We start from the raw sequence: 72,089 nt of genomic DNA on the forward strand, positions 1-72,089 counted from the left end.
TGCACCGCTGGATGAATACTTTCAGTGTATTGTTTCGAAAAATCTCCACCTTTTATTATGTTGTCCTGCTTTTGGACATCTTTGTATTTCGTTTTTCAATAATTAATGAAATATAATCTATTATCTTTGGAAAAAAATCAACCTTTTTTTCTCCCTACCTATCTCAACAAATTAAAATTATTAGTCTCGTGACTAATAATATATCACTGGCAATACTGACAAATTATTATTATTACCTTCAAACATAATTATATAAACATTGTTCACTTAGATGTTGGATCATTCTATTATTTCTTTGTTCATATGATTTACCATTATAAGAAAAACATTGAATACCATTAGATTTAGCGTTGGACGTTAGCAACGAATTTACCGGCAAATTTATTGACAAATTTGATAATAAATTCGTCAGATAAAAAGATTACTGTCAGATTCAGTTTTCTAACAGTAAATTTGACGATAATAATTAGAGAAAAAAAATAGCGCGATCATTATCGTCGGACCGCAAACTCTCCCCCTCCCCCTCATTTTTGAACTTCTCTCTTAGCTTCTTCTCTCTCTCTCCCACAAACCACCACAACTCCTCCACCAGTGTCCTTTTTTCTGTGAGGCATCTAGGTTTGAATCCTACTGAGAAGTCTCTTAGAGATCAGAAATTACTGAAAAAAGAACAAGATGTTTCTTTTATTTTTTTTGGACGATCAGAAAGTAAGAAATGGTTAATATATTCAAGATAACTATGTATTTACAAAATACTGTCTCAATTTGTAACTACCCAACTTCTAGTACGTCATAATCGTACCAAAAGTAAGGCGTTACTAACCCGTTTTTCTTATTAACTATTTAGTATTGAGCCTTTAGTTCAATGTCGCGTTCAATTTTTAAGAAAGTGCCTGCAAATTTTGTTTTTATTAATTAAAATCATATATCAAAGATCACCAAGTAACAGTAATCATATAATTACTACTAATAATAAATGCTATACAAAGAAATTCAATATAAAACTCAAATACAATACCTATCCCTCTAGATAAAATAAAATCCTAATCAATAAAGGTGAGGGAATTCTATGAAAACAACTTAACTTATAAACAATTCCAACTATTCATCCGTGACTTCATACTGAGTCTTCGAACCTGTGTCACTGAAAGGATGAAAGATTTTGGGGTGAGAACAAACCACACGTTCTTAGTAGGGAATACGAATACCGTAAAAGCAATAAAATAAAATACAAATAATTAACTTTACTCAATAAAACTATCTTTTATTAAGTACCTGAAAATATTTTTAGTTTTATTTTAGATATTTAATTACTTTTCTTTAAATTTCTAAACTCAAAATAGATTTTAATTACAAAATTAGTCATATTAACCATCTTTCAACCACAATCATTTCTCAACCACAACATTTCACCTCAATACATTCGTGAACCGATAGCACAAGTAAGAGATCCAAACCAACACACAAAGAAGTCAAACAGCACAATCACAGAGAAGTAATACAAGCAAACACAACCAAATACAAATGTGCAAACAACATGATGCATGTCTATCGCTAACGCAGGTAATGAGCTCATTTGTCGTTTTCGACCCGCACCTGACGCAATCAAACTCGCAAGTCGGATAAGGCATTCCAGTGACATAACCTCTACAAGTTTCCACTTCTTGCAGTCACTGATTTTCTAGCTGAAGTATGTCGAACATGATATCTGCAAGTACTTGCAGGCGCTGATTCTCCAGCTAAAGCATGTGACCCATGTTCCTAGAAGCCATTCCACATTTACGGGCATCCCTGCACAGTCATTCATATATAAAGCACATGGCTTAACATTTTCTCATCAGCACCATAACTATTTATTTTTCATCACCATCTCATGACCTTTTAATCATTTCATAATCACACGTATTGTGTTCTCTTTTCTCTTTCTTTCTTTTCCTTAACAAACTGAACTCACATCATAACTTAAAACAAAATATCTTTTCAAAAGATTGAATTTAAAACATTATACATTTCTTAATAAATCAAATTGAAAACAAGACTCTTTATGTAATAAATCAAAATTCAATGACATTCTTAAATCAAATTTTCTTTTGAATAACACTTTAAACAAGGCCTTGGAGTTTTATAAAAATTTCGATAGCATTTCCTCTAAAATTCGAACTATGCCACCCTTCCAGGGTCCCCACCAAACCATTCTCAATTCTCAAAAATCACTGATAAATCCAACAAACCATATCCATTATCAAAACATTTATAAATATGAAAGCTAACCAGGTTCCATATCAATTATTTTCAACTCTCTATTCATTACCAATAAAGTAAACCAATATTTTCTCAAACTCTTTCCAACGGTTTTAAACCCAAGTCATTCCTTGCTTTAGAAGTATAAATCAAACTTTTCAATATTAAACCCTTTTCTCGATATGTGTAAATATGTAAACTAAAGCTTTTTCCAACATAGAATCACTTCTCAAAATAAGCTTATAAATCAAATTTTCAAAACAAATCACTTTTTCATATGTTTTTATAAGAACTCGGACAGAACCTCCTCTTAAAATTCGTCTTCACCACCCTTACGGGCTCCCTCACTTTTATAATTTCTCAAATCAAAAACCCAACCAAGACATTGACATAACCAGAGTTTCTAGCATCAATCACAGCCTCAATTCAAACTCAATTCATATTTCCAATTCAACAAGCAATACTAAATCTATCACCATTCACAACCACAACTCAACAAATATTCGTTATAACCAGCTAATAATAAGAACTTTCAGCATTCCTAAACAATCAAGAAATCAAACACATATTCATCAAATTCAGTCACTAGTGCACGAAATTATGATACACAATGGCGCCAACAACTTGGTACGCACAATTGTAATCTCAAATCTTTTTCACAATTTCGCACAACTAACCAGCAAGTGCACTGGGTCGTCTAAGTAATAAACCTTACGTGAGTAAGGGTCGATCCCATTGGTTCCTGAGGTCTTCCTCATTGGGATTCACGTCCTCCTCCTCCTCTAAGGTTTCGGCCATGTTGATTATATCAATGGCCTTGCACTCTCTTTTGGGATTCTCTTCTGTATTGCTTGGGAGAGTGCTAGGAGGAGTTTCAGTAACCCTTTTACTCAACTGGCCCACTTGTGCCTCCAAATTTCTAATGGAGGATCTTGTTTCAGTCATGAAACTAAAAGTGGCCTTAGATAGATCAGAGACTATGTTTGCTAAGCTAGAAGGATTCTGCTCAGAATACTCTGTCTGTTGCTGAGATGATGATGGGAAAGTTTGCTATTGCTAAACCTGTTTCTTTCACCATTGTTATTATTGAATCTTTGCTTCTGTTGATCCTTCCATGAAAAATTTGGATAATTTTTCTATGAAAGATTATAGGTGTTGCCAAAGACTTCATCCATGTAATTCACCTCTGTCATTACATGGTTCTTAGGATCATAAGCTTCTTCTTCAGAAGATGTTTCTTTAGTACTGTTTGATGCATTTTATAATCCATTCAGACTCTGAGAGATCATATTGACTTGTTGGGTCAATATTTTATTCTGAGCCAGTATGGCATTCAGAGCATCAATTTCAAGAACTCCTCTCTTTTGAGGCATCCCATTACTCACAAGATTCCTCTCAGAGGTATAAATGAACTGGTTATTTGCAACCATTTCAATAAGTTCCTGAGCTTCTGTAGACATTTTCTTTAGGTGAATGGATCCACCTGCAGAGTGGTACAGTGACATCTTGGAAAATTCAGACAGACCATCATAGAATATATCTAATGTGGTCCATTCTGAAAGCATGTTAGAAGGACACTTTTTGGTCAACTGCTTGTATCTTTCCCAAGCTTTATAGAGGGACTCACCATCTTTTTGTCTGAAGGTCTGAACATCCACTCTAAGCTTGCTCAGCTTTTGAGGAGGAAAGAACTTGGCTAAGAAAGCCGTGACCAGCTTATCCCAAGAGTCCAGGCTATCTCTAGGTTGTGAGTCCAACCATGTTCTAGCTCTGTCTCTTACAGCAAAAGGGAAAAGCATAAGCTTGTAGACTTCAAGATCAACTTCATTGATCTTAACATTATCACAGATCTGCAAGAACTCAGTTAAGAACTGATAAGGTCTTTTGATGGAAGTCCATGAAACTTGCAGTTCTGTTGCAGTAGAGAAACTAATTGAGACTTTAGCTCAAAATTGTTTGCTCCTATGGCAGGGATTGAGATGCTTCTCCCATAGAAGTTGGAAGTTAGTGTAGTAAAATCACCAAGCATCTTCCTTGCATTGTTGTTTGGTTCGGCCATAATTGTTTCTTTTGCTGTTTCCTTTTCGAAAATTTCAGTGAGGTCATCTTCAGAGTTTTGTGCTTTAGCTGCTCTTAGCTTCCTCTTCAGAGTCCTTTCAGGTTCAGGATCAGCTTCAACAAGTATGCCGTTATCTTTGTTCCTGCTCATATGAAAGAGAAGAAAACAAAGAAAATATGGAATCTTCTATGTCACAGTATAGAGATTCCTTGAGGTGTCAGAGAAAAACAAGAATGGAAGGATGAGGGAGGTAAGGAAGAATTCGAACACACAGAGAGAGATGGAGTTTGAATTGACAATGGAGGAGGAATGTTAGTGTTTAAATAGAAAAAGATAAGATAGGGGGAGAATTTTCGAAAATAAAAAGAATAAAATTTAAAATAAATTTTTGAAAAATTGATTGTGGTTTTGAAAAAGATAAGTTGAAAAAGATAAGAAGTTATAAAAAGATTTTGAAATTAGAATTAAAAAAAAAGTGATTTGAAAAAGATATGATTTAAAAAGATATAGATGAAAAGATAAAATTAACAAGATTTGACTTTTAAAAAGTTAATGACTTGAATAACAAGAAACTAAAAGATATGATTCTAAATTTCAAATGTTGAATCTCTCTTAACAAGAAAGTAACAAACTTGAAATTTTTGAATCAAGATTTTTGAAAATATGAGGAAAAGATTTTATTTTTAAAAAATATATGTTTGAAAAGATATGACTTTGAGAAAGATATGATTGAAAATATTTGATTTGAAAAAGATTTGATTTTGAAAAAAAAATATGAAGATTTAAAAAAGATTTGATTTGAAAACAAAATTCCTCTCCTTGTGTCATCCTGGCATTAAACGCCCAGGAGCTGCATGTTTTGGGCGTTTAACGCCCAATTGCTGCATGGTTTGAGCGTTTACCCTGGCTGGCGTTTAAACGCCAGTTTTCCTTCTTCACTGGGCGTTTTGAACGCCCAGCTTTTTCTCTGTAATTCCTCTACTTTCTGTTCTTGGATCTTCATTTTGCTAAACCCTTTATTCAAGAAGATATGTTTTCAATTTTGAAAAACAACAAAATGAGTCGAAACATATAATTCTTGGATCAAAACACAAGATATATGCAAGAACATTATGAACGTCAACATGAACACCAAGAACAATCTTGAAGATCAAGATGAACATCAAGAACTCAGTATTCTTAATGAAAAAAAATATGGAGGACACCAAACTCAGAACTTTCTCATGTTTGGGTCATATGAATGCAAGAATGCATATACAGAACATCATGCAGTGCAAATCAATAAATCATGAAGATCAAACAAGGCAATTCATCAAGAACGACTTGAAGATCATCAAGAACAAAATGCATGTGTTTCGAAAATTGTAAGACAATTAAAATCATGCAATTGACACCAAACTTAAAATTTGGCCCTAGATTCAAACAAGAACCATGAAATATTTTTTAGTTTTTATGATTTTATGAATTTTTTTGGATTTTTTGAAAATTATTTCTAGAAAAATGAAAAAGAAGAAAATTTTTGAAAGATTTTTGAAAACTTTTTGAAAATAAAATAATGGTTAAAACAAGAAAAAAATTACCTAATCTGAGCAACAAGATGAACCGTCAGTTGTCCAAACTCGAACAATCCCCGGCAACGGCGCCAAAAACTTGGTGCACGAAATTGTGATACACAATGGCGCCAACAACTTGATACACACAATTGTAATCTCAACTCTTTTTCACAACTTCGCACAACTAACCAGCAAGTGCACTGGGTCGTCCAAGTAATAAACCTTACGTGAGTAAGGGTCGATCCCATAGAGATTGTCGGCTTGAAGCAAGTTATGGTCACCTTGTAAATCTCAGTCAGGCGGATTAAAATGGTTATGGAGTTTTGATAAGTGAAAAGATAATAAAACATAAAGTAAAGATAGAGATACTTATGTAATTCATTAGTGAGAATTTCAGATAAGTGCATGGAGATGCATTGTTCCTTCTGAATCTCTGCTTTCCTACTGCCTTCATCCAATTCTTCATACTCCTTTCTATGGTAAGATGTATGTTGGGCATCACAGTTGTCAATGGCTACTTCCCATCCTCTCAGTGAAAATGGTCCAAATGTGCTGTCACCGCACGGCTAATCATCTGTCGATTCTCGATCATGTTGGAATAGAATCCAGTGATCCTTTTGCATCTATCACTACACCCAACACTTGTGAGTTTGAAGCTCGTCACAGTCATCCCATCCCAGATCCTACTCAAAATACCACAGACAAGGTTTAGACTTTTCGGATCTCAAGAATGCTGCCAATGGATTCTAGCTTATACCACGAAGACTCTGATCTCACGGAATGGAAGGCTCGGTTGTCAGGCGAGGAAACCATGCATCGTGGACTAGGAATCCAAGAGATACACACTCTAGCTTTCACAGGTAGAACGGAAGTGTTTGTCAGGCACGCGTTCATAAGTGAGAATGGTGATGAGTGTCACGGATCATCACATTCATCAGGTTGAAGTGCAAATGAATATCTTAGAATAAGAATAAGCATGAATTGAATAGAAGAACAATAGTACTTTGCATTAATACTCGAGGAACAGCAGAACTCCACACCTTAATCTATGGTGTGTAGAAACTCCACCGTTGAAAATACATAAGAACAAGGTCTAGGCATGGCCGAATGGCCAGCCTCCCTAAATAGCATGTGAATTTGAAAATAGGGAAAAAGACCCCTAGTACAATAGTAAAAAGTCCTATTTATAATGAAACTAGTTACTAGGGTTTACAAAAATAAGTAAGTGATGCAGAAATCCACTTCCGGGCCCACTTGGTGTGTGCTTGGGCTGAGCATGAAGCTTTCACGTGTAGAGGTCTTCCTTGGAGTTAAACACCAGCTTTGGTGCCAGTTTGGGCGTTTAACTCTAACTTTTATGCCAGTTCTGGCGTTTTGATGCCAGAAAAGGGCAGAGGGCTGGCGTTTTGACGCCATTTTACGTCGTCAAAACTCGCGCAAAGTGTGGACTGTTATATATTGCTGGAAAGCTCTGGATGTCTACTTTTCAACGAAATTGAGAGCGCGCCATTTGGAATTCTGTAGCTCCAAAAAATCCACTTCGAGTGCAGGGAGGTCAAAATCCAACAGCATCTGCAGTCCTTTGTCAGCCTCTAAATCAGATTTTTGCTCAAGTCCCTCAATTTCAGCCAAAAAATACCTGAAATCACAAAAAAACACAAAAACTCATAGTAAAGTCTAGAAATGTAAATTTTTCTTAAAAACTAATAAAAATATACTAAAAACTAACTAAATCATACTAAAAGCTATGAAAAACAATGCCAAAAAGCGTATAAATTATCCGCTCATCAGTCACAAATACAACTCAAACTCATCATTCAGTCATTTCAAACAATCATAAATTATTTTCAAATACCCACTAGACTTCCATGCATTCATAAATTAAAATAGTTAATTTCAAAATAAAATCCCCTACCTTGATTAACCGAGTTCACATAGATTAGACGTGACAACTCCCTTCCCTTTTATTTTCATGTCAGCAGTGGCAACTCCCACGCAACCAGAACGACATCAATGTTTGCTCTCACGGCAATAATCATGGTTGCAGCAAAACAGAGGATTCAAATTGGATGGAAATTAAAAGAAGTTACAGCCCTGGGGATTTCAAGACAATGTATATACTAGAATCAATTCAGAACAAACATAGCAATGACAATAAAATGTGTAAATGAACCCGAATCAAAGAAAATGTCAGACCATAACTATTAGAAACAGCTCCAGTGTTGGCTCTAGTGGCAGATGTATGGCGATGAAAGCAGTTATGGAAGGTGATGGCGGCTCTGCGATGAACTCCAGCGAAGCTCCCTCTTCTCGGTTTTGTTTGGCGAGGGTAGTAGTCCCAACAAAATGGTGACGGTCAAATCTCCGATAGCAAGCCCTATCTGTTACAGTAGGGTTCAGTGGCAGTGGCTCCTTCGACAGTGGCAACGACTCTAGCATGGCGATGAGATCCCCTTCCAGCGCCAAACAGCAGCGACGCTAACGGCTTCCAGCGACAGGCGTGACTATGATGGCTAGGATTTGATAGCGACGACTACCCATGACGGCGACGCTGAAATGATAGCGACGGAACCCTCGGCAGCGGTCGTGGATCCAGCAACGGTGACAGCTTGGTGGCTTTGACGACAGCTTCCTCTCTGTCGCGCCTAGCTTTCTCTCTCACTCCACTGTGAGCCTCCTTCTTCCCTCGTGCAACAATGACAACGGCGAGGCTTTAGCCTGCGCCGTTCCTTCCTCCTCCCTTTCTTCCCTTCCCTCTAAACGCCCCTTCTGTCTTTCCCTTTTGTTTTTTCTACTTATGTTTCATTTCAAAAACTTGTGGTGAACATGTATTGTGAACAAGTGGTGAAAAATGAGTAACATGGAGTGATGAGAAAAGGGTGAGTGGCAAGATACGTGATGCACGAAAACTTGTCTCTCAACAAATTTCCACCAGCAAGTGCACCGGATTGTCGTCAAGTAAAAACTCACAGTAGAGTGAGGTCGAATCCCACAGGGATTGGTTGATTGATCAACTTTAATTGGAGGGTTGTTCTAGTTGAACTAAGCATATTTGAATTTGGAAATGCAGAAAATTAAATGGCAGGAAAAGTAAATTGCATGGAATCGGAAATGACGAAAAGTAAATAGCAAGAAATTAAAGTGCAGAATCTTAAATTGCAGGAAAATAAATGGTAATGGGCTGATTAAGCATGAAAATAAACAGCAGAAAATAAAGAGAATGGGTAGATCAGAAATGGATAGTTCATTAGGCTTAGGAGATGTTGCATTCTCCGGATCAAGTTCATTCTCATCTCTTCCTCAATCAATGCATTCATTAATCTCCTTGGCAATCTTAGGTGATTGGATCCCAATTCCTTGGCAACCCAATCTCTCTAAGCTTGAACAATTACCCAATTCATTGATTTAATTGCTCATGGGAAGAGATGAAGTATGGTCACTGATTATACCACATGCATTTCCAAATCAAAGTGTTAGTAGGATTATATGTCACTATATCCATCTAAACTCCAATTCGGTCCAACATGAGAAAGCATTTCTAGCATGATCTCCTTATTCCTCTCCCAAGGTTTAAAGGAGATCCAATTATGAATAGCTTCTTTTCCAGACAACTACCCAATTGGATGAAGACCGAAAGCTTTCTAGTGAAATTAAGAGAAAAGAAAGAAGAAGAAGAAGAAGAATGAAAACTATTATTGATCTATTGAATTACAACAGGGCTCCCTAACCCAATGAAACGGGTTTAGTTATTCATAGCTCTGGAAATGGAGAGTGAAAATGAAAAGTACATTGCAATAAAACTAAAATTGAAGAGAAAGTGAATTTGGGCAGAGTTACAGTACTCCGTGTGTCAAGCCCCTCCCCCCTTTTCTAACTTAAACTCTAATCTATTTATACATTTTCTTCCTCTAATCTTCAAGTACTTGGACTGGCCCCTTTTGGCCTTTGTTGAAGCTAGTTGGAAGTGGCCTTTAGTGACTTTGATGGAGAAGTTTGGAAATTAACATTCATACTCTGCATGGGTGCTTTTTGTATTGGATTTGATTGGCGTTGGAGTCCACGTTGGAGCTCAAACGTTGGGTCAAACTTTGCCCAAGGGGGCTGGAACGTTGGCCCAAAAGTTTAACTCAACGTTGGGCTCAACGTTGGACCCAACATTCAAGCGCAAACGTTAGCTTAACCACGCGTACGTGTGACTCACGCGTACACACCATATGCCCAAAAATCTTCATCCACGCGTAGGCATGACCCACGCATACGCGTCAATGCGCATTTTTCCAATCTCAAAACTCCAAATCCATCGCGTACGTTGGAGGTGACGTTAGACCCCCTAACGTTGCCTCCAACGTTGGCACCCTCTCACCCTTAACGTTGCTAGCAACGTTGGAGCACCAACTTTGGCTCCAATGTTGCACACCATAGTTGTAGTTGGAGGTCCAACTACAACTTCAACTACAGCCCCTTTTTTCATGCAATATTTGGGGTGAAGTTTGAGGTCCAACTTTGGAGCTCAAACGTTGCCTTCTTTAGTAGTTGGAGTTGTAGTTGGAGGTCCAACTACAACTTCAACTACACACCTTTCTTGGTCAACGTTTGAGGCATAGTTGGAGCTCCAACTTTGGCTCCAACTATGCACCTCTTGAGTATAACGTTTGAGGCAACGTTGGAGCACCAACTTTGGCTCTAGCATTGCTTTCCTTTGTTTCCTTCCATGGCCTTCTTGTTGCTTCTTTGCCTTCCCTTTCTTAGCCTCCTTCTCACCTATCATTAACCAAACATTTGCATCAAAGTTTGCTATAATTCACAAGATCTTTGCATCATCAAATTATCAACAAAAGTTGCATAAAATCTTATGAAAAGCACATAAATAACCAAGTTTGCATGAATCAAGGTGTGCATGAAATCCTTATCCAAATACTTACTTATAACTCAAGAAAGTGCATAAAACTAGTAAAAATAAAAGAAAAAAGGCTAGTGAAACTAGTCTAAGATGCCTTGGCATCAATACATATAATTGAGTGACTGGTTAACATATATATTTTTGTCATATGAACAGATACTTGATAATTAAGAAGAATACAGTGCAATATCAATACCAATATCATACCTACTACAGGTAATATGCATGAATTACGTTTGTATTTTATCATTGAACATTTTACCCTCAAGTTTCAAAGTCTACTGTTTAATATAAATGAATTACGTTTTTTTTCTATTTATAATTATTTTCTGAGTTAATTAGTTGATTGTTGTTAATTGTCTGAGTTAATCTTGACTTGTTTATTTTCTGAGTTAATTATTGACTTATTGTTTATTGTAATTAATTTTTTAAGTTTATTATTATCTAAGTTAATTATCTTTTTAGTTAATTAGTGTTGTATTTTCTGATTTATTAGTTTAGAAATTATTGAATTTAAATATTTAAAATTATATATTAATTTTAAAACAATTTTTAAAAAATTTAAAATTTAAGTTTACCGTCGGATTAAATTCGCCGGTAAAAATTACCAGTGAAAATATTCCGACGGTAATTAGCGGCAAACAAAAAAATTTGCCGATAAACAATTACCGACAAAGTTTATACCATCAGATTTATTCTGACAGTAAATATGTTATTAGCAGATTTTCTTGATAAATCCGTCGGTACTCAATATTTTTCTTGTAGAGCACAATTTTGGGCTAAACAAAAAACTATTTTAATCAAATCTATGAAATGATTCGTTACGAAAGCAATTAAGCACCACACTTAAATTTTAAACCAACCTATTAATTTTTGGGTAAACCACCAAAAATGTACCAAAATTATCTTGACATTGACAAAAATACTTCTAAATTTTGTTATTAATAAAAATGTACTGAAATAATTTAAAAACATGGTAAAATGTCTAATTGTTATAAACACATGTTCTGTTAACGAAAAAATATGACGTGACTCACTTGTCAATATTAAAGTCTCACTTACTATATAAAAAACTATTTACCACATCGTTTTTTTCGATTAACATAAAATGTTTTTATTCATAGTTGTATACTTTTAACACATTTTTAAATAATTTAAAAGTATTTTTATCAATAATAAAATTTAAAAATATTTTGTCAACGATAAAATAATTTAGATTCATTTTTGATAATCTAATCTCTCTATTATATTATTATTACAATAAATTTATGCTATATATTACAACAGCTGCTGTCATTTCTATGAATGTACACAAATTTATGTATTTCTCTTTTATTCACGATATCTTAGCAATGTCTTACTTCGTATAACTGTCTTACCTCATAATGTGATTCGTTTATAATTTTAATGGTCTCCAAAGTTTTAGACTATTAAATTGTCTTAGTAATAAAATATATTTTTATATTTTTAATAATTGTTAAATAATTATTCTTTAATTTTATTTATTAATTGGCTATTTGTATATTATTTAATTTTAAAATTTATTTTATATTTTATAAATTATTATTTTATTATTCATTATCTATCTTATTTTTATAACTCTATCATTAATAATTTAATGTTCTATCGATATCTATTTTTAATTACTTTCTCAATTTTATTTTGAGTTTAAAAACTTTCTTATCTTTTTCAATATTAAAATTAATAATTTCATAATCTATTTTCAATTTCTTCTTCAATTATCTAATTTTATAATTGTAATTATATATGATTCGCTGTAATTATTAATTTGTTGCAGTAATCCTGATCATTGTTTATCAATTGCTAGGAATGTATGTAAAATTACAATTTGTAGAAAAACAATCAATTTTTCCATTCAAGTAATTAATTGGTTAGTAAATAAAAATTCTTCCCCTTTCACAACTTGCAGAAAAATAATCAATTTTTTCATTCAAGTAATTTGATTGGTTAGTGAATGAAAATCTTTTTTCTTTTATAACAATCGATTATTTCACTAGAAAAAATTCAGTTTTTCTCCTAGTCAATCGATTTTATTACATATCCAAGTGATTGGTTGAGAGATCCAATTGATTGATTGAATTATCCGATTGATTGGTTGAAAAAAATAATTGATTAGATATCTTAAGAATTTGGGTAAAGTACTTGGATAAACCAAATGAAGCCTAATATTACCTATATCACCCAAATCAAAAATTGAAACGTAAATCTCCTAAAGAGATTTTTTATGTAAATCAAATCAGAGTAATTCGAATTACAAATACTAGTAGTAATTCGAATTAGGCTGCATAGATTTATTAGGGGAGGTTTTGATTTCAAATAAATCGAATTAGGTAATTTAGATTTACACTCCTGCATGTAAATCGAATCAGGTTGAGCAGATTTAGCAAACACACGGTTTTAAAATTGTCCACAGTAATTTGAATGAGGCTAGTTCGAATTAGTCAATAGTTTTGTGCCCATAGTAATTCGAATTAGGTGATGTTAAATCTAACCAGCCTAATTCGAATTAGGTGATGTTAAATCTAACCAGCCTAATTCGATTTATATAGGACGGAGGGCTTATATAAATCTATCTGCCCTGTTTCAATTTACATGAAGAGTTTCTGTATATAATTCAAATTCACTTCATTTGAATTACATTTCACCACCCCATACCACACCAAATCTAGAGAGAGGGACCCAGTCTAGCAAAATGAAGGACGACCCGAATTGAATATATTGCTTAGATGGTGTCGCACATGTTGCTGGTAACGTGCATAATGAAGTTAGTAAAATTAAATTTAAATTTTATTTTATTTTATGTAATAAAAAAATGTGTTAGTTTTGTTTATTCAGCTAGATCTTGTTTATTTACATGATCAGAATGTGTAAATTTCAAATAGTAATTAGAGGGTTGATTTAGAGATAGAAATGTGTTAGAAGCTACTTTTAAACTGAATAGAAATTGATTATTATAAGTGATAGAATCTATAAATCTCAAAAAGGGATTAGAGTATTAACACAAGAAAGATAGTATATTAGAGTATACAAATTAAAAATACATGTTGGATAAGGAATACCGAGAGTTTAATGGATATTTGATTAAAGTAAATGTACAATAAAAATTATCTATTTTAGATAATTTATTTTTTTTCTAAAGTTTTATAATTGTAAAAGTATTTTTCAATGTCATGCAACTCTATTACTACATATCGAACATGAGGAAACAGTATAGTATGTCGTTAAATGACAGGATCATGCTGTAGATGGTTGGCCTGTCCCTCAGAATGTATTCTTTTTTTATATATATATAAACAACAATCAATTGATTGAAAGATTTTTTAATTAATTATATTCACAACGAAATGCTTTTCTAATTTTGAAGCAATCGAACAAATCAAACATACAATTTCTTATATAAATTCTTCTGAAATGATTCACCTTGTTTCTTCTTCTTCTTACGATAATACTTTAATTAAAAAAATAATAAAAGCTGAATCTTAATTTTACAATAAATTATGCTAAAAAGACAATAAAAAATCTTTACAATATATACAATAGACTAATTATAACAAAGATAAATAATAAAAACTGAATTCTGCTAGGGGGTTAATGAAGTATTTATACAATGTGTACAATGAACTATTTATTTGGCCCAATATAAGTTAAAAAATGAACATCCAGGGTAAAATGCTAATAATTTCTCAAACACAATACACTCATACTATCCAGAATAACCATTCGGATACCAGGGATAATAAACATCTGATATCCTACTGAATCAAACTTCATTAAACCCCCATTGTACACATTGTACAGATATTCCTTTGGCTCCCTATACTTCATCATAAAACCTAGCCCTAAGATTATCCTGAACTCAAGAATCCTAATTCACTTATTTCACAAAACCAACCATTCAACCCTAATTACAATCCCTTTTTCACCCCAAATCCTCTTTCTTCCAAAACGGCACCCACCCACCGCCTTTTCCACCGAATATCCAACCTCATGGGAGTGCAGCTTCCGCCTCTCTTGCATGCGTGTGTCTCCGTGGCGCGTCTCTGTGTCGGTCGCCGACAACCACCGTGGAGGCAGGCCCTCGTCGCGCGTTCTTGGTAGTTGGGTCGCCTCTCTCTCACGCGCCAGTATCCACCCTGTTGGTCGCATTCTGCCATCGCCTTCTGTTGCGTCCCACCCCATGGTACTCGTCGCCACTGAAGTCGTCTCCACCGTTGCCGTCGTCGACCTGCTATCGGAGGGACACCAACTCGTGGCCAGGCTTCTTCTTCTGTTGCTGTTCGACCAGAACCCATTAACCCCAAAATCCCCTAATCGGGCGAGCTCTCCACCGTCGTCACTGCATCCAAAGGTTAGTTGATTACTATGGTTTCATGCAATAGATTTTATTGAGTTACTTGATTGTTCTGCTTCTGAACACCATGGTTGGAATCTTTAAATGCATTGGAATGAATTGAACAAGGTGTTGTTGTTGCTGGTTTTATTGGTTTTTATTTTAACGCAAAAAATTTTGCTGAATTTCGGTTTCAACTAATACATAAGATGGATGGTTACTGTACAAGGTATCTGGATGTAGGGCTGGAAGTGAGTCAAACCAACTCATGAGCCAGCTTGAGCTCGACTTATGAATAGCTCGATAAGTTGAACTCGTGAGCTGGTGAGCCGAGCTTGAGCTTGGATTTAAACACATAAATTAAATGAGTTGAGTTTGAGCTTGGATAAGCTCAGCTTGTTAACTCGTGAGCTGGCTCGATTATATATATAATATTAAAAGTATAGATTAAATGTATATGGATATACGTATTAATAATTATATATATATATATATATATATATATAATTTTACATATATATTAATGTTTTTAATTGTTTAAAATTTTATATTCATTTTTTATATATAATTTTGATGTAGAACATAAATAAAAAATTTATAGTTGATAGATAGACAATATATTAAATTTTTTTAATATTTTTAATATATATAAATTATAATTTATTGATATAGAATTGTAGATTATATTCCTATTATTTGAGCCAGCTCGTGAGCTTTCATTGAGCTGAACTTAAACTTACGAAATAGGCTCGATTGTTAATGAGCCGAGTCATGAGCCAAGCTTAATTTTCGTGAGCCAAGCTTGAGTTTGGTCTAGTTCGGCTCAGCTCGGCTCACTTCCAACCCTATCTGGATGGTTGGTTTTCGCTCTAGTGAGTGCTGTCTTCCTTGACATATATAGTGAGAAACTTGTTTCATCAAATTAGTTCATTACCTCTTCATTTTTCTTCTCTGCCCGTTGTAGTTGTCTTCCTTAACATACATTGTTTTTTCATTTTGCTCCACCATTACTGTTGTCCTTGTAGCTACTTCACTAACCTATGTTGTTCATACATTTTGTTTTTTGCTCTACAACTTCTAAAATTTGATCCTCTGTTGTCTTTAGTACAATGTTATTGTCCTTGTATTCTTATTGTTTCTTATTCTCCATAATGTTACCCACTGTCTCTTTTGTTATTGCTTCCTTAGTCAAACCATGTAATACTAAACTATCTTTTTGGGTATAGTGATTCTGATTTTTGTACTCTCCATCACTATTGGACTGAAGCTTTAATTTGAGCATTGTGAAGTATTTGCTGAACCTTCATGATGTGGGCTGAGATGAATATATTAAGCCTCATAAACCCATTAGCATAGTTTTAGATTTTTAATCCGATAACAATGTTTGTCATTATATTATCAACCTAAAATTAATTGTAATTCAGCAATACTTCTTTCCAGGTATTAGGTACAAAATTTAAACTATTTTTCTAGAGAAATTATAGAACAATCGTTATTATTTTAGTTTTTAAACAATCATATCATCCATGTATATCTAGTCTGATTTGCATAGCATAATTTACATGACATGAGGTTTTCAATTTTCATCTCCACTAGTCCCCAAAAAAATAATAGAGTAGAAGTTTTTCAACAAAAAGTCAAAAATTTTAAAAAATCAGTGATAGTTATTATAAAATTGAATACCACAAATTTTAATTTAACCTGCAAAGTGCAAACCAATGTTTTTTTTAAACCAAATCCCTTCATGACTTAACACTAGAATTAAAGTGTTTTAAAAAAGATTTGATTTCTTTATTTTAGTCTTGGTTACAACAAATTCAGTTTGGATAATTGAATCTATTACAAGAAATCCGGTTATAATGATTTTATTATTCTACCATTGTATGTGAACTATATTTTTTTGATATAGTTGTATTTTTTTGAGTTTCTTCCAAAGAAGCCGCCCTTTTGTCTATGCTAAGAAGTTATTTTTTTTGGGCTATAGGTCGGATAGATGGGTTGATGTTAGCTTATGGCAGATGACATTTGGATATATTCCTGGCATGTTTGCTAGTGTCCAGGCAAAGAGGTCGACGTTATGTCTCAGTAGTTCGGCGAGTCATTCCTTTTCTTTGTTTTCTAGTGAATTTCCTAGGTATGTATACTTGTTCTCTTCAATTGTTAATTGGATCTTTGTAAGATCTTCTGTTGGCATCGGACGTTCTTGATTGTTGATCCAAGAATCTAGATCTGCTAATGGCGGTAAGTGTTTTGAGTTGTATACTGCTTGAACATATTGTTGTTCAGGTTGCCTTAGATACTCGTTCTTTAGGCTGGCATTGTAACATTGTTTGGCTTCTCTTTGATTAGCATGGATTGTGACTACTTTGTTATCCTGCGAAAGAAACTTAACACACAAATGCACAGTAGAGATAATAGGATTGAAAGGATTCAAAGAGGGTCTCCTCAGGATTATATTGTAGGGGACTTTTGCAGTCGACGACTAAATATTGTATGTCCATAGTTTTATAGTCAGGGTAATTTCCAAGTGTAGTTTGTAACCAAATGTAACCTCGGATTGGAACTCGCTCACCTGAGAAACCTACCAGTTCACCTGTGGATGGTTGGAAGGCTTTATCACTTAGCTTCATTTTCCAAAATATTGAGTAAAATAGGACATCTGCGCTGCTCCCAGGATCCATCAGGACCTTCTTCACCAGTGGTTCTCCGACTTGTGCAGATATTACCATTGGGTCGTCGAGGTTTCGGTCATTTGCTTTATAATCTTTGGGCAGGAATGAGATCTCTAGTTTATCTGGGTTGATAGGTTGGGATGAGTTTGCTCCTGTCACTGACATCATGGTTCGGTAGAATCTCTTCCTAGCCGAGTTGGTGTATCCTCCTCCTGCAAAACCGTCAGAAATACAGTTTATTATTTGACGAGGTGGTTAATATCTTCACCTACCTTTTCCCTTTATCTCGGAAATTGTCAGTTGTTTTAGAGTGTTGGCCGAAGTCTTTTGTATTCCGTTTTTGGGTATCGATGTATTTGTCTAGCAGGCCTTGGCGAGCTAGCTTTTCAAGGAGGTCTTTTGCTATACACAGTCATCTATTGTATGTTCGTATTTCTGATAGAAGGTGCAGTATTTGATTTTGTCCATGTATCGTTGGTCTTGGTCTGTGCTTGCCTTATTTGGGAGTTTGATGAGTTTGGAATGCCGGATGTCTTTGATGATATCTTCCCTCTTTGTGTTGAGAGGAGTGTAACTGTCGAATTTTGGCATGAGCTTGAATGGCTTTTGGTCTATTCTGCTATTTGCATGCTTATTTCATTTTTCGTCTTCTCTGTTGGGAGTAGGCCTTTCTGCCTTCCATAGTTGTCGGAGTTCTTCAATTTTGATCTGGCTTGTTGCTTTTTCTCTAAATTTGGCTAAGGTTTTTAGCTTGGTTATGACTATGGTTTCCTGGAACTTCCAGGGCGGAGTCCGCTTTTTAAGGCATGGAGGTGGACTTTTGGATTCATATTAGGTATTTCTGTAGTTGCTTCAGCAAATCTGGTCATGTAGTCTTTCAAGCTTTCATGTGGTCCTTGCTTTATGGTGCTTAGGTAGTCGGAGTTGTGCACATATATTTTGGATGCAGCGAAATTGTTAACAAAAAGGTCGGCCAATTCATCAAAGCTAGAGATGGATCCTTCAGGAAAATTGAAAAATCAAATCAGGGCGGCTCCATCTAAAAAGGTGGGGAAAGTTCAGCATAGAATCGGATCAGACACCTTATTCATGAACATCATCGCATAGAACTTGGTGACATAGATGTTTGGGTCTCTCATTCCCTCATAAGGTTTTAGAGTCATTGGTAAAGTGAAGTTCTTGGGCATTTGAAAGCTCATGATCTCCTTTGAAAAGGGGTTGGTTCTTTTTGTTATCGTTTTCAGGGGAGTTGGTATGACATGCTTGGCCTCCGACGTATGCTCGTCGTGGTCGTCTTTATTTCCAGTATTCTTCTGTTCTCCTTCTTTACTTTGACTGTGTTGTCTCTGGTGTAGCAGCTCGGCCATCTTTTGGTTCTACACTCGAAGGGATTCAATGGTAGCCATTAACTTGGCAGGGGTGGGGTTCGAGGGCGTGTGGCTGTGTTCATCTACCATAGCTTACAACCTGCAAGAAGAAGGAAAAACTACAGTAAGTAATAATAGAAGGTGGGGTTAGATTAATTTCAGCCTCATAGTGGGCGTCAAATGTTCCTGTGTGAGTGACAGTTTTCGAGGTATAGCTCGTCTCACTAGTGCTCGACCTCGCTTTCCTTGGATCAAGAGGAAAGAACGCCGTCTTCTTGCGAGAAAGGCGGCGGTGGACACCTGCAAATGGACTCTAACACTCAAGTAAGTAAGAGTGTGAGTTTATTCAAAGAGAATGTACCTGTGACTTGGTGAGTCACCCTTTTTTATTAAGTTTGTTTGGTGGCGGTTATTTGTATCTGTTGCTTTTTTCTCGAAACTATTTGGCTAATATCCCGGAGTTTGGGTTTTAGTGGTTTAGTGGGAGATTTTGTGGGGAGGCGATTTTCGATTCTAAGGTTGTTTTTTAGACAGAGTTTTGAGGGACGGATCACATGATATATTCATAAAACATATCAAACTAGAATTACGGTTATTATTGATAGATGTTCTATTTCTTTACCGTTTTAAATTGTTAACGATAAAGTTATGAAGATAAAATAGATGATAAATAATAGAAGAATAATTTATAAAATAAATAGAGGTTAGATTTTGAAATCAAATAAAATATAAAAGACTAATTAAATAAAATAAAAAACAACTATTTGGTCATTATTTAAAATTTTAAAAAATATATTTTATTATTAAGACTATTTAATAGGATTTTTTATTTTAATAAATAAATTAATTATAATAATTATCTAAATAAATAATTTAAAAAATATTTACCAAAATAAATATTTTTTTCTTATCTCGTTTACACTGTAAACGAGATAATTTTGCATTTATCTCATTTACCGTGTAAACGAGATAAGACATGTAGACGCAAAACGTGTATATCTCGTTTACAATCACTATAAACGAGATACATGTACTTTTTTAAAAAAAATTAAAAATAATAAAAAAATATTAATATTATCAAGAGAAAAGTCCAAGGGGCTAGCAACTTTTGTATTTTTTGATCAACACTTAACCATCAAAATAAAAGTGAGTGATCTCCCACCATTAGATGTAATCTCACACCATTAAAAATACTATTGATGGCCAATTGATGGTTATAAAACACCAAAATTACTTGCCCCTAGCATTTCTCATTATCAATAATCCAAACTTTTAACATGTAATTAGTACATAAAAAAGTTGATAAAAGAGATTAAAATGGATATGTTTGATCAATTAGTACTCAAAAGGGCTGATGGAATAGTGAGAAGATAATTGAAACGTTTATCTCTCACGTTATGTCCCACTATCCACATGAAAAATAAACATTTCAATTCTCTTCCCATCATTCTAATTTACATCAATCTCTCACAAACAGTTATTTTTATTTTTCAAATTTAAATCAATCCAATTGAATCATAATTTAATTTAAAATTTTTTAAAATAAATATATTTAATTAATTAATATTCAAAAAAGAGTATATAAAGAATTTTATCAAGTGATTACCTGTAATATAAATATATTTTACAAAAATATAATAACATGTGGCATGGCACAGATTAAAAAATTGATATATAAGCAAAGGATTATATATTTTAAGTGTGATATAAAATAAATTTAAATAAATTTTAAGCAAATTTTTTAATGCACTGATAATTATCGATATACAATTCATTTTAGGGTCACTCTTCGATACAGATTAAAATTGATACAAATATACAGAGATTCATTATTTGGTTGATGCATATACTGTCATTACAGAATGGAGCAGACTTTTGCCCGCAATTATCCTCCTAAGCCACGGCTTGATGGTGAAGCCAAATGCGACTCATCCCTCTGTGTGTTGGCCTCCGTAACGGACAAAATGGTGATTTGGTGAGTTTGGGCTATAGGTCTCTTTGTTCATTCGTTTTTGGACCATGGGGATAGTTTGAAAAAAGGTGTTGGGTTGGGAAAGAGGATAATTGAGGAAGTCACCGTCGTGTTCCAAGGATTTTTTTTAACTGGGTTGTACGACTAAAAAATATTAATATAAATAATGCATATAAAATAATAAAAAATTAAATTAAATATAAAATAATATTTAATTAAATATTTTAGATTATATATATTAACTAAAAATATAATATATGATTATATAATATAATTTTTAAAACAGTTTAATTAGGTATCTTTTAAAAATAATTTTTTATTTAATTTTTTATTATAATATTTAAAAAATAAAACAAATACATCTAAATAGGTTTAGTATCTTTTTGAAATTAAATACACATTTAAAATATAAACTAAATAAAACTCAAATTTAAATTTTAAAATTTCTATTTCAATTTTAACATTTTTAGTTACTAACAAATTACAATTTAAATACACATCTAAAAATTAAATTAAATAAAATTCAAAATTTTTATTTTAAAATTAATAAATATTTTAAAATAAAAAAATACTAATGCTAGAGTAAATAATAAAAATTTTAACTAATACTATAATAAAATATGTTAGATATATTTTTATTGAATAAGATCTAAAAAATTTAACTTAATTATTTATTTTAATAATTTAGAAAACGTTAATGTTCAAATAAGTAACAAAAAATTCAAATAATAATAAAAAGTTAAGAAATATTTGAGATGTTTTTATCGAATAAGATATAAAAAATAAATTTTATTTTTTACGTTTAAATTTAAATTTTATATTTATAATTTTGGATGTGTTTTAAAAATATTTTATATATAATTTAATAATTTTAGATGTGTTATAATTGAAAAAAATAATTTTTATGAACATATATTTTAATAATTTAAAAAACGCTAATATTCTAATGTGTAGCGAAAAAATGCAACTAATAATAAAAAATAATAAATATTAAATGAGTTTTTATCGAATAAGATATTAAAAAATTAATTTTTATTTCTGCAACAATTTTTTTTCTTTTGCATAGTCATTAATTTTAATCATCAACGTGTTTATCTATAAAATAGGAACTAGTATTTTTATCCGAAATAATATTACGGGAATATAAATGGTTTAAAATTATGATCTACTTTATTCTGACAGTATAGATTATACATAGCATAAAAAATTTATAAAATTAAACTACTTTTACAAAAAAAGTCGTAAGTTGACAAAAGTTTCTAACTAAAAAGACCAAGGTATCTGTAGATAAAAATTTAAATAATAAGATTTTTTGTTATTATTTTTATATGAAAAAATCTAGTTTTTTATTAATAATTAATTTTAACATTTGTTATCTAAAATTTAAAACAATTTAACGTAATAACGTGTATACTTTTACATTTAATTAGGTGTGTGTTAACTGTTAAGTCTGTTGCATAAATAAAAATAATTAATTTTTATACTTGTTATTTAAAAATAATATTTTTTTTCTATGTATATAAAATATAATTAGATATTAGTATAAAAAAATTATACAGATAGCTATAAAATTAACTCAAAATTAATTTAAGAAGAGAGTTTATTAATTTTGAAAAAAAATATTTTCTCTCAATTTTAATAAGAGAGTGTCATGTGACACATTTAATCATTAAATTATTTTAATAAGAAAGTGTCATGTGAGTATGTGACACCAAGGTAGACAAAATCACGATTCAATTCGCTGAATCGCACGATTTTGCGGCTTTATCTCTTGCTCTCGTCTCGATTTTAGTCTTCGTTCTGGAAGGTAGCCGTTCATGCAGAATCGCCGAGCAAAGATGCAAGCTTGCTAGAATCGTAGTTTTCTCGTCATGTAGCGTCTAAGGAAGCAGACCGAGGAGAAACATGATTTTTTAGCTCAATTAATGGTGAAGAAGGATGAAACCTAGGTGCCATTTCTGCCCGTTTTGGACTTCTGAAATTTTAATCGTGGGAGTGTTTTTTTTTTTTTTTTGCCCATTTCTTATATTCATGTCCATATTGATTGATGATTTAATAATGCATTTGATATTATACACGATATACATGACATATATACTCAAACTTTGTTTCGATAATTAACCATGTTTCTGCATACTTTGTGATAAATTGGCCATATTCATATGCTGATAACCATAATATGATATGTTCATATATATACTATATTGAAATAACCTCAAATTAATTTTATGGTATAATTTTTTATATATATATTTGTATAATTTACAAGTTATATTTACGTTTCATCTTACGATTTTATGAATTATGATTTTAGGCTAGTCTATCGAGTCGAACTAAAAATTACGAATTTATTACCTTGTGTGATACATTTGATTATTAAATTAGATAGTAATATATGATACATAATATAGGTATATTTTAATTTCGATTTTAATATTTTTATTTTTATTTTAATTTTAATGCAATTAAAGAATATCATGTTGCACATTTTGATTGTCAAATTAGTAATTAATTATTGATATTGATAATGATATATAAAATAGATGGAGTGGTTGAAGGAATGAGAGAGATGGAGAAAGGAAGAGAGAGAAAGGGAGAACTCTTTAATTTTGAAGGAAAAGATTTGATTTCAATTGTAATGAAGAAGTGACATGTGGCACATTTTGGTTGTAAAATTAATAAAGAGGAGAGGAGAATTCTTTAATTTTGAAGGAAAAGATTTGATTCTAATTGCCATGAAAAAGTGACATGTGAGATATTTTTACTTTAAAATTAGAGATATATAATAGATATATTTTAATTAAAATTTAATTTAATAATATTGTTTGAATTAAAAGATTGATTAAAGACAAAAAATTAAAAGATAACTAACATTTTTCTTTTTAAAAAATATAATTTATAGCAAGAAACACTCTAACCTAGTAACAGTTAAGTTGTTCTCAATCCCTTAAATCCCTTGTTTAAAACTCACATTCAAATATAATTAAAAATTAATGAAATGATCTTATTTTTTTATTCTTTTGCATTTCTAATAGGATTTAGATAATATTTACTGTGGTATATATAATATATAATATATGTAATATACATAAAATAATTAATAAAATAATTAATAATATTATATTATATTTAAATTTTTATTTTAATTTATATTATGTATGTAATAATAGTTATATAAATTTTAAAATTTAATTTTATTTGTTGAATGTTAATAATTATAGGAGCAAGGGCGAATATCCGTTTGAATGAGTTAGAATTTAATTTTTTATTATTTATGCGGGTTATTGCAATAATCCGCCTCTACTCACCCATTATCATTCCTAATTCTTAATCATTGAGGGAGAAAGAACAAAAGATGTAAATGTTAGTTAATTAATTTGACTATTAAAAGTAAGTAATTCGTTCCACCTGTTTCATGAAACTTCCACTTATATTTTTCTTTCTTTTCAGTTTACTCATCTAATTTATCTTTTTAGTCATTTTTCTATTCTTTTAATTCATTCCCAATTTTTTACGTAAAAATTAGTTCTATCTCTTTTTTTAATCAATTTGATATAAAAAAATGTTTTTTTATCTTATTAATTTAACTTAGAAAGAAAATATTTTTTTATCTGATATGAGTTCTTATTTTTATTTATATGTCTTTACTTATCAATGATAGAAAAATGAAATTTTTTTTAAATATTTTGTTAACTTATTGTTTTTATATTGCTTTGTAATAATATTTTTTTATTTTTTAAATTATTAATTACATAAAATATTATAGTTAAAATTTGAGTACATAAATATTTTTTTCTAAAATAAAATGAAATTGTTAATTTTGTCTACACAGTATCATTTATCTTACATAATGGTTAAGTTATTTAATTGACATGTATAAAGTACGCAAAAAAAAAATTTGCACTTATCAAAGGTTTATTAAAAATATTAATATGTTAATTTCTAAATTATCTAAACTATTAATTACATAAAGTATTGAATTTGACATTTAATTATAAAGAGTACTAGAATTAACATTTATTAATTTTTTAAATTATTACAAAAAAATTAATTAATTTAATATTATTCATCTGTCATATAATTGGCATATAAGAGACGTAAAAAAAATTTATACCTATCAATGGTAGAATAAAAAATCTTTACGTATATTTTGTTAGTTTTTTTCTTTATTTTTAATATGTTTTATATTAGAAATATTATTTTTTATTAATTATTAGATTGACATATAATACAATAAATATAGCAAGATAAGAACTTTATTAATTTATTTTTTAAATAATCTGGCAACTTAAGATAAGAATTTTGTTAATCTCTTTTTTATTTTTAATCTATTTTATATTGGATAATATTATTTTTTATTAATTATTAGATTGACATAAATGCGTCAAGATAAGAACTTTATTATATATTGTTCGTTCTTTCAACTTTTATTATTATTTTTTTCTTTTTATTTTTTTTATGTCATAGGCCATGTAAGTGTTAATTTATTATTTCTCTTATATATATATATATATATATATATATATATATATATATATTCTATTTTAAAAATTATTTTATTTTTTTAGGTTTTTTAATTTGTTTTATTGTATTTTTTTTATTTTGAAAATTTTATGGTCTAAAGATCTTCCGTTAAACAATTCTAACCATATGATCAAGGAAGAAGTTCAAGATAATAGTTAGTAGGTTTAAATTTTGGTAATTTATTGAGTCTAATCAAAATAAACACATTGAAATACCATAAACAGAATTGTTAATTCAATATTTATTAATGGATAACTACTAAAAAAAATATATTACATAAATAATAGAAATAAGTTGATAATATACAAACTAATTTAGAGAGAAAAAAAAATAACAAAAAAAAATATAGATTTTCACCTTTTGTTATATGGTAAAATGATTATATATAATATAATAAAATGTATATGTTCTCAATATAAGAACATGAGATTTAACATGATAATCCTTTAATAGAGTTTCTCTGCCTTAATAAAAAGAATTAATATCATTTAGACTTAAAATGTTTATTTTTGTACTTAATAAAAAATCTAATATCATTTAATTTTAATTTTTAACTTTCAAGATACACAAAAGATAATTTTAAAAGATACTTAATATATAGGAAATTAAAAATATTCTAAATTTAAAAAATTATTTAATAACAAAATTAAGTTTGTTCAAAATCGTAGGGAGAATTGGCACCGGATTCGATGGTCCAGAACGTTTGGACCATTAAATGGTCCTATAACAAAGCATGTTTTTTAAGTTTTTTAATAACTGTTAAATAGTCATTTTCTAATTTTAATTACAAATTAACTCCATATATTTTATTTAATTATAAAAATTATTTTTTATTTTATAAATTATTATTTTATCATTTATCTATTATGTTTTTTAACAATAAAAAAAATAATAACGAATTAGATCTTCCATTTATCGTAATAAACATTTTGACAATTTCAATCGATTAAAATTTATCTTTGATCTGTGATATTTGTCTAGGGCTGTAAAATCGTGTTTCTTAAAAAATCAATCAATTGGATTAACAAAACAATCGATTGAATTTTAGATTTCTCATAACTCAATCGATTAGACTATATATTATCAAAAAACAATCGATTAAAAATTACAAAACAATATAATTTTTACAAAAATTAATACAAAAATTAATCAATTGATCATATCACTGCATCAGGCCCCAACACCATGACTCTAGGACTGGATTTGGGTCTAGTGACTACCCTCAGATAGCGTAATGACCATCCTCAGCGTAATTCGGTTAGAAACCGGAATGGTGGTCCGTAATTCGGTTAGAAACCGGAATGGTGGTCCACATCCTCGTGGAGATGGGGTTCACCATCATAATTATGGTGGCAGACGGGAAATAGATCCTCTCCATTTTTTTTGTCACTGGAGAGTATAAAGTGTAATCTCCCACCTTTAATTTTACAAGTGGGACCAACAATAAATGAGAGAGAGAGTGTATTGAATGGTGAGATCTTCCACTGGATACCATCCAGTTTTTTTTTCACTGGAGAGGATCCACTCCCGTGGCAGACGTGATCAGGGACATGGACACGAGGATTGGAATGGGCATTCCTTCAATTGATCTGATAATATAAACAATCGATTGAATTATAAAAAAATTATATTTTAGTTATCGTTCAATCGATTGGTAATATGACCAATCGATTGATTTTTGCGAAAATTATACTGTCTTATAACTTTTAATCGATTGTTTTTTTAATCCAATCGATTGATTTTCTAAAAAATACGATTTCACAGCCCTGAACGAATGTCACAGATCAAAGATTAACTTTAATCAATTAGAATTGCCAAAAAATTTATTACGATCAATGAAAGATCTAATTCGTTATTGTTTTTGTTTTTTATTATTAATAAACATAATAGATAAATGATAAAATAATATTTTATAAAATAAAAAATAATTTTTATAATTAAATAAAATATATAGGATTAATTTGTAATTAAAATTCGAAAATAACTATTTAGCAGTTATTAAAAAACATAAAAAACATGTTTTGTTATAGGACCATTTGATGGTTCAAACGTTCTAGGACCATCGAATCCGGTGTCGAAAGAGAAAGTTAAAACTTTCTAACTAATTACAAAGAATCACCACCATCAAAAACTATTAAATTTGAGTATATTAAGTGAGGTTGAAGAAGTAAACCATGATGATAAATCTAAAATTTTTTGTCTCTTTTTATATAGTGTTTCACTTTAAATAACTTTTCTTTATGGACAGTATTCAAATGACGACCAAAATAATAAGAAGATTCTTATTAGATTATAAAAATTAATCTAATCCTTATAATATGATGGTATTATTTCAAAACATATAAAATAAAATCATAAAATATAATTTAATTTATGTGTATAATAAAATAAATATGAAACTTATAAAATAACAGTCAAATGTGATAGCAATCCCTGCCTTCCGTCCTAAGCTAAGGTACTATATTAAAGGGTTAAGTATGATTTTGGTCCCTAATGTAGGGGCTGAAAATTTCTTTCGTCCCTCGACTTTTTTTTGCTCGAAAATGGTCCCCAAAGTTTCAGTTTGTTTTAAAATCGTCTTTTTTACCAATTATATTTTTTTATTACCAAATTACCCTTTATTAAAAAAATTATAAAATAAAATAAATATAAAATAAATAAATAAAAAAAGAAAAAAAAGAAAGAAAGGGGGGATAACAGAAGCGGGGGTGGGTGGGGAGAAAAGGGGGAGGGAGAAAAGGGAGGGAGGGGGTGGGGAGGGAGAAAAGGGGGGAGGAGGGTGGAGGGGGGAGACCCATGCCGCTGCACCGTCGCTGCCCGCCGCCTCCGCCCGCTGCTGCACCGCCGCCCATGCCCGTCGTCACACCGCTTTCTTCTTCTTCTTCTCCCGCCGCCACACTCACCGCCGCCCCACCCACCGCCGCCCCCTTTTTCTTCTTCTTCTTCATCTTCTTCTTCTTCTCCCGCCGCCATACCCACCGCCGCCCCCCTTCTTCTTCTTCTTCTTCTTCTTCTTCCTCCCACCGCCACACCCACCGCCGCCCCCCACTTCTTCCCGCCGCCGCACCCACCGCCGTCCCCCGCTTCTTCTTCTTCTTCTGTGAATTCTGTGAATTGAATTTTTTTGTGAAATTTCTGGATCTGAATTTTTGTTTATCTGAGTTGAGTTCTGGATCTTTTATGATGATTTTATAAGTTGAGTTTTTGTTTGTCTGAATTTGAATTATGGATCTGAGTTTTGGATCTGAGTTCTGATGAGGATGACGATGATGATGTTGATTTTCTGAGTTTGGCAGTGGATGGGGGTGGTGGTGGTGGTGGCATGATTTTGGGGAAGAAGGGGTAGGGGCATTTTGGTCCGAAGGACCATTTTAAAACAAACTGAAACTTTGGGGACCATTTTAAAGCGAAAAAAGCCGAGGGACGAAAGAAATTTTCAGCCCCTACATTAGGGACCAAAATCATACTTAACCCCTATATTAAACTAAGACTTAAATTTATAATGATTAGTTAAAAAACTTACAATTATAGTACTATTTTTTATTATTTTAGTTGAAAATAATTAGGATTACTAACATCAAATTTTGATAATTTGTGAAAATTTTAAATGTTTTATGTCTTAATTCTTTTATCAAAATTTTAACAACTCGTAAAAGTTAATACAATAGATAGTTATAAATCAAAGTAATAGATAAGAGTAAACGTTGTGATAATGATACTTGGTGATAATTAATAACGATCAGATAAAAAGAATGTGGAAGGAGAAGAAAAAAGTGAGAAAGGAGAACAAGATAATATAATAGTGGCGATGAGACAATTTCAGGTATGTGTATCGAGAATAATATATAGTAAGAGAAAAAATAGTGTTTGATATAATGTATGAATATAATAAAAATATGAATTAATAATTTAAAAAAATAATAAAATTAAACATAATTTAAAAAAATAAATATAAAATTAAAAAATACTTTTTATCAATTGAAATTATGCATGAAGATCAAGAATATTTTAAATATAAATTTTTATCTTTATTTTAAATTAAATATTATTAAAAATAAATAAATAAACTTAATAATATTTTTAAATAGTTAATTGTAAATAATGTTTTTAAATCTTTATTTTCATACAAAATAATAACTTAATAAATTTGTTTAATATCTTATTTAATTTAAATTTATAAATTTTATACCTTCTTAAAGTTAAATAATTTATAAAATTTTTATTTTTGTTTTTAAATTTTTTTATTCTTAATGTTTAGATTATTTTATTAAATTTATAATTTTAAAAATAAAATTATATAAAATAATTTCTTTAAAACAATAGAAAAGCGGTTGAACAGTGCCTGTTGAGCTGCTAGTATATTTTAAGTGTGATATAAAATAATTAGTGAGGTAATTAAACATTGAATAGTGGGAGATAACCTGAGAGATAATATTTTAATTTTTTTTTACTATTCTATTAATTTCTCTTAATAATTGGCAAACGGTTATTTTTATTTTTTAAATTTAAATCAAGCTAATTGGATCATAATTTAAATTAAATTTTTTTTATATACTCTTTTTGACTACTATTTTTTTTACTACTAATTGATCAAACATATTCATTTTAAAAAATTTTAAATTAAATTATGATCCAATTAAATTGATTTAAATTTAAAAAATAAAAATGACCGTTTGCCAATTGTTAGAAAAGATTGATGGCACAGTGGGAAAAAAATTGAAACGGTTATTTCTCACGTGGATAGTAAGAGATAATGTGAGAGATAACCGTTTCAATTCTCTTTCCACTATCTCATCAATATTTTTAAGTATTAATTTTTTTGTGACTGAAATAAATTAAACAAAAAATAAAACAAACAAAACAAGGAATTGCTTAAATAGAGGGTAGTCCCGTTTAAGTACTAATTGATCAAATATATCTATTTTAATCTCTTCTACCAACTATTTTATGTACTAATTACATGCTAAAAGTTTAGATTATTGATAATATTAATATTTTTTATTATTTCAATTTTTTTTAAAAAATACATATATCTCGTTTACAGTGTAAACGAGATAAATGAGATATGTGGATATCTCGTTTACACTATACACGTTTCGCCTTCATCTGTCTTATCTTGTTTACACAACAGAAGGATGTTTATTTCAATAAATATTTTTTAAATTATTTATTTCGATAATTATTATAAATAATTTATTTATTAAAATAAAAAATCCCTATTTAATAGTCTAAATATTCATAAATAATTTAATCCTTTGCCTAATTAATTATGATTTAGATTATATTAGTCTAACTTTTATTTTTCAATCTAATCCAATCTTACTTAAAAGTTTGTAATTTATATTGTACTAGTTTAAATTTACTTTTTAATTCAATCTAATTCAAATGATTTGGACTTTATATTTTATTAAACAACTTATAGTTTAAAAATTTCAAATTATAACTTAAATTATATCTAAAAAAAAGGTCAAATTAATATAATACAAATAATAATCTCTTTAAAAAATTTATTTTTTTTGGTGTTCTAAAAATATTTAATTAAATAATAAGATAGGAAAATATAAATATAGAGTAAATAATCCAGCATGGCATCACCTCATTGGCCCATTCAACGTGTATTAATATCTGTCTCTAACAGAATTATTTATAAATTCTAATTATTTTATTTTATTTTAAAATTTAAAATTATTTTAGTAATTAATATAAATAAGTAATATTATTCTTCCGTAAAAAATGACAACAACATACAATAAAAATTCAATCTCAGTTTCCAAAGCATGGACGCCATTGATTCAGTGTTCGAACCTCTCAGAGGGTTCTCCAAGGACAGCGTAAGGCTTGTCAAGCGTTGCCATAAACCGGATCGCAAAGGTACCTTTTTTTTTCTATTAATTTAATAATGATTATTTTGATTTGAATCTCTATGCTGTGAATCTGAATTTTTCCTTTTCGTTCGTAGAATATTTCAAGGTTGCTGTTAGTACTGCAATCGGAATTACGGTTATGGGATTCGTTGGCTTCTTCGTCAAGCTCATCTTCATTCCCGTTAACAACATCATCGTCGGATCTGGTTAGGTATATGATTTCTAATTGTTTATTTTTCAAAAATTTGTGATTTATTTACAAAATTGTTTTGTGTTTATAGCTTAGTTTGATGTGTTATTTGAGTGTGATGCAGCAATTTGGTATGAAACTATGAATAAGGAGTTTAAAAGGGGGAAATTGTAATGTTGTTTTATTGTATGCAGAATATGGTTGGTTTTGTGCTTTCTTACTGTTACTTGAGATTAGGGTTTGAAATTATGCAAATTTACTTTTAGATAAAATTCTTTCATACAGTTACTGTTTTGTGCATAGTTTATTATTGAGAGGGGTGATAGATTTACAAATCAATTTTCTTCTTTCTGTTTTTTTATTATACCAGTGAACTTTACTGTAACTTGTATGTTTTTTTTTGTGTTGCTTTTGCTTTTGCTGAAATTAATAGAATAGGTCTATAATCACTACATATAGTGTCAACTTATTTTCTAAACAATTTTGATGATATCTGCAGGATGATGATAGCCACAATCACACACAGAGAGTTTTAAAGCAAATGGTAGCAGGAGTTCTTCCCACATCAACTTTTTGTTAATTATAGTTCTGCTGTATATCACTTTTTGTTTTTCCATCCTTGGTGTCTTTTGGGAACATTACAGTTTTAATTTAAATTTAACCTTTCTTTAACATGTGTTAGAATTGGCACCGTTTAATTTAGCCCTGATCAGGGGGAAATATTTGATTGATTTACATGTAACATTGGTGTTCTGCGTTTTTGTTTTCACGTTCTGAAGCTAAAAGTTCAATTTGATAGACAAAATGGTCCGCTACATATTTGATAAAATCCGTTTGTGGTACTTAGAAGATTGGTTTCGCATGAGCATGACTAAACTACTTGAAGTGAGACAGGACTGAATTGTTAGTGAACTTATGACTTGAGTGCCAAAATTATAGTTCAACGAAGAATAAAATCAAACGTTATAATAGTTCTCATTTACACGAACTAAAGTTTGATTCATTTATATGTATTAAAACAAATCAACTAAAGTTTTGGTAGCATTATTACTCATTGTAACTTTGCAAGTTGCAACCTTTTTGGTAGCATTATTACTCATTAGTTGCCTCATAGTACTCGATGTTTTATGAGGCCACTTGCTTCTAGCAACTTCTAAATTTAAAGGGTAATTGAAGTCCATTAACTAGACAACATAACAAGTTGCAAGATTTTAATTTTATTTCAGGCTAGAATTGTGTTTGGCACTCACTATACTTGATGATAATGTTAGCACTTGAGAAAGGTAGGTTGAATCAAGTTAGTTTTAAACAATGAAGTTTTTTGTTCTATTTTGCAGAAGCTAATTATACAGGAGATTTTTTTTATTTTATCTTTAAAACCAGAACAAAACAGATTAGAGTAGAGAAGTAGAGTAGAGAAGGAGAGAACAGAGTAGAATAGAAAAGGAGAGAATCAAGTAAGTATGTATCTTGGTTCGGTTTTCTACATCCAATCTCTACCTGAACCACAAGGTAGAATTTTTACTATAATCAAACTGATTACATACACCAATACCAATGAATTACAATCTATTTCATCTAGTATTTACCACAAAACTTCTAGCTATTCCAACTTGGCAAAGGAAAACTAACTGGTTCAATGACCAAGTGCTATCCCAACTTGGCAAGGAGAACTAATCCTAGTTCATCAATATCCAAATACACATTTTTTTTTTTACTTTTTCAATGTATCTCTCTTGTCTCTTTTTTCTCATGACTTTTTAATTTTTCACCTCACCATGATTTGTCTTTTTCTCAATTACAGAAAGATAGACATTAGATAGCCATAAGCCCATAACAATGAAATCTAAAATGAAGCACAACATTGAAGAAAAATAATTCTGCATGTATGAGATGATATTCTGAATTTTTTACTCTATTTTCTTTGTCTTCAAATGTTGGTAAGAGCCAAATATATAGTGAGAAACTTGCTTCATCAAATTGATTCATTGCCTCTTCATGTTCCTAGCTGATTCTGTCCGTTGTAGCTGTCTTCCTTGGCATGCATTGCTTTTTCATTTTGTTCCACTACTTCTGTCGTCCTTGTAGCTGCTTCACTAACCTCTGTTGTTCATATATATTTTTTTTTTGCTCTACCAACCTCTGAAATTTGATCCTCTGCTGTTCTTAGTGTAATATTGTTATCCTTGTGTTTGTTGTCTCTTGTTCTCCATAATGTTGCCAACTGTCCCTTTTGTTGCTTTCTTAGTCAAACCATGCAATGCTGAACCATCTTTCTTGGTATAGTGATTCTGAATTTTGTATTCTCCATCACCATTGGATTGAAGCTTTGATTTGAACATTGTGGAGTATTCACTGAACCTTCATGATGTGGGCTGAGATGAATATATTAGGCTTGTAATACTCATAAACCAATAGCACACTTTTAGATTTTAACCCAATAATAATGTTTGTCATCATATTATCAAACTAAAACTAATTGTAACTCAACAATACTTCTTTCTACTTATTAGTACAAAATTTAAACTATTTTTCTAGATTAATTACAGAACAATCGTTATTATTTTAGTTTTTTAACAATTATATCAACCATATATATCTCATCTGACTTGCATAGCATAGTTTACATGACATGAGGTTTTCAATTTTCATCTCTAGAAAAATAACAGAGTAGAAGTTTTTAACAGAAAGTCAGGAATTTTAAAAAATCAGTGATAGTTATTATAAAATTGAATACCACAAATTTTAATTTAACCTGCAAAGTGCAAATCAATGTTTTTTTTTTTTAACCAAACCCCTTGATGGCTTAACACTAGCATTAAAGTGTTAGTACAAAAGATTTGATTTCTTTATTTTAGTCTTGATTACAAGTTACAACAAATCAGGTTTAGAAAATTGAATCTATTACAAGAAATCTGGTTATAATGATCTTATTATTCTACCATTGTATGTGAACAATATGTTAGTAATAGGCCCAACAAATAATGCATCCAGATTTTATTATTTTTCTGATATAGTTATACACTATTAGGAAACTGTAACTTTCTCTCATTGGCAAAAGTTTCTTTCTACAATGTAACAGAACATTCCTCTCAAGATGATTGTGCCTTTAGATTTGTGGTGTCCCCTTTTGGTGGAGTAATTGTTGCCAATGATATAGTTCTACAATGTCTTTTTTTTTTTTTTGTCTTGTTCTATAATGTCTAGTTTTTTGTATGTTAATGCTATTAGCTTTTTTTATATCTATAAAATGGAATTTTTTTAACAACTCCTCTCATGAATAATGTGATTCGAAAACTAATCTTTGATGAAGAAGAAGACAATCAAGATGAACATAATGATTTTGGAAAAAGCCTAATCGAACCTTTGACTTGAAAGGTTATTTAGAATAATTTAGATAATTTAATTTTATGGTTTTCTTTTTTTAGTGTTATTTATTTAATTTATGCAGTCTCTCCCAGTTAAAAATTATTGTAAATCTTTTAGACGATATTTTAAAAAAATCTCATTTTCTTGCTACTTATATCTTTTATAATCCTTCTTGTATTTTCTTTCGTAATATACAAATTAGCTTATCTTTAATTAAAAAATGATAATTATTCTAAGTAAAAGAAATAGTAATTACCTTATGAGTTTGATTTTAATATCTTAAAATATTTATTATAGTCATTCAATTACATCGTTTTTAATAATTATTTATGTAATTAATATAAAAAATAATTATTTTTATTAATATAATATTATGTAATTGAATGCACATATAAAATTATTTTATATTAAATTTAAATTCTTATCTTATATTTTATTAACAGTTTTGTTTATTACTATATTTTTAGAAAATAATAAGATATTAACATTTTTAATGTAAAAAGAAAGGAATTTACTAGTGCTGATTGAAAAGTAAAAAAAAAAATCAGCTAGAATTTCTCTTAATTTTTTACTATAATTAGTTAAACAATTTTTAATTAAAAGATCTACAAACTTTAATGTATACCCTTTTTTTTATATCACTATGTTGACAACTGGTAACACACAACGGCACAGATAGTCAGATACATATGAATATCTAATAAATAAAATAAAATAATATTAATAAATTGATTTATTACAATTTATGAGTTTTCTTTTTCTGGCACCATTTTCCCCTCATGTTCAAAATCCAGAATCCCCAACTAAATCATGTATCAGCCAGAAAACACAAATCAACAACAGATTCTGTCATCGGAAAAGAAGCCTGAGCCGCACGTGTTACATGCCACATATATAAAAACCACACATCCCAAAATCAAAAAACTTGTTCTTCCCTCTTACGTTTGTAGTCCAAGGTTTGTTTTTGTAACACACCCTCTTCAAAGCTTTAATCTTTTGTTGCTGCTTCAAGATGGAAGGTTTGACCTCCCTCAAGGTACCCTTTCAGGCCTTTTCATCATCTTCCAGACCTAGAAGTTGGATTACCTCGACCCAAGTGAATGTTTCTAGAAGAAACCCGTTTTTCACTTTCTCTGTCCGTGCTCAGGTGATTTTTTTTATTATTACCATAAATTTTATATCTTTTGTTGGGGTTTTGTTGTGCATTGATATGGGTATCTCTTAAATTTGTGGGTATGTTGGTTTTTCATTTTGGATTTGGGTTCAATTGGTGGATGAATTGCAGAATCTTGTACTTATGAGGAATCCCAGTTGATTTTATCATGTGTTATTGTCTCTTAAGTTGGATTTCTTGTGGTTCACTGATTAGGATAAGTTTAGATTAGAACCATTGGAATAAATCAATTGCAACCACATGAATTTGACTAGTCCAAATGATGAAACTGATTGTAATAATTAGCCTTAATATGCTGTGAATGTTAATATGTGTTATAGAAGTAGAACTTGGGTTCAATTGGAATGCAGAGTGCAGAACACTTTTTTCAATTTTGGAGGAACCCTGATCAGTTTTTTTAATCATTTGGTTCTGTGGATGGTTTGATTAGGTGGAGTCTACTGAGGGTTCGGCTACAATTGCTGCAAGCTCTGCTGAATCTGTGGTAGAGGCACTGAAAGTGAAGGAGTGGGAAGTGGGAATGTTCCAAGATGAAGTTGCTGCTAGCCAGGGTATCAGGATAAGGAGGAGACCACCAACAGGACCCCCTTTGCATTACGTAGGACCCTTCGAGTTCCGATTGCAGAATGAGGGCAATACGCCCCGTAACATTTTGGAAGAGATTGTGTGGAACAAGGATGTAGAAGTTTCACAGGTACTGATGGTTGATTTGCTTTATTCTCGGTTTTTCTGTATATATGTATATTCTGGAAAAAACTGCTTTAATGCTGAGTAATATTTGATTTTCAGCTTAAAGAAAGAAAACCCCTCATTTCTCTGAAGAAGGACCTTGAAAATGCTCCTCCTGTGCGGGATTTTATTGGTGCTTTGAGGGCGGCACATGAGCGAACTAGACTTCCGGGATTGATAGCTGAAGTGAAGAAGGCTTCACCAAGTAGAGGTCTCTTGAGAGAGAACTTTGATCCAGTAAGTTCATTTTGTTTTTCTGCTATTGTTTTTATTGCTAGAATTGTTATATTTCTTGTTTCTTTGTAACAGCTTTGGACTTGTTACATCATAGGTGCTTGATTTGAGTCATGTTTGCAGTGATAGGTCTTAAATGATTTCATGCTGTACCAATCTCTTCATTCAAACATCTTAAGCTTTTTGCTTCCCTCATACACTATGAATTGATTTTATCCCTGTGTCATGACCACTAAAATGAGTTGTTTCATCCCTCATGATATATGCTCTTGATTGCTGATCTTATAGGTTGAAATTGCTGAAGCTTACGAGAGAGGTGGAGCGGCATGTCTAAGTGTTCTGACAGATCAAAAGTATTTTAAGGTAAACAACTAACTTGAAATTTGTTAGAAACTCTATAATATTTGGTCAAGTGAGAAATTGGTCTTATTCCAATGCTAAATAAAAACTATTGATCCTGGTTTATTGATTCAGGGAAGCTTTGAAAACCTTGAGCTAATAAGAAAGGCTGGAGTAAAGGTTTGCTTTCTGAATTGCGTTACTGTGGTTTCGTGCTTTATGTAGGCCATGTTATTGACTCTTAAAAAAAATTTGCAGTGTCCTTTGTTGTGCAAAGAGTTCATCATAGATGCATGGCAACTCTATTATGCTCGAATCAAAGGTGCAGATGCAGTGCTTCTAATTGCTGCTGTTTTGCCTGATCTTGACATAAAATACATGATTAAGATATGCAAAATACTTGGACTGGCAGCACTTGTTGAGGTACCGGTTGTGTTTCTTTGTTTTGTTCCCTTAATTTCATATAACATCAAACGCTAGTGGACCCTTTTGTGATTTACCTGATATATGATGTTAATTTTGAATTCAATCATATTATATAGTGTAAACTTGTCTTTTATGTGGACCTGATATGAGTTGAGGTGTGAATAGTGCATATATACAAATTTAATTCATTAACGTAATGATTTCTTTCTTTAAGACAAGAATTTGATTGTTGTGTGGGGTATTTAGGCTGAAACCATGAATTGCTATAAAAGGTTTCATGAATGTGATACTCAATCTGTTTGGCATATTCTTGTTTGTTATTACCTCATAGTCATAGGTCAACTGTGTACCGAACGTTTTATTTCGTGATGGCTTGGAGGAAAGAAACCTTCTCTTATTTTGAAAATCTTATGATTGTTTTCTTCTAGGTGCATGACGAGAAGGAATTTGATCGTGTTCTTGGCATAGAGGGGATTGAGCTTATTGGCATCAACAATCGGAATCTTGGTAGGCGTTACTATTTGTCTTTCATCCTTTTTGGTCAATTTGTGAATATATCTAAACTTTGAGGCTAGGATCATCAATGATTGATTTACCTTTATTGGCTTGCAGAAACATTCGAGGTGGATATTGCCAATACGAAGAAACTTCTCGAAGGAGAGCGAGGCAAGATAGTCCGTGAGAGAAACATAATTGTAAGTAGCCTTTTCTGTTTTAATTGCAGTTACATTAAAGTGATGTTATCTGAATCTTCTTAACCCTGCTAATGGTTTTATGGCTTCTTCAGATGGTAGGAGAATCTGGTCTTTTCACACCAAATGATATTGCATATGTGCAAGAAGCAGGTGTTAAAGCTGTAAGTATTGCAAGTTTAATATGTACATAAAAGTGATTTTGACTTAAATTTTTGTAACCAATTGTATCATATAATGTTAATGTGCCAATTTTACTTTTATGCAGGTATTGGTTGGAGAGTCTATTGTGAAACAAAACGATCCTAGGAAGGGAATCACCAACCTCTTTGGCAAAGATATATCTCTCAGTTGAATTGACCAAACATTTCTTGAGATATTTGAGTCAACAGATTTTGATAGAGTCCTTGATCTGCTCATCTCTACCTTTTATTGTATTAAATTATCAAACTCTTATTAGTAGTAAACTTATGCCAAAATAAATTAATGTATATCTAAAGATGCTTCTCAACCAAACATATGGTTTTGTCCCATTGGATTTATTCAATCTACATAAAGTCTTAGCATGCTCCATTGTTCCTTAATCTTATTCTTGTGGCTGTGTTGTAAATGTGAAGAATTATTGGTTCTTTCATTATAAGAATTCTGTTTGCATGTGATTAATTGATCATAGCAAATCAATGTGAATAACTAGTAGAATAACATAAGTTACAAGTTTAGGTACATTCTAGTTTGATTCTACTTCCCTTTGCTCACTTGAAGTATCACATTTTCTAAATTCATTCCGAGATTCAGAGATTTAAAGCTCAACCATGAGACATGGCACTTTATAAATACATGATATATAAATTTGTCACAAATACTAATAAGGACTCAAATAAATAAACTAAGTGAGAAGAATGAATCTACAAAAGCTACTAGCCCTAGTATCTGATTCCCTTGGCAACCTCAAAAAAATGTGCTACATTCTCCTCAGGAGTTCCTACAACAATTCCATGACCAAGATTCAAGATATGCTTCCCTCTACCTGCTTTTCTCACAGTATCATTTATTCTCTCAGTGATGAACTCTTTTGAACCAAAAAGAACACCAGGATCCACATTCCCCTGCACTGCCATGTTTGGACCCAACCTTTTTCGTCCCTCGGCCATGTCCACTGTCCAATCCAAACTAACTACGTCGACACCTGTCAATGCTAGCCTCTCAAGCAAACCCCCTGAACCGCTCGCATAGAGGATTATAGGTAGTTCTGGATGAGTTTTCTTCACAGTATCTACGATCTGCTTCAAGTACGGTAAGCTGAATTCTTCGAAATCGACTGGACTCAATTCTGTGGCCCATGAGTCGAAGATTTGAACCGCTTGAGCACCGTTGTCAGCTTGGTATTGAACATATCTTGCCATTGATGATGTGAATTTCTGTAGTAATGAATGGAGGACCTGCGGAAGGATCATGGTTCGATTAAAGGCATGGAACTTACAAGCAAACTACATATTTGGTTTTGTTTTTGTTTCCTATTTTCACTTTCAATGTTATGTTTTCAAAATTTTTTAAAGGAAAAAAAAAAGTAAAAATAATAAAATCTTATTTTCTGTTTATGTTTCACTTTATATGAATAGGATCAAGCTTAAGTCTTAGATTCGCAATAGAGCTGAAGACTTCTAGCATCATGTCCAAGTAACTACTGATAGGCCAACAAGAATGTGTTTACCTTGGGTTCGGAGAAAGCTAATCTCTTTATTTTTGAGAAGTGTTTCGATGAGCCTCCTTCAACCACATATGATGCGAGGGTGAACGGAGCCCCAACAAAACCAAGAACCGCTGCTTTATTATCCACCTGCAATCATCATACAGCTTTCGATATTCAATAAGGGCAGAGAAAAAATAGTTTTGTACCATGAGACATAAATATCAACCAAATTATCTTAAAAGCAACATTCTAGAGCTAAATAGGTTGATGAGTTCTCAAAATTATACACTTATTTGGGTATCTAATGACATATGACATTAATCGCGATTTTCACGTCATTACAACCTTCCACCAATGCTACACAGTCAGTATCCATCCATAATACAGTAATACACAGCTAGACTTCACAACAACAACTAAGCCTTGCCCACAAAATAAGGTTGCCTATTTGGATTAAAGAACGCCATGTGTCATATAATAAATTTTAATAGACAAATAATTTCCTCTCCTTTGTGTTTGACTGTACTGAAATGATGACAGTGATAAAGAAAATCAGCCTGAATGAACAAAAGCAAATACGTGGAAACTCTTAAACGGGAATGGGACCAGTGAGATACCTCTTTCCTCAAAATTGTAAGTGCTTCACCAACATAAGGAACTGAATCTTCAGGAACAAATTCTCTCACTTGATCAACCTGTGCGGCTGAGCGAATCGGATCAAATATGATAGGACCCTTACCCTTCACAATATCAAAGGGTATGTTCATTCCGGAAAGTGGGGTAAGAATATCCGAGAATAAAATCACCTGTCACACAATCAGACGAAGCAAACTATTATTGCTATTGAATGATGATGAAATGAAAATCATAACAGAATGGTATAAATAAATATAGAAATGAGCATTAAGAGAGTTATCTTACCCCATCAGGCTTGAAAACATTCCATGGTTGCAATGAAATTTCCACTACAAGATCAACATTTTCAGATCTTTCGCGAAATGAGGGATATTTCTCACAGATGATTTGGTAACTCTGTTTAATAAAGTTCAGTAAATTAGAAGTATTTTCAGTGAAGAAGAAAACTCAAATTGCAGTGAATTGTGCATAATACAGTCAACTACGTTGCAAGCCACAAGAATCTAAAAGCAAAATATCAGTACCTAAACTCACAAACAACAGTTCATGCAGGATGAAAACCAACATGAACCGATAACTCTATTGATGCAACTGCAAATTTTGTACTTGAAGGACATATTGACATTTAAATTTGCACGTGACAAAGAAAGTAGGAAAATTTGAAACATCAAATTCTAAAGACAAATCTTTGCAAATTACAATTGAGTTGTTCTCATTGTATGAATTCCCAAATGCCGAAAACTATAATGCAAACAGAACCATTAACTGCATAAACCTGCCTTCATGTACCTCCCTGCTTGCCTCATGAGCCAAACCGGGGGCCTCTCAACATCTTCTCCACGAACTGCATTAAGCAAAAGTGGTTCAGCAGCAGCTGTGGCCTTCGCTTCAGCAACTGCTCTGACATGTAATTTTCAAGAATTCAGATTCCAGACAAACTCAAAAATCACTTAAATTCTCTATGGAAGACATCAATACAAAATCAAGACTTCTGCTATGGACTGTTGGAAACTAAGAAACATGGTGTCAGCATTGTGAAATGTTGGATGAATGCATTTTATAGGATTAACAAAATCTGTCAACTAGAGTTCCGAGCTGTTTAAACTACAAATCTTCTATCTTTCGGCAGGATAATTCTACAGAAAAATTACCCTAAAAAGCTGCAAAAATGACATGCTTAAAAACCAAAATCATTAACTTTCCAGTATTCTACAAATAAGCTGGCATTAGGTCGAACAGGTGAAAAGCACAAAAAGGAGAAAAAAAAAAAACAATTCTGCGAGAACACAAGCATAATTCACAAACCTACACTTCTAAAGCTAACACAATTTCAATGTTGGATTAAAAAAAAAAAAAGAACAATTGAGGGACGAGTGATATAGAGAAAGGGAAGATTACCTCCAATGGAGCAAGTAATTGGGTGTCTAGATTTGAAGGAAAAATTGGAACTTGAAGAAGTAGTTCTTCTGGGGGTGGAGGAAGGAATATTGGGAGTGAGTATGGTGGAGGTGAAAGTGGTGTTGATGCTGGACATGGCTGAAGCTGAAGATTGAAGTGTTGGGTGTCCCTTTTGGTTGGCCAAAACCAAAGGGAAAGAGAGATAACAAAAAGGGGAAATCAATCAAGAACCTGATCTGATCCTTGCAAGAATCCACTAGACATTGACTTTCGCCATGTCAGCACTCCCTACCCTACTCCTCCACAAACATAAATATTACTATCAATTGATACTGAATTATATTCTTACGTTTAAAAAAATTTCTAACTCTTGCTTTTCCGATAGGTGATAGTATATACTGTATAGGAAGGTTTTTTTTTTTCTCTCTCTGTTTTTTTAATTCTAGGATAAATTATTAAATTACACATAATAATTTTCTATTTGTTAATATATACTCATTTTCTGTCTATTACATAATTGAGTTGTAATAGCATTCAAAATAAGTTGTAAGAAAGTCATTTTTAATCTCCACAATCTCTCTATGGAAAGAGAAATCATAAAGAGGGAAAAACAATCATAAAAACTCATTTTCTTTTAAAGTTAATGAATGGCATTTTTGTCATTGCAAATTTTGCAATTATAGAAAACAATAAAATAAAAAATAGTAATACACAAGGGAAAACTACAAGTATAAAAATCTGTTAGTTATATTAATATACTAGTCAAATAAAATAATGGTGTGTAATTTTAGTAAACTTTGTGAGTGTAATTTATCCTATATACTATATAGGAAGCTAAGTACTATATTATTTAGTAGTTACATTATTTTCCTGCTATGACTTGCAAACATTCAAACACCTATCATTGAATACTCTTCATGATGCCCTAAACAAGCCAGTCAACATTGGATAAGCTTACTATAAATAACTCTTGCTGGTGGTGAAGTTCTTAATCTAAGGTCAGGTTTCCCTTTAACCAAGTTTACTTGATTTTTTTTTTTTATTTATAAAAGTTTAATTTTTTTTTAAGGGATAAGAATCTCTATAGTTTTATTTTTATTCATCACTTTTTGTGAAAAAGCAGGAACAGACATCTACATTTTCTAGAAAGTCCTCTTTCAAGCTTCAGTCATAAAAGATGTTGTGCACAATATAAACATGCAACCTCAACTTTTTTCATCTAGCAACATCAAAAGCATTATATTCATTTCATATTAAGTGATTTGATCTCATTACAATAGAAGACATTTACATTGGCTAGTGGCTAATTGCTATGGACCAACATTTGACCAAAATATATATGGATTGATGAAAACCATCACTCTTTATCTTAAATTACATATCAGCAAAAAACCAAGAGAGATTGTATTCTTCAAGCTCCATGATGCAAATAAGATCTTCATTGGTACAAAATTCCATACCAATATGGTTTCTGTACAACAGACAAATAAATAAAAATAGCTTAGAAATTGGAAGTAACTAAAATTTTCCATCATTGCTAATACTATGATCCTTATATATTCACAATGATCTCAATACACAAAGTTTAAGTAGTTCATGTAATTCGCCTAGGAAATTATTGTTCAATGGACATGTAAACATGCAGACATTAGAAAGGGGAATAAAAGGTTTTAATAGACACAATAGCATTGAAATTCAGGGTTAAATGCAAGTCGAATTGTACCAAAAAGAAATTGACAAGTTGAATAAGAATTAAGCAGAAAAAAAAAAAAGAAAACAGATACAAGGAGAATGGAAGAAAGTTAAGTACCATATTCACAAAACAGTCATTCATCATCTTAATTCTCCTAATCAGAGTCTATAAATGTGACTTTTCCTTTGGCCTGCAAACCATGCGAACAAATCATGACTGAAAATGATGTTCATATAAAACTAACTGCACAACTTGACAGTGGAAAATGGAATCCATCATGACTTATAAGAAGGCAAACCTTATCGCCATCGTTGTTCTCAAGATTCTCAACCAATGCTGATTCAGCCTCATCATCCACCTGCACCGTTTCATCTTGTCATGGATAGAGTGTGAATCTTGAACTCAAACAAACGAACACCATCAATTAAACTTGAGTATAACAAAACCGTTTGAGGATCATGATCGACAATGGAAAATTTTGTTCAATGTGATAGTTTAAGCATAACAAATTCAGAAATTCCTAAGTGAAACTGCAAAAGTGGTCTTAACTTCAATGAATTCTCAGGATCCCAAAACCATTAAGCAAGAACAGAGGAAATAAGTTTCAATACTAACAAATATGAAAAGACTATTTTGGTGTATCAGATTTTTCTGTTACCTTTATGATCTCTTCAGCCTCCTTCCTCAAAGTATCTTTGTAGTAACCGTCCACTACTCTAGCATGAAATACATATGGAAATTTCTCCTGAAAAGAAAAAAAAAAAGGAAATCATGCTTCAAAGGAAACACAAACTTCATGTCAAAGATATTAGAAGGCCGAAAGGTTTTACCGAGTCATTCATGCTTTTCCACTTCTCAAACCCCATCCTTTCAACCATAAGCAAATTGTTTAGTTGATGATTCTCCGCAAATTGTTCCCTGGCAAAGAAAGCTAATCAATATGAACATGAATTTTACCACAAACCAAACATGAAAACCCCATTTCAATCGCAAACAAAGATTGTAGTTATTCAACATAAAAAAAGAAACAGAATTATTTTAAATCTACATCATATTTTTAAATGGAAAGAACACGGCTACATAAAGCAAAACCTTAATTGACAACATGTTTGAACATGAATCACATCTATAACAACAAAACCTCATAAAACTACATCGCTTAGCTATATGAATCAAATGGTGATTTACTATCCTATCATAAATCATGTTTACATTCAAAAAACTAAACTTAACATATAAAACCATTCATGTGGATCAGTCAAATACCTTACCCCATGTTTACACTCAAAAAATTAAACTTTAAAGATGTTAAAGCACAAACATGGCACCAGAACGTAATTGAAAGTTCATTGATACTCCACTAAACAAACATGGGGTCAAACAAAATATAAGATCATGAACACTTGAGGGTAAGAGAGGGAGAAAGTTACATAAACAAACGGAAAGCAGAACGAGGCTGATCAAAAAAACGTGGCTTGGATTCGGGAAGTGATTTAGTTTCAACCATTCCTCTAAACCTCTTAGGCTCCATCTTGTGCTCACAATCATGAATATCAGCCAATGCAATCGCCACAGAAACCCCACACGTACCACTACACAAAAATAAATAAAATTAGGGAAGGAAAAAAAAAAAGAAAATAGGGACATAGAAAGATTTGTTTGCATGCAATGATCGAATACCATTTCTGAAAGGCGCTTCCATCTGGAGCTCGTAGAAGGGGAAATACCCTTTTCCTTGCTCTTGGTCTTGCTGCCATGGATGAAGAAGCTTTGTTTGTAGCACTACATGCAATAGTTCGTTGTTGGTGTGGGAAGTGAAAGGTTCGAACTTGAGGCTGTCATCGTTATCAGGATTTGATGCTGAAAAATGGGGTGTGCTTTGAAATTGAAAATGAAGTTGCTTTATTTTTTGGGGCACTGCGAACTCAGTAGCGAAGAGCACTCAACAGTTTCGAGCTTTGGTGGGAAAGTAGCGCGCATTCTCCTCCGTACTTTGTAAATTTCTTTCTTTCTTTTTTTAACTAAAATTTACATTTTTAACCAAACATTTTACCCTTTTTTTTAATCTTTAATAGAGTCTTTACAACTTTAAATTAGTTAATATGATGATAAATAATTTAGATTCTAAGATTATAAAATATTCTGTTTGATAATAAGCTCATAATATAGGTGGTCGATTGGAAAAAGAATAAGATTATCTATCACAATTTGATGTCTCTTTTACTATTCTTCTAATTAAATTATCACACGTGTATCGATTTTATTAATCAAATGAAGAAAAGTTAAAATTAATTTTTTTTATTAATACATGTATCATAAATGTATTGGTACTAGTATATCTATTGACATATAATAATGAGAAAATATATCAGAATCCGAAAAAAGAGCCAACAAAATAGTAATATTAGTATTAGTGTAATAGAAAATATTATTTGTACATTAAAATTAGTTATTAAAATTAGTTATTAATATATTTATAGATAAACATATGTGTGATTTAATTTATTTTTAATATATATTTATATTTCAGTATGTATTTTATATTAGAAGTATATTACATATATAAGTCTTTTTGACTTACAAGTCTTACAAGTTGGCACAAGCCCAACAAAAACACGCGCATTACTCCCACATTCAAGAGTAAATATACGCACGTTATTCAATCACTTTCTGTTTCCAAAGCGCGCTACTCACCATGTATTATGAACGACTCTTCTTCTTCTTCCTCCATGAAAATGAGTTTCTTTGCCAAATTTGTTCGATCTCCTTCGTGCGTTCTCTCTTCGTCTTTTCATTCGTTGTTTTACCTGCGTTTATCACTGGTATTCTTGCTTTATTTTTTTCGATTTTCATAGTTTCTGAAATTAAGCTTTGAAATCGTTTTGAAGATAATGGAAATTCAGAAATACACCCAAACGATTATAGAAATACACCCAAACGATTACAGAAATACACTCAAACGATTATAGAAATACACCCAAACGATTACAGAAATACACCAAAATAGTTACAGGAATTCACCCAAACGATTATAGAAATACACCCAAAGGATTACAGAAATACACCCAAAGGATTACAAAAATATACCCAAAAGATTTAAGAAATACACCCAAAATTCGTTAAAGTACACCTTATGCATAATTCAGAACTCTTTCTCTTTCTCCTCCTCATCTTTTGCTGCTTCTTCTTCTTCATTTTCTTATTTCATATTCTCATAATTTTTTTTTGGAGAAAAAAATCAAACAAAGAAGAAAAATACATAATGTTGCAAAATCAAAAGAAGAACGAGGAGAAATACGACGATGAAGATGAAACACTTAAAAAACAATTTTAGAGTTTTATGTCAAAAAATAATGGAAATCGAGAATAATGAAGAAAGAAAACAGAGAGAAAAGCACGTAAATGAAGAAGGAAAAAGAGAAGACAAGAAATTCGAAAAAGGAAACGGAATCCTACAAAAATTAAAAATCTGTTAGAGACACGTTTGAGCTTAATATCAATCAGAGGACTTGTAAAATTTGTATAGCAAAATCACTTGTATGTAAAAATTAATTCTTTATATTAATGGTTGACTTTGATAACTGATTTTAGTGTATACATAGTATAATTATAATATAATAGTGTTTAAAGTTCTTAAATTTGCTTGTTTTGCTATTGATTCTACTTTCTAGTGTCTTTGAAGATATAAATTTTTTTCATATTAAATATCTAATATTATTAAATATAAAGATGAGTTCAATTTTAATATAATGATATTTATAAATTATTTTATACCGATATTTAATTATGTTTTTTTTTAAAAGACATTTTAATTGTTGAAATTAATTATTTTTATTGACGTAATAATACGTAATTTAATGTATATATAAAATTATTTTATATTATTAAAATTAAATTATATAAAAGATTTAGTCGTTATTATTGTTGTGTTATTGTTATTATTTAAATTCATTTGTTTTTAAAAAAAGTGCGAGAACTAGAAACATTTCCCGCTGTAAACAAAATTTAAGGGGGCAAAACCACTTTTTGTCTTTCTATTAATTTAGTATAAAAACATGATGCGAAGATGGGACTCAAGTTTGTTTCATAAAAAGCTATGTACAATAGTTTTTTATGACTGATTTGCAAATTTCATTCCCAACAATTTCTAAATAATACAGTCTTACATTTTTTATTTTTCACAATTTTTTTAAGAAATTAAAAATATTCCTTTTGAAATACTTGTTGTGTTATGTTTTTTTTAGCGACCAAACCTAAAGACCACAGTCTATATTAGGTATATATTGAAAGATTAGGGAAATTGACATCAGTTCACATTCCCTCCTTTCTCAAAACCCCTCAGTTCATTGTTTGCTTGACATTTATTAGAGTATTTTTCTCTTAAATTTGACATATGACTTGTGAGTTTACTGAAGACACTTATGGGCTGACTTATGATGGTACATCACGTTCTGGTTGGTACCGTAGACTAGTGATTCATGACCTCTTCCTCAAGCAAAACAAGAATAACATAATGAATAATGGCCTTGGGAATGGTGCCGAAATTTCATTCCCCCATCTTGTGCTGAAGCTGTTTTAAAAGGTTAATTTTTTTGGATATTGGATAAAAATTGGTCTTTTAATATTAGAAGTGATGGTATTTTACAAAATTACGAGGACTATAGAATTTACAGAATGTAAATTGTCAGGTTAATGTTTTTTTAATTTATAAAGACAATGCTTACGTATTGTATTATTTTAATATTAAATTACAATACGCACACTGCGTATTATATTATTTTAATATTAAATTATAATATACAGTCTGCGTATTGTAAATACACAGTCTTCATATTGTCAGTATAATACGTGTTCTGTGTATTGTGCTTACACAGAGCAGTGTCCCATAACAGTATAAAACTCTATTTTTTGTAACATTAACATAAAATTCTCTTCATTTTTTCATATTAAAATAAAAAATTCGTTTTAAAATATCCAATTTTTAAAATCATGTAGAATATTTTAGTCACAGAATATACTGTATTTATACCATTTATACCATTTACTGATAGAAGTTATTATTTATCAAAATCGAAATAAACAACGCCTCTCTTTTGCAATGTATTGTTTAATTTCTTCCATCTATTCTCAATCTTTTCATTTAGACTCTTACTTGTATCATAAATCTCGCTACGTATAGATATCACAGTGATCTTTCTTCTATTTAACTTCCATCTCTCTTATTAAATCATTTTTATTAAACTTGATCGACTATCTACCTATCATTCGATTTTGCTTTCACAAACTACCGTGGGCATAGACAGCACAACCATCTGCTTAAAAATAAAGATATTAAATTTTTAATTTAAAAAAACAGAACTTAATCAGAAAATAGTTAAAATTAAAGCAATTACCTTTATTTTGTACACCGCAAAAAACCTTGATTCTTCTAACTCTATTCTTTTTTTCCTATCTCAATATTGTTAAATATTAAAATTGTGTCTGTTTTCCGTTTCTTGATAAAGGAAGAAAGATTTTGACAACTAATTACTATCATATTAAAATATATACAATACAAGTTTATATATGCATACTTGTTTATTCATATTCTAACTTGTTGAGTTAAGAAATTAACTAAATTAATTAGTGATGACAAACATTATTTTTAGATAAAATAAATAATTAGTGTCGATTAATTATATTTGCATATTACTAATTATTTATTGTTGCAGGCCAAAAATCCAATTCCATATTCCAAATGGAATGAAAGCAAATAGCAAAGAATGATGGGCTGAAAACAAAATAGAAGCCCAAAGAAAAGAAAAGAAAGAAGTCAGATGGGTTGCTCAAATGAATACCCAAACCAAATTCAGCTTAATTTCAATTCCCTCCATCTTGCTCCAACCAAAGCAACATTCTCCTCTCTTTTGTCATAGTCAAATCAGAGCTTCAGAAAAAGTAAGAAAGAGAAAGAGAGAGTGCTTTCTCCCTAAGCAAATCACCAAAGAAGCAAGAAAGAGAAATTAAGCTTGAAAGACAGAATGTCAAATCAACAAGTTCAAGTCAAATCAAGCTTAAGAAAATATCAAAGGCAAACCATTTCCTCATACATGCAACTCAGTTTCTTCTCTTTTTCCCAACTCTCTGCTCAGTCCGAAATGGGATACAAAGGAAAGTTGTTTTCCGTTCTTCTCTGCTGTGTATCCACAGTCTCAAACTTGTCTTGGGGGCCAAGTTGGTTTTCAAGGGTTTAGATTAAGTTGACCACTAGAAGACTTTTGTGGTTGCTGCTTTATGGCTTTCGGCCAATATGAAGGAGTTAGAAGCAAAGTTTCTACTCTAAGGTTTAATGAGAAAAAGTGAATATGTGGGTTGGTGAAACTCAAGACTCAACGTGTTGACCTTGGAAGAAGAACCAAGCAACATGCAAGGAGAAAAAAGAGGTTTGCTGTTCATTCAAAAACCAATGAGAGATAACCAGAGTATTGAGGTTTTGTTCTGAGAAGTGTTCTTTGAAAAAGTTCAACTAACTGGACAGTGTAACCTAATCAAAGGTGCATTCCGCCAGTATGAAGAACTGAATCAGAGGCTTGCTAAACTAGTTTTTGCATAGCACAAAGGTTGTTGGTTAAGTCAATCTCCTTCATGTTTTACTGATTGTAATGTGCTTTTCTATGTTTATCTTTCTGTAATTTCTTGTGAAAAAAGGCATTGTGAGAAAGTTCAAGTAAAAGCCATGAGTGAAAAAAGGCTGAGTGATACACTTGAGAGAAAAGCCTAGAGTTATTTTCTGATTTCTGTAGGTTGGTTAAGTGTCTTGTATCTTGTACATGTTAGGTATCCCTTTCTTAGTTGGGTTAGCACTAAGAGTGAATAGTTAGGTGTTAGCATAGCCAATGTCAAGTTAGGTTAGAACTTGAATGTGAAAATAGTGTATGTAATACTTTTAACTATAGTGGAAATTCCTCCATTGTTGTGGAGGAGACTGGACGTAGGTTGCATAGCACAAGGCAACCGAACCAGGATATATGCTGGTGTTAGCTTTTCTCTTCTCTGCTATGTTCTGTTTTTTGATATTCATGAGACAAAAATAAATTGTCTCATAAATTTCTGCTGCTGAGAACAAACAAAATCAGAATTGAAAGTTTTGATTTAAAAAGGTTATAACAGCAACTTAAAAGGAAGGCATAGATTCAACCCCCTTCTCTAAGCCTACCACAACCTTCAATTGGTATCAGAGCTAAGGTCTCAATAATCAAGCTTAACCGCTTGGAGTAAAGATCCAATAGCGAACAACTTGGGCACAACCACAGTTGTCTACACCCTCAAAGAAGGCCAGTCAAACAATCGGCCACCTTTTTTCAACGAGAAGAACTCTTCCTACTGGAAAGAAAGGATAAGGATCTTCATCCAATCCACTGACTACAACATATGGAAGATTGTTGTGAGCGGTTCCAAGATCCCAACAAAAATAAGTGCTGATGGAGTGGTGACTCCAAAAGAAGAAGCTGAATGGAACAAAGATTATAAGAAGAAGATAGAGCTGAATGCTAAAGCAATCAATCTTCTTCACTGTGCTATCAGCTTTGAAGAGTACCGGAAGGTGTCTAGATGCTAGACATCCAAAGAAATCTGGAAAAAACTCCATGTTACATACGAAGGCACTAAACAAGTCAAAGAAACGAGGATTGATATGCTGCGAAAAGAGTACGAGATGTTTATCATGAAGGATGGAGAAAGCATTGATGAAGCATTTGAGAGATTCTCAATCATAATCAATAACCTTGATACTATGGGTACAAACTATGCAGAACAAATCTTGGTGAGAAAACTCCTTAGAAGCCTCACAAAAGAATGGGAAAACACTGCCACTGTCCTAACCGAGAGCAACAACATAAGTCCCACAACCTATGATGAGCTGAGAGAAAAACTTCTTGCCTATGAAGCCACACATACAAACACAGACTCAAAGAAAAAGGGAATAGCCCTCAAATCACAGATAGAACCGAAAGAGAGTGAGTCTAGTGATGGTATTTCAGATGATGAGCTTTTGTTTTTTACTAGGAGATTTAGAAGGATGATGAAGAACAAGGACAAATACAAGGGTTCAAGTTCAAAGGAGCACAAGTTTGACTTGAGCAAGGTGACGTGCCATCACTGCAAGGAGGCTGGACACTTCAAGCTAAATTGTCCAAATCACAAAAAGAAGAACAAAGGAAAGAAGGAAAGGAAGAGAGTACTCATGACAGCTTGGGAGGATCTTGAGAATGACTCAAATGAAGAAGAAGAATCTGAAGGAGATGACAAAGACTGCTTCATGGCTGGAAACAACAATCTTGATGAGGTAAATTATTATGATTTGACCATTGAGGACTTGCATGCTATTATTGATGATCTCACTTTAAACATCTCAAAACTGCTTGACAAATACAATGAATGCAGATCTGAAAGAGATATGTTAAGAGCTGAAAATGATTTTTTAAAAGAAAAAGTGAAGGAAACTGAATGTGCGTTGGACATCATTGAAGAAAACAGATTTCTAAAATTTGAACATGAAAAATTAAAAGGAAAGCACATTGTGGATCCTTCTCATAAGTTAATTGCTGAAAATGAAAGATTAAATGATATGATTAAAAGGATGAATGGTGACTTAGCAAAATTTGCTCAAGGTTCTAGTAACTTGGACAAATTACTTGCAAGTCAAAGACCATTGTTTGAAAAATCTGGTTTAAGCTACATAGCCAAGGAAGATGCAGTTTCCAATATTTCCTCTATAAAGTTTGTGGCTTCTTCATCAAATACAAAAACCACATCTAACAAATCTGGTATTGGGTATGTTTCCACACTTGAGGAGAAATTTGATGAAGTTCACACAAGCGAAACTGAACCTTCACCAAGAACCGAACCTACTTCAAACAGGCCAGGTTTGGGATACTTTTCGAAAAATGAGGTTGCTTTCAAGAAACCACCATTAATTACAACAAAACCTCATATTCGAAAAATCCAAAGGTTTTCAAAAATTCTAGTGAAAATGCTTTTGCAAAGAGGAATAATTATAACAAAAATCAGTTTGTCAAAAGAAATGCACCTATTCCAAAAACTAGAAAATCTCAATCATTTAATCATTTTCAGCATGGTAGCTCATCTAAATTTCAGCGACACACATCAGAAAATCATTGTGTTAATTGCAAGAAATTTGGTCACTCATATGCACAATGTTTCATTGAAAAAAGAGTTGTAGGAAACAAAGTTTACAATGTTGTTTGTGATTTCAATGCACTTGGGCAACCAAGATGGATTAACTTCAAAGGATCCAAATTAGTTTGGATACCTAAGGCTACCTGAAACTCTTCATGCAGATTTGCCTAGCATCCAAGAACAAAAAGGACATGTGGTACATGGATAGTGGATGTTCAAGACACATGACTGGAAGGTCAACTTACTTCATCAAACTAAATAAGTATGATGGAGGTTTTGTGACCTTTGGAGATGATGGTAAAGGTAAAATTATTGCTGTTGGAAAAGTAGGTAATGAGCAATCTACTTTCATTAATGATGTACTTTTGGTATGTGGTTTGAAGCACAATCTTTTGAGTATTAGTCAGCTGTATGATTTAGGATATTTAGTGACTTTCAAAAGACTTGAATGCTGTGTTGTTAATGAAAAGACAAATAAAGTGATGTTTGTTGCCAAGCGTTTTAATAATATGTATGGACTTACTCTTGATGAACTAAAGGATCAAAATGTAGCTTGTCTTCACTCTAAAGAATCTGAAAAGTAGTTATGGCACAAGAGATTGGGCCATGCAAGTATGTTTCAAATAAACAAACTTGTAAAGAAAGAATTAGTAAGAGGTCTTCCTTTGATAAAGTTTGACAAAGACATCACTTGTGATGCTTGCCAAATGGGAAAACAAACAAAAAGTTCTTTTAAACCAAAGGAAGACATCTCTACTAAAAGACCACTTGAGTTGCTACACATTGATTTATTTGGTCCAACAAGAACTTAAAGCCTAGGTGGTAAAGACTATGGTTTAGTAATTATGGATGACTATACTAGGTTTGGTTGGGTTTTATTTCTTGCACACAAAAATGAAGCATTTTCGGCCTTGAACCTTTTTGCAAGAAAATTCAAAATGAAAAGGATTTAAAAATCTCTTCTATAAGAAGTGATCATGGAACTGAATTTAAAAACAATTTATTTGAATCCTTTTGAGAAGAATTTGGAATATCTCACAACTTCTCTTGTCCAAGGACACCACAACAAAATGGTGTTGTGAAAAGAAGAAATAGAAGCATACAAGAGATGACAAGAGCTATGCTTTGTGAGAGTAATGTTCCAAAATTCCTTTGGGCTGAAGTAGTTAACACGGCTTGCCACATTTTGAATAGAACAATCATAAGGAAATTTTTTATGAAAACCCCTTATGAACTTTGGAAAGGCTACCCACCAAACTTATACTACTTACACATCTTTGGATGCAAATGTTTTATTTTAAATAACAAGGATAATTTTGGTAAATTTGATCCAAAGGCATATGAGTGTTTGTTTGTAGGATATTCCACAACTAGTAAAGCATATAGGGTTTATCATCAAGATGCTAGAATTATTGAAGAGTCCATACATGTTACATTTTGTGATACTAACTTGGTGCAAAGCATTTTGGAAGATTGTGATGCAGGAAATCAAGCTCAAAAGGAAGTTGAAACTGTGCAAAATCAAGAAAATAGAAGTTCTGTTCAAGTTGAACCAGAAACTGCTGTTGCTGAAAATTTAAGAGACAATTTCATTTTGTCTCATGAATCTGAAGAAAATCTTGAAACCAGCAGTACCCAGAATCTCTTGGTAACTGAATCTGTCTCCAAGTCCACCAGACCTCGTGAATGGAGATTCTTGAAAAATTATCCAGAGAAATTTGTCATTGGGAACGTCTCTCAAGGGGTTAGAACTCGGTCATCCACTAGAAAGGCAAATGAAGGATCAAACATTGCTCTTCTCTCACAAATAGAGCCTCAAAATCTCAAGGAAGCTTTTAGTGACTCTTCTTGGGTTAAAGCAATGGAGGATGAGCTTATTGAGTTTGAGAAGAACCAAGTGTGGACTTTGGTTCCAAGGCCAAGTGGAAAGAAAGTGACTGGCACAAAGTGGATATTTCAGAGCAAGTTAGGAGAAGATGGCAGCATTGCAAGAAACAAGGCAAGGCTTGTGGCACAAGGATATGACCAAGAAGAAGGAATAGACTTTGGTGAATCCTTTGCCCCTGTTGCCCGAATGGAATCCATAAGACTTCTCTTAGCCTATGCTGCATTTTGTGATTTTAAATTATATCAAATGGATGTGAAATGTGCATTTTTGAATGGTGTGATAGATAGAGAAGTGTATGTGAAGCAGCCACCTGGTTTTGAAAATAAACAGCATTCTGATCATGTTTTCAAATTATCTAAAACTCTCTATGGTTTAAGACAAGCTCCTAGAGCTTGGTATGAGAGACTTAGCTCTTTTCTTTTGAAAAATTATTTTCAAAGAGGCACCACAGACACAACTCTATTTATCAAGAATTCTAATATTCTTTTATTCTAGTCCAAATATATGTTGATGATATTATTTTTGGATCAACAAATGAATCCCTTTGTTCTGAATTTGGAAAACTCATGACAAGTGAATTTGACATGAATATGATGGGTGAACTTAATTTTTTCCTTGGGCTGCAAATTAAACAAACTGAAAATGGTATTTTCATTCATCAAGAGAAGTATGCCAAAGAATTAGTTAAGAAATTTGGTATGGAAAATGCCAAACCCATAGAAACTCCCATGCACCCTAATTCTAAATTAGATAAGGGAGAAACTGAGAAAGATGTAGATGAGACTAGGTATAGAGGAATGATTGGTTCTCTTATGTACTTAACTTCCTCTAGACCCGATATTGTGCAAAGTGTTGGATTGTGTTCAAGGTTCCAATCCAAACCTAAAGAGTCACATCTTTCAGCAGTTAAAAGGATCATTAGATATGTTCATGGCACATCCAATTTTGGTCATTGGTATCCTAAGATTGATGATTTTTCTGTAGTTGGTTATTGTGATGCAGATTTTGCTGGTGATAGAGTTGATAGAAGGAGCACTTTAGGCCTATGTTGTTTTCTTAGAAAGTCCTTAAATGTTTGGTCAAGTAAGAAGCAACCAACAGTGGCCTTATCCACTGCAGAGGCTGAGTATATAGCTGCTTCTTCTTGTTGTTCTCAGCTTTTATGGTTAAAAATACAGCTTGCTGATTACAAATTAAATGCTGAAAATATTTCCTTGATGTGTGACAATATGAGTGCCATCAATATTTCTAAAAATCCAGTTTTGCACTCTAGGACTAAGCATATTGAAGTGAAATTTTACTCAATAAGAGAACATGTCCAAAAGGGGGATATTAGTATTCAATTTGTTAAATCAGAGGAACAATTAGTAGACATTTTCACAAACCATTAGCTGAGGATAGATTCTGCATGCTTAGGACTTGTCTAGGAATTTTGAGTTATGATTCTTTATTTAAAAAATGCTGATGTATTTGCTGGAGCTTTTTGTCTCATAAACAGGTATGAGACAATTCTGGGCAGGTGATGAACGTCTCCTTCTAATCAGAGTGTTCTGGGCTTGTTTTAAATGAAAGATAATCTGGGCCAACCTCAAAATCAGATCTAGAGTGGTCCAATGTGTTTCCTTAAATCCAACCATCTCAGGGCCCATATATGAATGTTACAATTTTTGTTTGGTTGATATGTTTATTGGGCTGTGTGCTTAATAATTTTTTTTAAAGGATTTTCATTTAATGTCCTTGATCCAAAAAGATTTTCAGTTTGATTTATTTTTTTTAAAAAGTTTTTCAAAATTTAAAATTAATTTCCTGTTTTAATTTTTAAATCAAATAAAATCTTTCTTTTATATGAGGTCAGGTCTTTTCATGTCATTTCAAAAGGTGATGCAGTTGCATGGCTTTGGAAATATACTTTTGGGTACGGTTACCAACACTCCCTCTCCTCCTTCCATAACTTCTCCTCAAACCCTTCGGTTTCTTCCCACTTACTATACTGCTTCTCTTTCCTCAAAAGCCTAAATCTAACCAAATGGGGAAGAAATTTATTGCTAAAAGAGCACCGCGTGAAAAGATCCATAAGCTTTCAGGATATCTGACAAACCCCGTTTTGACGGTTTATCTTGTATTGATTTTAAGAGATTTTATGACCTTTTACCCACATTTATCCATTGAAATAGCATGGTTTTGTATACTCTCCTTTAATTGTGCTTAAGAGTGAAAACATGCTTTTTAGGACTTAAAATAGCTAAATCTAATTCTCCTTGATTCCATTAGATGCCTTGATATGTTTGTTAAGTGATTTAAGGTTTAGGAGGCAAAGATTGGATCAAGGGAATGAAGAAAGAAGCATGAAAAATTGGAGAACTCATGAAGAAATGAAAGAACCGGAAAGCTGTCAAGCCGACCTCTTCGTACTTAAACGACTATAACTTGAGCTACAGAGGTTCAAATGATGCGGTTCCAGTTGGGTTAGAAAGCTAACATCCGGGGCTTCGAAACGATATAAGATTTGCCATAGTTGCTATAAGTATGGTGGCGCGCACGCGCATAGTACGCGCACGCGCCGTTGCTGCCACCTAGTCTACTTGAAGCAAAACGTGGCCAGCGATTTTAGAAGCCTTGTGGGCCCAATCCAACTCATTTCTGATGCTATTTAACCCAAGGAGTGAAGAGGGAAACACATGTTAGTTACCATTAGTCATAGTTTAGGTTTAGAAGTAGTTTCTAGAGAGAGAAGCTCTCACTTCTCTCTAGGATTAGGATTAGGATTAGGTTTAGTTCTTAGATCTAGATTTCAATTCATCTTCTTCAACTTCTATCTTCTCAATTCCTTGTAGTTACATTCATTCTTCTTCCATTCTTTTGTTGCAATTTCCTTTATGTTGTTCTTATGCTTTGTTGTAGATCTACTATTGTTCCTTCCATTTTCTTTCAATTCAATAAGAGGTAATTCATAATAATTGTTCTTCTTTGCTTTTCTATTGTTGATCTCTTGCCTTTGTGGTTAGATCTCTCTTTAATTCTTGCAATTCATGTTGTTTACTTTTATTGCCTTTTATGTGTTTGTTGAAATGCCTCTTCTAGATTTAGTGTAGATTTTGTTCCTCTTGGCCTAGGTAGAGTAATTAGTGACACTTGAGTTATCTAATTCCCTTGTTGATTGATAATTGGAGAGATTGCTAATTGGTTTGGAGTGCACTAAAGCTAGTCTTTCCTTGGGAGTTGGCTAGAACTTGTGGCTCAAGTCAATTCATCCACTTGACTTTCCTTTATCTAGTAAGGGTTAACTAAGTGGTAGCAATGAACAATTCTCATCACAATTGAGAAGGATAACTAGGATAGGACTTCTAATTTTCATACCTTGCCAAGAGTCTTTTATAGTTGTTAGTTTATTTTCATTGCCATTTATCTTTCATACTTCTTATCCAAAACCCCAAAACACATCACAACCAATAACAAGACACTTCATTACAATTCCTAGGGAGAACGACCCGAGGTTTGAATACTTCGGTTTATGAAATTAGGGGTTTGTTACTTGTGACAAACAATCTTTTGTATGAAAGGATTATTGTTGGTTTAGAAACTATACTTGCAACGAGAATTCATTTGTAAAATTCTATACCATCAAAAATCTATTCGTCAATATCCTAGACCATTAACTCGCTCTCAAGACCCTACTTTCACTCCCTCACCTTCTCCTCCTACCTCTCCTCCTCGCACTGCTCCCATGGCGCGGACCAAGACCACGCCACAATTCCCAGCCCCTGCCAAGCCGACGCCACCACCTAAGGCAACACCATTCAAACCAAGCTCCTCGAAACCTAGTTCATCGAAGGGTAAGCGTCCTGCTGTTGAAGAACCTATTCCTTAGACAATAAAACCTAAGCCAAGGTCTGTTCCTGTGCGTTCACAAAGAGGTAACCGTCATCTCCCTCTCAAATTTGTTAGAAAACCAGACATTAATCCTTTTGCTCACAAATCACACTTCATGACATCTTACTCAAACTATAACCCCCATCGTTTCAAATCTGCCATGAACCACGATTTCTATAAGGGATTTATTCAGTATCGTACTCTGTGTCCCTCTTTTCTTATGGATTTACCTACTTTGAAAAAGAAAGGCTTTCCTTTTGTTGAAAAATTGGAATTTTTAGACTGGAATCACCTTTTCAAAATAAAAAAAACTGTGTATCCTCTGCTAGTCAAAGAATTTTATGCAAACATGACTTACCATGAAGGAAGTGTGCACTCTTATGCTAAGGGCAGAGACATTATTTTAAATAATGAAACTATCAGTGATTCTTTGAAGTACACTGATGTTGGGCCATGTGCTTATACGTCTGTAAAGTGGGATGAAGGAGTTGGTATCTTTTACCATGATGCTTTGACTCACATTTGTGAACATGTTTCCTTAATTGATGGCATCACACCCACTCACAAAGCCCTAGGATATGAACGTGCTCAGTTGACCGAATTGTCAACCACATTTTACTTCCTCAAAGTGGTTCATATCAAAGAGTTTCTTACACAGACACACTTGCTTTGTATGCCCTAATCACTAAAACAGAAATCTCTTTTGCCTATTTGATGGCTAGATACATGTTTGATTCTGTGAGAAGCGAGAAAGATAATAAAGCACTACCTTATAACATGTTTTTAACTTGCATATTTGAGCATTTTGGTGTTGACCTGTCAAATAAGAATTATGAAAACAGATATTCATACCTAAAAGGGGGTGGTTCAATGAAACAGCAAAAAGTACCAACTCGATCTGAGAGAGTGGTTCTAGATGATGATGATGATGAAGAGTTCATTCCGGATGACTCTCCTCCTCCTTCCACCGAGGGTACTTCCATCTCTACTGGGAAGCAATTCGCTCTGCTGAATGTTGTCAAGGATGTCGTCCAGGAGTTTGTCTTCCAATCCAATCATATGATTGCCATGAGCAAGGAACAAAGGAAGCTAGCTAGCAAGCATGAGAATTTCCTCTGAAAATCAAGGGATAGAGTGAGTGTATTTATGAAGTTCATTGATAATCTGAACCAGGATGAAGATCAGGCCACTGAGGATGAAGAAGAAGCTGTTTCGGAGGGGAATGGTTCTAATGCCTAAGTTTTGTCTCATGAAAATTGCTGCTGCTGCTCTCTTTTTGCCTCATGAATTCTATTTTGTTTGCTACTATTGAACTGTTTTATCTTGGATGACTGTAATAACTCTAAATACTGCTGCCCTTTTGTTAGCTTAGTTAGAACTTTGGACTGTGATATAACCTTTTCTTGTAGGATTTATAGTGATGTTTTTGTTGACCTTGCTTATTATCCACCCTTGATGACAAAAGGGGGAGTAATAGGTGCAATAGCTGGAATGCTAAATAATAAATTGACTGAAGTTGCTTTTGATTACTGTTTTTTGTGGATTTTGCTTGAGGATTTTGTTTGGCTGCTGCAGATTTTAATAATCTTGATTTGCAAATGTTTGCAAATATTGTGAACTATTGTGAATGAGGTTGGAAACTTGCTTTATGATATGTTGCTATCTTGACCCTGACCCTGATGTGTTAAGGCTCTATTTTGGCCATTAAAACTATCACTGTTTGCTGCATTTTTGGTTAGTATATAGCATCTGTTTGGTTCCATATAAGCATATGTAAATAGGAAAGAAGAGAAAAGCATAAATTCAGGGGGAGCTAATTTTGAAAAGGAAAGAAGGAGCAACATAAAAGCAAATGACAAAAATCAAAGGGAGTTTCTAAACCTTACTCAAACTCATTCCTTTTGCTTATTGCTTAAATCATGTTTGTCATCAAGGGGAAGATTGTTGAGTTAAGAAATTAACTAAATTAATTAGTGATGACAAACATTATTTTTGGGCAAAATAAATAATTAGTGTTGATTAATTATATTTGCATATTACTAATTATTTATTGTTGCAGGCCAAAAATCCAATTCCATAGCCCAAATGGAATGAAAAGTAAATAGAAAAGAATGGTGGGCTGAAAACAAAATAGAAGCCCAAGGAAAAGAAAAGAAAGAAGTCAGATGGGTTGCTCAAATGAATACCCGAACCAAACCCAGCTTAATTTCAATTCCCTCCATCTTGCTCCAACCAAAGCAATGTTCCCCTCTCTTTTGTCATAGTCAAATCAGAGCTTCAGAAAAGTAAGAAAGAGAAAGAGAGAGAGCTTCCTCCCTAAGCAAATCACCAAAGAAGCAAGAAAGAGAAATTAAGCTTGAAAGACAGAATGTCAAATCAACAAGTTCAAGTCAAATCAAGCTTAAGAAAAGATAAAAGGTAAACCATTTCCTCATACATGCAACTCAGTTTCTTCTCTTCTTTCCAACTCTCTGCTCAGTCCGAAATGGGATACAAAGGAAAGTTATTTTCCTTTCTTCTCTGCTGTGTATCCACGGTCTCAAACTTGTCTTAGGGACTAAGTTGGTTTTCAAAGGTTCAGATTAAGTTGACCACTAGAAGACTTTTGTGGTTGCTGCTTTATGGCTTTCGACCAAGATGAAGGAGTCTGAAGCAAAGTTTCTACTCTAAGGTTTAATGAGAAAAAGTGAATCTGTGGGTTGGTGAAGCTCAAGGCTCAAGGTGTTGACCTTGGAAGAAGAACCAAGCAACATGCAAGGAGATAAAAGAGGTTTGCTGTTCATTCAAAAACCAAGGAGAGATAACCAGAGTATTGAGGTTTTGTTCTGAGAAGTGTTCTTTGAAAAAGTTCAACTAACTGGACAGTGTAACCTAATCAAAGGTGCATTCCGCCAGTATGAAGAACTGAATCAGAGGCTTGCTAATCTGGTTTTTGCATAGCACAAAGGTTGTTGATTAAGTCAATCTCCTTCATGTTTTACTGATTGTAATGTGCTTTTCTATGTTTATCTTTCTGTAATTTTTTGTGAGAAAAGGCATTGTGAGAAAGTTCAAGTAAAAGCCATGAGTGAAAAAAGGCTGAGTGATACACTTGAGAGAAAAGCCTAGAGTTATTTTCTGATTTCTGTAGGTTGGTTAAGTGTCTTGTATCTTGTACCTGTTAGGTATCCCTTTCTTAGTTGGGTTAGCACTAAGAGTGAATAGTTATGTGTTAGCATAGCCAATGTCAAGTTAGGTTAGAACTTGAATGTGAAATTGGTGTATGTAATACTTTTAACTATAGTGGAAATTCCTCCATTGTTGTGGAGGAGACTGGACGTAGGTTGCATAGCACAAGGCAACCAAACCAGGATATATGCTGGTGTTAGCTTTTCTCTTCTCTGCTGTGTTCTGTTTTCTGATATTTATGAGACAAAAATAAATTGTCTCATAAATTTTTGCTGCTGAGAACAAACAAAATCGGAATTAAAAGTTTTTATTTAAAAAGGTTATAACAGCAACTTAAAAGGAAGGCATAGATTCAACCCCTCCTTCTCTAAACTTACCACAATCTTCATAACTCAATTTAATTTTTGAAAAAAAGTAAAATGATTTTTTTAGTTCTGAACTAATCTTTTTAAAATTAAGGATATGTTTTCTCTTTTTAACTTCTTTTACTTCAGATAGGAATAAGCCTCTAGTTAATTCTCTAAATATACAAAATTATTTTGCTTCTATCATTTAAGATGAAAAAACAAACAACTAAAAAAAATAAGTATATTTTAAAAAAAAAACTTTTGTTTCCAAAAGTAGAAATAAATGACCCTATTCATTCCGTTTTAATTTGTTGTAAAATCAAATATACTATTGAAAGAACTATTATTGTTTTTATAAAATGTCAGACAATAAACGAAGAATAAAAAACCAAGTTCTTAATTAAGAGTTACTTATTTTTAAATTTAGAAAATTAAAAGCTAATAATAATGTTGTCCATTTGTTAGACACCCAAAAATATGTTGACCATTTATTAATTTTCAATCTAATTAATATTAAAAAAATTTTTAATATTGTCTATTTTTTTATTTATTTACTTCTTTTTCTTAAAAAAAAACCATAGTCATGGCTTCATCTTATGTTTTATTCGTATAAAAGTTTTGATGATTTTAACATTTGTTAAAATTGTTATTTGGGAGTTTATGTTTTATTCAATAAAATGAGATGTGTAAAAGTTAAGTTTTGAAAATAAAATTTTTTATCCAATTATTTTTAACAATTATTTTATTAGTTCAAGATTCAATTGAATAAAAATAATTGTATTATAATAAATATTTTATAAAATTATAAATAAATACACAAAAATATAATTATATTATAATATAAATTTAAAAAAAATACACAAATTAAGAAGTATAAAATTTACTAAAAGTTCATAATCTTTTGTAATTACAACAAGAGTCTAATACAACAAATACTTTTTGATTAGTGGACAGCAAAATCGAAGCTCAAGAAAATTAAGAACCAATTAGCAAGTTAGTTAATAAGGAAAATGCCGTGTGCTTAATTTGTACTGTCACAGTTGTATATAAATGTCGAAGTCTCTTTGGTGGTTGAGAGCTCCCCACAGTTGCCAAACAAGTGGTATCAGAGTCGATTCAATGGTCGAAAACTCCCCACAGTAGCTCAACAAAGTGGTGTAAAACCCAGTTAATTAATGACTAATTAATCCATAAATAAGAATTTATTCTAGAAAGCCAAAAATGTGATTTTTTATGGCTTAATATGATAGGAGAGATTGAGACGAGAATTTCGGTACCAATTTTATAGAATTCGGACCAAGATTGGACCGAACGGGCCAAACTGGGCCAACCGGACCCAAAGTGGGTCCTTGGCCCAACTAAACTAAATCAAAACCCTAGTTTTCAGCACACTCTCTCCTCATTACACACACACACACACACACACGCTGAAATGGAGGCCATGGGGGAAGAATACTCTCTCAAACTTCTATCTCTCACTTGATCTTCAAACCACCATAACTTTTGATCTAGAGCTCCGATTGCCGCACCGTTTGCGGTCACGCGTTCACCGCGGAGAGCTCTACAAAACTCATACAATCAATCTTGAGGTAAGCCACATTTTACTCTTCGAATTTCCAGCCTTGTTTTCGAGTGTCATGAGCAAAAATATTGAGATTTTGGGCTCTTTGATGTTATAGGACCCAACTCTCTTGAAGGAGAAGGTTAATCTTGTCTCCTTGGACCTTGTGTATGGTAAGATTCTCAACCCTAGTGTAATTTGTGGTTCTATGATATTTGGGTTTTGAGATGTTGTGTATGGGTGTGATGATTGTGACTTAGGTTGTGTATATGTGAATTTTGGAGCTTGATTGGTGATATTAAAAAGCTTGAAAAGGGTTTGGTGGTGAAAAATCTATTCTTGGAGGTGTTGAGGCCTTGAGAGCTTGTGGATAAGTGATTTGGAAGTGCTCCGGTTGAGCTTGGGAAATCGGCTAAGGTATGGTCTCGGTTTCTCGTATCTAATATGTAATGTGGTAGAAAATACTTAGGCTAGAGGCCCTAAGATAGGCATTAAATTGTTGGTGTTGTTGAATGGTTAATATATATGATGTGGTCATATATGTGATGATGATTATTGATGCCTTGATGGTATGATGTATGAGAAATATGCATGTTATGATATATGCTTGATGATTGGTTGTGGTTGAATTGTGGGTTGAACCATGTTGATGGTGAGTATGACATTGATTGTGTACAATGATGATTTATTGGAATTGGTGTTGTTGAAAATTGGCATGAGGAAGAGTATGTGATATGTCAATGTATTTGGGTTTGAGCCACTTGGGTGAAGTGGGTTAAAATGATGGGATAGTGCTTTTGTAAATTGTGGTAAAGTGTCAATGTATGAGTTGAGGAGGCTTGATGTTGAATTTGATATATTTTGATTGATTTCAAAGAAAAGGGATGAAATTGGCATGTTTTGATTGATTTTGAAAAGAGTTGAAAATGGCTTGTTTTGAAAATGGCACTTTGTGATTTTGTATAAAAATATGGTTTTTGGGCATATTTTGACGGGACATAACTTGGACTACGGATCTCTGTTTTGTGCCAAATCTGTTTAGAAATGAAATTGGATCTGGGATGTCCATGCTGTTCGAAGAATGGGTGAAAAACAATTTAAAACGAGGAAGTTATGTCCGTCGGAAGATTGGAGTTTGAATCTGTGAATTCTGCAGTTTTTAACTTAGAAAATTTTTAGCAGAATGACTCCCGCGTGTAGGCGCAGTTGGCGCGTACGCACCGTTCTTCTCGAAAATGCCATCCACGCGTGCGCGTGATGTGCGCGGGCGCGCCGAATGTGCTACACCCAATGCCCAGCCATTTTTCAGAGAGTTGTGCCAGAACAGTGCCAGTTTTGTGCCTGGGGCACGAGAGCACCCACGCGTACGTGTGGTTGACGCGTGCGCGTTGATTGGCTAATTTTCAATCCACGCATTAGCGTGCATGACGCATACGCGTCGATGAGTTTTGTGGCCATCCACGCGTGCGCGTGGAGTGCACGTATGCGTGGCCCTGTTTTCATCCCAAAGTTAATTTTTGAGTTTTAAAAGCCAAATCTCATACTTCTAAGCCTCCGATCTCACCACTTATGTCTTAAATCATTATGATATGCCTAGCAATTAGAAAAGGAGCTAGGGGATGTGGTAACTTGCGAGTGAAGCAAGGGAAAAATGAATGATCAATGAGGATCAAAGATGATTATGTGAGAGGCGGAGGATGGCGTGGAAGTGTTTGTTATGCCATGGGCCGAAAGGCCATAATTTTTAATGAAATGGCTGGTTATGGATTTAACCGTGAGCCAGATGGCTGGTTATGGATTTAACCGTGAGCTGGATGGCTGGATTATTGCCGTGTTACGGCGGAGCCATGATTATGGCTAAGAATAAATGCATATATATGCTGTTGAATGAATTGTGAATGTTGCACTTCCATTATCGGAGATGAGAGTTTTCTTGGGAGAAAGTAGTGGCTAGCCACCACGTGCTCCAGGTTGAGACTTGAAGCTCTTTTGACCCTATGTCGTCAGGGTGGCCGGGCACTGTGAAAGTCCCGGATGAGCTCACCCCCACAAATATTCACCAGTGAGGGTGATGGATATAGATCATGATTATGATCAAGTTTATATTGAGTATAACTTGAGTTGGGGGGACACGACAGAGGGACAGTCCAATGGTTAGCTACCAGGACTTGTCGGGTTGGCTCTATAACCGACAGATGATATCATCAGCCACTAGGGACAGGCATTCATCATATGCATACTATATGAATTGTTTGAGATTGCCTATTTGACTACATATTACTTGCTAATTGTCTAAATGCCTTATTTGTCCCTATTTGTAAAGTTCTTGTTTGATATAACTGTGTTTGCTACATTATACTTTTGCTGGTGGTTGGGAGGTCTGAAGGAATTGGAAAGGGAAGTATTAGTTAGACTGAAGAAGCTTTAGTCAGTCGCCACTTATGGTTTAGCTTGCTTATAAGCTTTGATTTTATCTGGAGGAAGTTCTAGGATTGCCTTCGGCTTTCCTCCATTATTATGTATTATATATGTGGAAGCTATTACCATGCTGGGGACCTCTGGGTCTCACCTATGCGGATTTTGTGGTTTTCAGATGCAGGACGTGAGGTTTCTCGCTGAGGCCTGCTGGAGACTTCTGGATTAGCGAAGATCCTTTGTTCTTGGGGACTCTGTTTTGATTTATATGTCTTGCTTAGATACTTTTATCTCCATCAAATAATACAAACTATGATGACTCCTCTTATGGGAGATTTTGGAGAATAGGTTTCTGTATTTGTGTCCCTTTGGTTTCCTTTGGGGTTTTCCTTATTTTGTCATATGTATATATTGCTATGCTCGGACCGGTTATCTTCGCAGCCAGATTTTGAGTCTTGATATTCCTGTTCTTGACACTCTTTTGTATATATATAATCTCGCGTTGGTTTATCCTTGTTCGTTACGTTATCGATCGGAGTGTTGCGCTTTTGAGTTGCGATTTTTGTTTACCCCTTTTTCTATAAAGGCTCCTAGTTATAATCAATCATTTATACTACTATACGTACTAAATTTTTATTTTAGAGGTCGTAATACCTTGCCATCTCTGAATTATGACTTAAGCATAAGACTTTGTATGGTAGGGTGTTACAAGTGGTATCAGAGACGATGATTAATCGATCTGGTGTTTTAAGAAACTTGAGGGGGAGATTATTAATGTTGCAAGTGTGAGGAGTGTATGAAATTAGTTCCACATTAAGGAAAGTAAGGAAAAGTGAGGAGCTTATAAGATGAGAGATCCATTAACGTACTACCTTAGGGTTGGTGAGTTGGATTTAGTGTCTTCTCATCTATGTTCTCTCACTTAGTTTCCCATGGTGGCGAATAAGTAGTATTCGAGGTAATTAGTCTAAAATATTTGTCAATTTAAAACTTTGATTTATTTAAAATAATTCAACAATATAATTATAATTTATGTTTAGATAGATATATTAAACTTATCATTTATAAACGTAGTTACATCATTAACATTAGATGTATAAAAATTTTAAACAAAAAAAATAATTAAAATACTCTTATAATATTAGTACTATACTATCTAGACTAAAGTTTATGACTTTACGAATTCTTATGTTTGGATTGCATAGATAATGAGGCATTAAATATACATAACCTTTAGTTACTTGTAACTCAAACATAGTATAACAATGATGGTTGGAAATGAAATGAAAGAAAAGAGAGTGTCATTCCCACTCCTCTCGTTATTAGCAGTACTGTAGTAATACATAAGACACTCCAACTCTTCTTATTTTTTCATTTTTTTTCTTCTTCGCATTTCTCCTATTTTTTTATAAGACAGAGCTACATTTGTTCATCTCCTCGGTTCTAAAAATATAAATAAGATAGGTCGTAACTTGGTTATTAATAGGTTTGGAAGAGAGTGAGGAAGGCAAAAGAAAGAAATCTTCTTTCGTTCCAGATATTGATAAGATGGTCATTTCGTTCTTGCAATCAAATTCAAATAGTCGTTAAAATATTCATTTTTACTTTCAACAAGCCTCTCTTAACTGTATCAGCTTGTAAAACTCTCTCTCTTTCACCAGAAAAAAGAGAGCAAAAAATGTTTTAACATTTAAAAATATATTTTATTAGATAAGAAGAAAGAATGGTGCTAAAAGAATTAAAATTCTTACTAAACCATTGTCAGCCTCTTCCTTTGAACGTTTAAAACTCAAACTCAGAGTTTCCAACCAACTTGAGCCTGAAGGGTGTTAAGGAGTGTGCATTAGTGGACAACATAATCGAGGCTCAAGAAAATAAAAAAATCAATTAGCAAGTTAGTTAATAAGTGAAGTGTTGTGTACTTAGTTTGTACTATCACAGTTGTATATAAATATTGAAGTCTCTCCGGTGATTGAGAGCTTTTCACGGTGGCCCAACAAGTGATATCAGAATCGATTCAGTGGTCGAAAACTCTCCACGATGGCTCAACAAAATGGTATGAGAGTCGAAGATTAATCGGTTTGGTGTTTTAAGAAATTTGAGGAGGAGATTATTAATATTACAAGTGTGAAGAATGTATGAAATTAGTCTCATATTAGAGAAAGTAAGGAAGAGTGAGAAGTTTATATGATGAGAAACCCTTAACTTAATACCTTAGGATGGGTGAGTTGGATGTGGTATCTTCTCATGTATGTTCTCTCACTTGCTTCTCCATAGGGACTCAATAAATAGTATTAGAGCCGATTCGGTGATCGAGAAGTCTCATAGTTTAAGGTAATTAATCTAAAATATTTGTCAATTTAAAACATTGATTCATTCAAAATAAATCAACAAATATAATTATAATTTATATTTAGATAGATATATTAAACTTATCATTTATAAACGTAGCTACATCTTTATCATTAGATATAGAAATTTTAACTTAGAAAATTAATTATAATACTTTTATAATATTAATACTATACTAGTTAGACTAAAGTTCATGGCTTCATGAATTCTTATGTTTAGATTGCATAGAGAATGAGGCATTAAATATACATAACCTTTAGTTGTCTACAACTCAGACGCGGTATAATAATGATAGTTGAAAATGAAATGAAAGAAAAGAGGGTGTCTTTTTCACTCCCCTCCTCATTAGTAGTACTGCAGTAGTACATAAAGCATTCTAACTCTTCTTATTTCGTTTTTTCTTCTTTTTATTTCTCCTATTTTTCATAAAATAGAGCTGTATTTGTTCATCTCCTCGGTCCTAGTAATCTAAATAAGATAGGTCATAACTTGGTTATTAATAGATTTGGAAGTGGATAAGGAAGGCGAAAGAAAGAAATCTTTTTTCATTCCAAATATTGATAAGTTAGTGATTTCGTTCTTGCAATCAAATTCAAATAGTCGTTAAAGTCTTCATTCTTACTTTCAACGAGCCTCTCTTAGCTGCATCAATTTGTAAAACTCTTTCTCTCTCAACAGGAAAGGGAGAGCGAAAAAAATTTTAACATTTAGAAATATATTTTATTGGATAAGAAAAAAGAATGGTGCTAAAAGAATCAATATTCTTCCTAAACCAAAGTTAGCCTCATTCTTTGAACGTTTAAAATGCAAACTTAAAGTTGCCAACAACTTGAGCTTGAGGGGATGTTAAGGAGTGTGCATTAGAGAATAGCAAAATAGAGACTTAAGAAAATCAAGAATCAATTAGCAAGTTAATTAATAAGTAAAATGTTGTGTGCTTAGTTTTTGCTGTTACAGTTGTATATAAATGTCGAAATCTCTCCGGTGAATGAGAGCTTCCCACGGTGACCCAACAAGTAGTATCAGAGCCGATTCGGTGGTCAAAAACTCTCCATGGTGATTCAACAAAGTGGTATCAGTGCTGATAGTTAATCGTTTTGGTGTCTTAAGAAACTTAAGGGGGAGATTGTTAATGTTGCAAGTATGAGAAATGTATAAAATTAATCTCACATTAAAGAAAGTAAGGAAGAGCGAAGAGATTATAAGATGAGAAACTCATTAACTTACTATCTTAGAGTGGGTGAGTTGGATGTGGTGCCTTCTAATCTATATTCTCTCACTTGGTTCCCTATGGTGGCTCAATAAGTAGTATCAGAGCTGATTCACTAACAATATTTACATTATGTAGGTAAATCACAAAATTTATCAAGATAAGAAATGTTAATCCTTCTTAATTATTATCAAATAAATATTTTCGATAATTACGAATTCTACCATAAAGTATTGCGTCACTTTCTGACGCGTGCATAAAAGTGAGCCACTTAACAAGGACGAGGCTAATAAAACGAAATTCTCTTTATTTATTTATATATATATATATATATATATATATATATATATATATATATATATATATATATATTGGTTACTTTATGTTAATTCCGCTTCTTCTTCTTTATCTGTTATTTTTTCGCTGCATTTGGCTGTTAAAGAGTGTACAGAATTGGTCAGAAATTTGAAACATATTTTACTGGTTTATATTTTTTTTTATATTGTTGTTTTTGGTTTATATTTGGAGTCCACTTTCGACAAAATTGATGTGATTTAAAATTATATTTTTAAAATATATATTTTTTAAATTAATAATAATTTGTTATATTTTTATGTTTTAATTAATAACCTTTATATTATATAATATTATTTTTGTTTTATAATTCATTTCCAAATTATATACTTTAATTATATGTTAGATGGACTGACTCATGCTTGGAACTTGGTTTTATCAAATTAGTTAAGGGTCAAATTCAAACATTAGAAATAAACCCAATAAATTATTAAAGTATTTGCTTTGATGCATTAAAAAAATAAATGTGTGTTGGTATAATAAATATATGACTTAATAAAAACTTGACATGTGAACTACAAAATCCACATCAACAAATATTTTTACTTTATAAAAAATATTATATATTCTTTAATATTAATATATCTTTTAAATTAATAAAAAAAACTAAAATATCTTTATCATTGATTTTTGAAAAGATTAAAGAACCTTTAATATTATAAAAAATAGTATTTTGCTATTAATATGAAAAAGATCAAAATCCCTTTTGTCTTTAAAGTTTTTAATTGTATTACAAAATAAAATCAAAATTTAATTTTAAAATATTAAAATATCAAATGAGTTCATTTCAAAAAAATTAAGATACCTTTTATTATTAATTTTAAAAAGACTAAACATATTCATCACTCTTCTAAAATTATTTTGTATTAAAATATATTTTTTGATCAAAGAAAAAATTTATAAATGTTAAAATATACCCATCACTTTTCTAAAATTAATTTTGCATAAAAATTAATATTAAAGAAATTTTCCCCAAAAAAAAAAGTTATAAATTTTTAAAATATAGTCATCATTCTTTTAAAACCGATAGTACTAGTGGCTTGATTTTATAATGATTTCTGCAACCTTTTTTTTTAAGTGATAGTTTTATGCTTAGGGTATCTACCTTGGTTCTTTCTGGTTTTCATGAATATGGTTTTCCATCCTAAGATTCGAAACGATACTCGATTCTTGATTCTAAAATTGATCAAACGATTCACAATTTGACAACTATTTATGACATTGTGTTGGTTTGAGTGAAGCATAGAAACACAATTTTTATTTGAATTGCATCAGAAAAAAATCAAATTATATTAAAAAAATCCATAATTTAATTATTGTCAAGAAATAAAATCAAGAAACACGTACAAGCCCATGCCCCAAACAAAAATATACAAATGGAGGAATCAACTTTGCCAATCAACAAGAACAACATAACCTACCATTTTACAAAACATATTTTATAAAATCAGACACTTTAACACAAACTTTCCCTTGGCTAACAAGAAAGCAATCATCATAACGAAAATCAATGAAGAATGACAAGACGCAATATATTAATGCAAGAGTTTTGCATATTATGTCCCCATGCAAAGGAACTAGGATTAGATTTATGTCCTTTTCTTACTAGGCCTTCCCAATGATATTTGGATGAATCCAAACTTTTTCCTCTGAGCCATAAAATGCTTTTGATGA

The 72,089-nt window shown here is 32.1% G+C and overlaps 5 protein-coding genes across 5 annotated transcripts in view; 2 read left to right on the forward strand and 3 right to left on the reverse strand.

Moving 5' to 3' along the window:
- The first annotated feature begins 31,351 nt into the window (after nucleotides 1-31,351).
- LOC112702299 (protein transport protein Sec61 subunit gamma) lies at nucleotides 31,352-32,435 on the forward strand. The gene is made up of 3 exons (XM_025753276.2): nucleotides 31,352-31,510; nucleotides 31,599-31,714; nucleotides 32,193-32,435. Exons 1-2 carry the CDS (start codon nucleotides 31,417-31,419, stop codon nucleotides 31,712-31,714), a joined length of 210 nt encoding a protein of 69 aa, XP_025609061.1. The 5' UTR covers nucleotides 31,352-31,416; the 3' UTR covers nucleotides 32,193-32,435.
- Nucleotides 32,436-35,705: 3,270 nt separating this feature from the next.
- LOC112702301 (indole-3-glycerol phosphate synthase, chloroplastic) lies at nucleotides 35,706-39,240 on the forward strand. The gene is made up of 10 exons (XM_025753278.3): nucleotides 35,706-36,209; nucleotides 36,667-36,930; nucleotides 37,026-37,202; nucleotides 37,488-37,562; nucleotides 37,674-37,718; nucleotides 37,797-37,961; nucleotides 38,393-38,471; nucleotides 38,577-38,659; nucleotides 38,752-38,820; nucleotides 38,925-39,240. Exons 1-10 carry the CDS (start codon nucleotides 36,075-36,077, stop codon nucleotides 39,009-39,011), a joined length of 1,179 nt encoding a protein of 392 aa, XP_025609063.1. The 5' UTR covers nucleotides 35,706-36,074; the 3' UTR covers nucleotides 39,012-39,240.
- Nucleotides 39,241-39,454: 214 nt separating this feature from the next.
- Nucleotides 39,455-42,750, reverse strand: LOC112702300 (uroporphyrinogen decarboxylase). The gene is made up of 6 exons (XM_025753277.3): nucleotides 42,381-42,750; nucleotides 41,762-41,877; nucleotides 41,268-41,378; nucleotides 40,964-41,152; nucleotides 40,368-40,493; nucleotides 39,455-40,095 (listed from the first exon to the last, which is right to left on the reverse strand). The coding sequence occupies exons 1-6, from the start codon at nucleotides 42,514-42,516 to the stop codon at nucleotides 39,580-39,582; spliced, it is 1,194 nt and encodes a 397-aa protein (XP_025609062.1). The 5' UTR covers nucleotides 42,517-42,750; the 3' UTR covers nucleotides 39,455-39,579.
- An 840-nt stretch (nucleotides 42,751-43,590) lies between these two features.
- Nucleotides 43,591-46,013, reverse strand: LOC112703941 (high mobility group B protein 2). Its single transcript, XM_025755552.3, has 7 exons — nucleotides 45,754-46,013; nucleotides 45,504-45,665; nucleotides 44,904-44,991; nucleotides 44,732-44,818; nucleotides 44,372-44,431; nucleotides 44,191-44,263; nucleotides 43,591-43,851 (listed from the first exon to the last, which is right to left on the reverse strand). Exons 1-6 carry the CDS (start codon nucleotides 45,828-45,830, stop codon nucleotides 44,228-44,230), a joined length of 510 nt encoding a protein of 169 aa, XP_025611337.1. The 5' UTR covers nucleotides 45,831-46,013; the 3' UTR covers nucleotides 43,591-43,851; nucleotides 44,191-44,227.
- Nucleotides 46,014-71,702: 25,689 nt separating this feature from the next.
- Nucleotides 71,703-72,089, reverse strand: part of LOC112702302 (WEB family protein At2g40480) — a 2,771-nt gene continuing 2,384 nt past the window's right edge. The window contains exon 2 of the mRNA XM_025753279.3: nucleotides 71,703-72,089. This exon is cut by the window's right edge and continues 1,385 nt beyond it. Coding sequence (XP_025609064.1) covers nucleotides 72,005-72,089 — 85 coding nt within the window. The 3' untranslated portion in view covers nucleotides 71,703-72,004.

This window comes from Arachis hypogaea, chromosome 7 (genome assembly GCF_003086295.3).
Source record: "Arachis hypogaea cultivar Tifrunner chromosome 7, arahy.Tifrunner.gnm2.J5K5, whole genome shotgun sequence".
Classification (NCBI taxonomy): Eukaryota; Viridiplantae; Streptophyta; class Magnoliopsida; order Fabales; family Fabaceae; genus Arachis; species Arachis hypogaea.

Bases quoted from the DNA above. Each gene is read 5' to 3' on its own strand.
- LOC112702301 (XM_025753278.3), top strand. From the start codon at position 36,075: ATGGAAGGTTTGACCTCCCTCAAGGTACCCTTTCAGGCCTTTTCATCA. The intron at 37,962-38,392 runs GTACCGGTTGTG...GTTTTCTTCTAG, and splicing joins GACTGGCAGCACTTGTTGAG to GTGCATGACGAGAAGGAATT. The intron at 38,660-38,751 runs GTAAGTAGCCTT...TGGCTTCTTCAG, and splicing joins TCCGTGAGAGAAACATAATT to ATGGTAGGAGAATCTGGTCT.
- LOC112702300 (XM_025753277.3), bottom strand. From the start codon at position 42,516: ATGTCCAGCATCAACACCACTTTCACCTCCACCATACTCACTCCCAAT. The intron at 41,379-41,761 runs GCAGGTTTATGC...TTTATTAAACAG, and splicing joins AAGCAGGGAGGTACATGAAG to AGTTACCAAATCATCTGTGA. The intron at 40,096-40,367 runs GTAAACACATTC...ATCCTTCCGCAG, and splicing joins TAGCTTTCTCCGAACCCAAG to GTCCTCCATTCATTACTACA.
- LOC112702299 (XM_025753276.2), top strand. From the start codon at position 31,417: ATGGACGCCATTGATTCAGTGTTCGAACCTCTCAGAGGGTTCTCCAAG. The intron at 31,511-31,598 runs GTACCTTTTTTT...TTTCGTTCGTAG, and splicing joins CCATAAACCGGATCGCAAAG to AATATTTCAAGGTTGCTGTT.
- LOC112703941 (XM_025755552.3), bottom strand. From the start codon at position 45,830: ATGGCAGCAAGACCAAGAGCAAGGAAAAGGGTATTTCCCCTTCTACGA. The intron at 45,666-45,753 runs GTATTCGATCAT...ATTTTTGTGTAG, and splicing joins GGAAGCGCCTTTCAGAAATG to TGGTACGTGTGGGGTTTCTG. The intron at 44,264-44,371 runs GTTTGCCTTCTT...CATGGTTTGCAG, and splicing joins AGAACAACGATGGCGATAAG to GCCAAAGGAAAAGTCACATT.